The 71191-nt window shown below is 48.5% G+C and overlaps 1 protein-coding gene across 2 annotated transcripts; it reads right to left on the bottom strand.

Moving 5' to 3' along the window:
• Positions 1–22337: 22337 nt before the first annotated feature.
• Positions 22338–58902, bottom strand: CDH5 (cadherin 5). 2 transcript variants are annotated; one of them, XM_007198053.2, is made up of 12 exons: positions 58806–58902; positions 47178–47397; positions 39621–39909; positions 38514–38630; positions 37457–37621; positions 36398–36585; positions 34423–34673; positions 31020–31162; positions 29344–29468; positions 28878–28986; positions 26564–26809; positions 22338–24463 (listed from the first exon to the last, which is right to left on the bottom strand). In XM_007198053.2, the coding sequence occupies exons 2-12, from the start codon at positions 47376–47378 to the stop codon at positions 23949–23951; spliced, it is 2349 nt and encodes a 782-aa protein (XP_007198115.2). In that variant the 5' UTR covers positions 47379–47397; positions 58806–58902; the 3' UTR covers positions 22338–23948. The 2 variants fall into 2 exon arrangements, with proteins under 2 accessions (XP_007198115.2, XP_007198116.2); XM_007198054.3 differs by lacking the exon at positions 58806–58902 and adding an exon at positions 48718–48828.
• Between the last annotated feature and the right edge of the window lie 12289 nt (positions 58903–71191).

Genomic DNA, 71191 nt, shown 5'->3' on the forward strand with positions numbered 1-71191 from the left:
TCATCCCACTTTGCAGATGAGGAGATGGAGGCCTTCTGAATTTAAGTGGCCTTTCAGAGATGCACACCTGGTTAAGCCATGCCAGGGAAGATGATGAGACGCTTTAAAACAGGCAGAAAAGATTATCAGGTGTCCTTCTACTTATCTATTAGGTGTTACTTGGCACATGGATGTCTGTTTCTATAGGAGTTTGTAGCTTACATAGTCTCTAAGCTGTTTTATTATTTTGGAAGTTGTGGAAAACTGATTGTGATGGAAACTGTTCCTGTCCATTGAGATGCAAATACATTTTATCAGATGAGGTCGATTGATATCTTGTTGGGGGTGAGTGGGCTAAAAGCTGTACTTGTGGCTGCACTTTGGCTTCTACTTTGAATTGTGTATACCATTCTATTGGCTCCCTCATTAGTTAATGAGTTAAATAAAATCGTTGACATCCATCCATCCAGCCGTCTAACCTTCCTTTCATCTATCTACCTCCATATCCTCCCACACATCCACTTATTCTTCCTCCTATCCATTTACCCATCCATTTATCCATACAAACTCCCATTTATTCACCCATCTACTTATCTATTTACCCCATTTGCATGCATCCATTCACACATCCCAAACATACTTACTGATACCTACTACAGGCCCAGCACTCTGCTGTGTACTGGTGAAAAAAATGATGTAGAAAACCAGGTCCCTGCTCTTAAGGAGCCCACAGTCTGTCAGGAAAGGCAGATGTAAAAACCAATGGTCACAGAACAATTTATTTTCTTTGCCAAACGTGCACAGAGAAAGGACACTTAACCCAATCTGAGGAGGTTAGAAAAACCTGCTTTGAGGTTGTGCTCCTTGAACTGAGCTTAAAGTTTAATTAAAATTTCGCCAGATGGACAGGACTGGGTGATGTTGCAGGAGAGAAAATAGCTTGTGTGTACAATGGCGGTGTAGCCGTCGAGAGACCAAGGTGATTCCAAGGACACAGGTAATTTGGAATATTGGGAGTTGAGTGTGAATGAGTGGTGTGTTATGAGAGAAGATTGGAATGCAGGTCTGGAGTGTTTTCCATAGCAACAATTGATTCTCCAACTCTCCAGACATCAAGTGGGTGTCCAACAACTCGATTCAATTCTGCAACTCCCCAGAGTTAGCACAGATGCCACAGCTTAAGGGCGCGGCACCACAAGACTGCCCCCCACTTTAGGCATCAGTTGCAAAACTACCCTTTGATTATAAATAGAAAGTTCCCATGATCCCCTCCTTGGGTTCAACAGTGTGCTAGAATGGCTTGCAGAACTCAGGGAAACACTTTACTTATGTTTACCAGTTTCTTACAAAAAATACAACCCAGGAACAGCCAGAGGGGAGAGATGTACAGGGCAAAGTGTGAGGGTGTGGAGTGGTGTGTGAAGCCTCTGTGACCTCTCTGGGGGCACCACCCTCCCTGCACCTCGATGTGTTTGCGCACCAGGAAGCTCATCAAGTCTCATTGTTCAAGAGTTTTTATACAGCTTAATCTCCAGCCCCATCGGCTCCATCCACTTTCTGTAGGTCAGTGGGTAGGGCTGAAAGTTCCAACCCTGTAATCACTTGGTGTTTCTGGTGACCCTTGCCATCCTGAGGCTGTGTGTGGGCCCCACCCTAAGCTACCCCATTAGCATAAACTCAGTGTGATCAAAGGGCTTGGTATGATTAACAAAAGACACTCCTATCACTTAGGAAATTTCAAGGGTCTTAGAAGCTCTATACAAAAACCAAATATTATAACAAAAGATGCTCCTATCACTCTTCACACTTAGGAAATTATGTGGGTTTTAGTTGCTCTGTGTGAGGAACCTAGGACAAAGACAAAATATATTTCTCATTATATTGCAGCAGGTCATAAAGGCCTTGAATGACAGACTAATGCCTTGAATAACAGGCTGAGGGCCTTGGGGGGCCACGTAAGAGCTTTAAGTAGGGAGTGACATGGTCAGGTATGTGTTTTAAAAAGATCTCTCTGGCTATCTTGTGGAAGATGGGGTTGGCTGTGTGTGTGCAGAGGGGATCAAGTGGTCCAGTCTCTGTAGAATGAGGACTTTGCCAATGATGTGCTCTTGATCCAGGCCCTGGGGTTGGCCTAGCCCCCAGGTTTAGCCTGGGCCCACACCCAGTTCTCATTCCACTTACCCTGCCAAGGCTGAAGTCAAGGCATCCCGGCTGAGGGTTGTGGTACGAGGAAGATTTAGGGGTTCTCCATTTTCCAGGGTGGCATGCAGTACCCCTCACCAAGGTCTTCAGTCTTGCTGTGGTCCATCTCCAGCTTTAGGACTGCTGTGGACTTTTGTGAACTGCTCACTGGTTTGTCTGTCAAACTGGGAATGATCTCAGTTCCATGCCCCACTTTTCTGCGTCTACAGTTTGCATCCACAAAACCCATTAACTTCCCATCAGTCACCCCTTGATGTTTCCCCTGGCCCCATGAAATCTCCATCCCACCAGGCTTGCTAGTGACATCTGACAGTGTTTATCTCAGGTGGAGCTGCTACAGGGAGTTAGACATGGCTCCAGCCCTCAAAAAGCTTGCAAAAGGGGTGAAAGATTGATCTGGGGCCCCATTGATCTGGACTGAGAAACACCAGCATGTGGAATAGGAAACACCTCAGGCTGCAGAGTTAGGTGGACTTGGGTTCATGTGTTTGCTCTACCACTCACTGAATTGTGCCCTTAGGGAAGTCACTTCACTTCCTCTGAGCTTCAATTCCTTCATATGTAGAAGGGGAAAAATAATATTTACCTACCTTAGTTTAGATTTTTTTGGGTAGCAACTAATGCAACTAATGGGCGCCAACTTGAACCATTTTAAGCAAAAAGGAAAATTTACTAGAACCTAAGTCTGGGCTTTCTGAGGTCCTGGAGTGGGGAACAGAGAAGTAGATGGGAACCCAGGCAGGACTTTGCCTCTTGTCTCTGCATCTCTCTGTTCAGTCTCCTAATTTTCTCACCCTGCAGACCCTCTTTCTCCATTACTCCAAAAAAGTCCACCCTGCAGCTTAGGAGTGAGTTCACAGTAGCTCATTTTAACCAAAAGCAGACCTGACTGACTGTCTTTCAGACGTAAGTCCAGATTCCCAAGAGAAAATCGGCTGAGTTGCATTCGGTGTTCACGTTTGATCCAATCACCTGTGACGAGGTTGGGGCTGGAGGGCATATAGCACAAATGTGGCATCTATTGGACGTATGCATAAGCAGGGGGTAGTTTTTTTTTTTAATTGAGGTATAGTTGATTTACAGGTGTACAACATAGTGATTCAAATTTTTCATAGGTTATACTCCATTTAAAGTTATAAAAATTGGCTGTATTACCTGTGCTGTACAATATATCCTCGTATCTTATTTATTTTATACATAGTAGTTTGTACCTATTAATCCCCTACCCCTGTCTTGCCCCTCCCCCCTTCCCTCTCCCCACTAGTAACCACTAGTTTGTTCTCAATTATCTGTGAGTCTATGTTTTGTTATATTCTTTCATTTTTTTTTTTTAAGATTCCACAAATAAATGATAACATATACAGTATTTTTCTTTCTCTGTCTGACTTATTTTACTAAACACAATATCCTCCAGGTCCATCCAAGCTGTTGCAAATGGCAGAATTTCATTTCTTTTCCCCATTGTATACTTTTGCCTCCTTTGTCATAGATTAATTGACCATAAGTGCGTGGGTTTATTTCTGGACTCTCTATTCTGCTCCATTAATCTGTGTTTGTTTCTTGTGTCATACCATACTGTTTTGATTACTGTAGCTTTGTAGTATAGTCTGAAGCCAGGGAGTGTGATACTTCCAGCTCTCTTCTTCTTTCTCAGGATTGTTTTGGCTATTTGGGGTCTTTTGTGGTTCTACATATAAAATTTATTTATATATAAATTTTAGGATTATTTGTTCTAGTTCTGTGAAAAAGGCCATTGGTATTTTGATAGAGATTGCATTGAATCTGTAAATTGCCTTGGGTAATATGGTCGTTTTGCCAATATTAATTCTTCCAATCCATGAATATGGTATATCTTTCCATCTGTTTGTGTAGTTTTCAATTTCTTTCCTCAGTGTCTTATAGTTTGAGTACATGTCTTTTACCTTTTTAGTTATATCTATTCCTAGGTATTTTATTCTTTTTTATGTGCTCCTATGTTAGATGCATATATATTTACAATTGTTGTATCTTCTTCTTGGAGTGATCCCTGGATCATTATGTAATGTCCTTCTTTGTCTCTTGTTAACAGTCTTTGTTTTAAAGTATATTTTGTCTGATATAAATATTGCTACCCTGGCTTTCTTTTGATTTACATTTGCATGGAATACCTTTTTTCATTCTCTCACTTTGTCTGTGTGTATCTTTAGATCTGAAGTGAGTCTCTTATAAGCAGCATATATATGGGTCTTGTTTTTGTATCCATTCACCCAATCTATGTCTTTTGATTAGAGCATTTAGCCCATTTACATTTAAAGTAATTATTGATGAGTATGTTCTTATTGGCATTTTGTTCACTGTTTTGGGCTTGTTTTTATAGTTCTTTTTTGTTCCTTTTTTCTTCTTTTGTTCTCTTTCCTTGTGATTTGATGCCTACCTTTAGTGTTATGTTTGGATTCCTTTCTCTTTTTTGTGTATGTATCTATTATAGATTTTTGGTTTGTGGTTACCGTGAGGTCAGGCTGTCTATCTATCTGTCTATCTATCTATGATTATTTTAAGTTGCTGATCTCTTAATTTCAAACACATTTTAACAACCCTGAAGTTTTACTCCCCTCCCCTCATGATTACTGTTTTTGACATGATATTTTACATCTTTTTGTTTTGTGTATCCTTTAACTGATTATTGTGGATATAGGTGATTTTACTACTTTTGTCTTTTAACCTTCCTACTAGCTTTGTACATGGTTGATTTACTACCTTTACTGTATATTTGCCTTTACCACTGAGCTTTTTCCTTTTATAATTTTCATGTTTCTGGCTGTGGCCTTTTCTTTTTTGCTTAGAGAAGTCCCTTTAACATTTCTTGTAAAGCTGGTTTGGTGGTGCTGAACTCTTAGCTTTTGCTTGTATGTAAAACTTTTGATCTCTCCATCATATCTGAATGAAAGCTGTGCTGGGTAGAGTATTCTTGGTTGTAGGTTTTTCCCTTTCATCACTTTAAATATATCATGCCACTCCCTTCTGGCCTTCAAAGTTTCTGCTGAAAAGTCAGCTGATAGCCTCATGGGAGGTCCCTTGTATGTAACTTGTTGCTTTTCCCTTGCTGCTTTTAATATTCTCTCTTTTTAAAAATTTTTTGCCATTTTAATTACAATGTGTCTTGTTGTGGTCTTCTTTGGGTTGGCCCTGTTTGGGATGCTGTGCTTCCTGGACTTGGACGTCTGTTTCCTTTCCTACATTAGGGAAGTTTCCAGCTATTATGTCTTCAAATATGTTCCCTGCACCTTTCTCTCTCTCTTCTCCTTCGGGACCCTGTAATGCGAGTGTTAGCATGCTTGATGTTGTCCCAGAGGTCTCTTAAACTGTCCTCATTTATTTTTATTCTTTTTTCTGTTCAGCGTCAGTGATTTCCACTATTCTGTCTTCCAGCTAACTGATCTACTCTTCTGTATCATTTAATCTACTGTTGATTCCTACTAGTGTATTTTTCATTTTAGCTATTATATTCTTCATTTCTATTTGGTTCTTCTTTATATTTTCTAATTTTTGTTAAAAACTTCTAGCTTCTCACTCTGTTTATCCATTCTTCTCCTGAGTTCTTTGATCATCTTTATGATCATTACTTTGAACTCTTTATTGGGTAGGTTGCCTATTTCCGCTCCACTTGGTTCTTCTTCTGGGGTTTTATTTTGTTCCTTCATTTGGAACATGTTCCTCTGTCACCTCATGTTGCCTAATTTGCTGTTTTTATTTCTGTGTATCTCGTAGTTGATTACATTTCCCAACCTTGGAGAAGTGGCCTTTTGTACCAGACATCCTATGCGTCCCAGCAGCACACTCCCCTCTGGTCACCAGAGCTCTATGCTCTAGGTGTGCCCCTATTTGGATAGTGTGGGTCCTTCTATTGTGGCAGGCTGACAACTGTGGGTGGTCTGGTAGGCATGGTTGGTCCCCAGTCTGGTTGGTTGCCAGGCCCTGTCTTAAGCAGGGGGTAATTTTCAGAGAAAGTGGAGACCTGTGAGGTGGGCAACACCCCCAAAGTGGTCTCCTGTGTTATCTCAGGTTTGTTGAGAAGACTGAATAGGATAATGAATATAAACATTTGGTACTGTTTCTGGGATATACTTTGGGCTCTATAAATGGTATCTGCTATTATTCATTCATTGACTTATTTAATAAGCACTTTTTTTTTAATTTCAAGCATGGACATGTGTTACTTTTTAAAACAAAATTAATTAATTAATTTATTTTTGGCTGCCTTGTGTCTTCATTGCTGCACACGGGCTTTCTCTAGTTGCAGTGGGTGGGGGCCACTCTTCGTCACTGTGTGTGGGCTTCTCATTGCAGTGGCTTCTCTTATTGCAGAGCACGGGCTCTAGGCGCGTGGGCTTCAGTAGTTGTGGCTCACGTGCTCTAGAGCGCAGGCTCAGCAGTTGTGGCGCACGGACTTAGTCGCTCGGAGGCATGTGGGATCCTCCCAGACCAGGGCTCACACCCATGTCCCCTGCATTGACAGGTGGATTCCTAACCACTGCGCCACCAGGGAAGCCCCTAATAAGCACTTTTTAGTGTATGGTTTGTATTAGATCCTACACTAGGTGTGAGGACAAAGCTGTAAGTTGTTGCTGGGGTTTTTGTCAGGATTGAAAGAAATAGTACATACAAAGTGTTTAGTACAGTTCCTGACACACAGTAAAGTTTCAGTAAATGTTGTCTATAAATGTTGAATGTCTAATTGCAAAAGAGTGAAAATAATTCTTCTTTTTTTCTATATGTTTTTTGGTGCCTTGGCCATAGGACTAAGACATGTTTCATTACAAAAATGGATTTTAGTGATCAAAATAATGTCAGCTGCCAGAGTGACAGTTTTCAGATACTGTGTTTAAGTCAAATTTAGGAAAAGTTTAGGAAAATAATATTGGCATCTTCCGAACTCAAGCACTTAAACAAATCATTAAGAGTTAACTCAGTTAAAAATACACATGTGCAACCTGTGATTGTCTTTATTTTCCTGACCAAGAATGGATGGACATGCCCATCCATCTGCAGGAGACTAAATTGTGGTATAGCCACACGACAGAATTCAGCAATGAAGATGAACATACTACAGCCACAAGCAATGTATGGGCAAGTCACAAACACAGGGTTGAGCAAAGGAAGCCAGACACTGAATGATTCTATTTATGTGAATTTCCAAAACAGGAAAAGCACATGTATGGTATTAGAAGTCTGGGCAGTGTTTGCCCTTGGCAAGGTGTTGGCTGGGAGGGGGCTTTAGGTATGTTGGTAATGTTGTTTCTTGATCTGAGTGCTGGGTACACAGGTGTATTTTGTAAAATTTTACTGAACAGCACACTTACCTGCATTTTAATGTATATATGATCTAGTTTGATGAAAAAGTTTTAAAAACAGAAGAGAGTGCCTCATTTTTATGCAGCTGCCCAGCCGAGGCAGGTGAGGCAGGCTCCCCCACTTGGTGACTGAGAAGGAATTAGATTTCTAGGCAGAGGGGGCAAAGGGAAAGGAACTCATATTTATTCAGTCCATGGGAGAACTTGGTTTCGAGGCTCAGTAACAAACATAGTTTCACTTCTTCTGAACAATAATTTTTTTCTTTTTACTTATTTAAAAATATCTCTTGAATATTCTGTAGAGGGTGCTTCCCTCTACAGTGGCTGCTACTGAAAGTCAGTTTTGGAGTCCACCTCTTACAAGTGCAGGAATTGTATCTTTCATTGTCATCCTGAGTTTTTTCTTTTATTTCCTATCTTTATTTTTCCTTTGTCCCAATTCACTCACTTATTTATTTATTTATTTATTTAAAACAGACCCATCCTTTTTTTTTTTTAAATTTATTTATTTATTTATGGCTGTGTTGGGTCTTCGTTTCTGTGCGAGGGCTTTCTCCATTTTGCGGCAAGCGGGGGCCACTCTTCATTGCAGTGCGCGGGCCTCTTACTATCGCGGCCTCTCTTGTTGCGGAGCACAGGCTCCAGACGCGCAGGCTCAGCAATTGTGGCTCACGGGCCCAGTTGCTCCGCGGCATGTGGGATCTTCCCGGACCGGGGCACGAACCCGTGTGCCCTGCATTGGCAGGCAGATTCTCAACCACTGCGCCACGAGGGAAGCCCCCACTCACTTATTTTTAAAAAGTTGAGATGTGTGTATGTTTCCTTTGCCCCTAGTTACTCACTTGTTAGAGAAAACATGATAGTATGTGTGTGTCTTTAAGTGGCTTTGATTCTTTTTGGAGAAACATGGTGTACAAATAAACAAAACAGTGCAGAAAACATTTATAGCAACCTTACGTGTGTTGGGTATTTCCACCACTTATTTCAGAGAATGTTACAGGGGAAGGGTGTGGTTTGGAGGGGCTGGCCTGGTACACAGTAGGTGCCCAATGCACTTGTGGGGCATTGGTCAGTGAGGGATGGGGATGGAACACAGAGGACCGCATGAGGGCTCTGCTTTCTCCAAGTACCAGAAAGCAGAGAGAAATTCACTCCACTCTGGGTCAGGAGCTTTGGGCTTGGAGCCAGAAAATCTGGGTTCAGTTCTCCTCTTTTTCACCTGCTGTGAGTCCTGGGGCAAATCCCTTGTCCTTTAAGAACCTTGGTCCAGCAGAAGGGTCTCCATCAGGCACCACCTGGGGCCTGGGTCTTCTGTCCAGCATCTTCAGACTGTGGCCCCCTCCCCTGGAGCAGCTGCTGAGTATGAAGGGGACTCTTTTTTTTAATTGAAGTATAGTTGATTTACAAAGTTGTGTTAATTACTGATATATATATATATATATGTTATACATATATATGATTCAGTTATACATATATATGTGATTCAGTTATACACATATATATAGTGACTCAGTTATATATATATATATGTAAAGTGGCTCAGTTATACATATATATCTTCTTTTTTTAATATTCTTTTCCTTTATGGTTTATCATAAGATATTGAATATAGTTCTCTGTGCTGTACAGCAGGACCTTGTCGTTTATCCATTCTATATATAAAAGCTTACATCTGCTCACCCCAACCCTCCCCCAACTTCACTCCCCCTTGGCAACCACCAGTCTCTTCTCTGTGTCTGTGATTCTGTTTCTGTTTCATAGATAGGTTAATTTGTGTCATAGTTTAGATTCCACATATAAGTGATATCATATGGTACTTGTCTTTCTCTTACTTCACTTAGTATGATAATCTCCACTTGCATCCATATTGCTGAAAATGGCATTATTTCGTTCTTTTTTATGGCTGAGTAGTATTCCGTTGTATATATGTACCACATCTTCTTTATCCATTCATCTGTCGATGAACTTTTAGGTTGTTTCCATGTCTTTAATTTTTTTTTTTTTTGACTGTGTTGGGTCTTGGTTGCTGCGTGCGGGCTTTCTCTAGTTGCACTGAGCGGGGGCTACTCTTCATTGTGGTGCGTGGGCTTCTCATTGTGGTGGCTTCTCTTGTTTCAGAGCATGGGCTCTAGGCGCACGGGCTTCAGTAGTTGTGGCACACGGGCTTAGTTGCTCCACGGCATGTGGGATCTTCCTGGACCAGGGATCGAAGCTGTGTCCCCTGCATTGGCAGGCGTTCTTAACCACTGCACCAACAGGGAAGTCCCTCCATGTCTTGATTATTGATTATTGTGAATAGTGCTGCTGTGAACACAGGGGTGCATGTATCTTTTTGAATTAGAGTTTTGTCCAGGTATATTGCCCAGGAGTGGGATTGCTGGATCATATGGTAATTCTTTTTTTTTTCAAGATTTATTTATTATTTACTTATTTATTTAATTTATTTTTGGCCGCGTCAGGTCTTAGTTGCAGCACGTGGGATCTTTGTTGAGGCATGCGAGATCTTTTGTTGTGGCGTGCGGGCTCTTCATTGTGACTCGTGGGCTTCTCTCTAGTTGTGGCACGTGGGCTCCAGGGCGTGTGGGCTCTGTAGTTTGCAGCACGTGGGCTCTCTTGTTGAGGCGCACGAGCTCAGTAGTTGTGGCGTGTGGGCTTAGTTGCCCGGCGGCATGTGGGATCTCAGTTCCCTGACCAGGGATCGAATCCGTGTCCCCTGCATTGTAAGGCAGATTCTTTACCACTGGACCACCAGGGAAGTCCCTGGTAATTCTTAATTTTAGTTTTTTAAGGAACCTCTATACTGTTTTCCACAGTGGCTGCACCAACGTACATTCCCATCAACAGTGTAGGAGGGTTCTGAAGGGGACTCTTAACCCTGCCTCTCCTTTCTGTCCTGGTCCTCTCCACCAGAGTTCCTGGGGACTCTTGGTAACTCAGGAACGTCCCCATGCCACCTGCTCACATCCACAAATTTCAAAAGAACAGGAAATCCCAGAACCCAGCAAGATGGCTGTGGGGAGTTTCACTGCCCCCTGCATCTGCTTCTCTTAAAGCAGGCTCAGCAGCTCAGGAACTGAGGAGAGCTGGAAACAGGACTGGCAGAGACAGATGGGCCCCTTTTTTGCCATCCCTTAGGAGGCAGTCTGTCTGCTATTTGTTTTGAGCTGACCAGGGTGGACTTGAAATGCTGCTGGGAGAACTTGTCCCTGAGAAGTATGTTAATCATGTCACCCGAATGCAGTACAGAGCAGTTTACACCCCCAGCCTGGAGTAGCTGAGCCTTTGCACTTGGGAAGAGGCAGGGCAGCGGTCCTGCAGAGTCTTGTGAATTTGACCCTGTGGGGAATAAGCTGTTTCTTAGCATCTCTGTTTGGTCTGTCACCTTGTTCATTTTCACTGGCATACAACGTGCTACAAGCATCCCGCTCCCCCTAAAGCATGGCACAGGCTGCCCTCAATGTAACCTTTTCTCAGCTCAGTCTGGAAGAAAGGACACCCTTCCACTGCAGCCTTGGCACTGCCTTAAATCAAGCCACACCCTTGCTTAAGCCCTTTAATAGTTACCCGTTGCTACACGGTCAGGTCCACACTGGAAAGGACAGTCAGGGTCCTTTCTGATCTGGTCCCTGCCCACCTCTCTAGGTTCTATTCCAATCACTCTCCCCCTCACCCCTTGGGCTCCAGCCATCTCTAACATCCAAATGCCCCCTTCTTCAGCGGCTTCTCTGACCTTGTTTTCCCTTAGGTTGAATTAATATCTCCTTCATGTGGGGCCCCATGATACACTTCACATTTCAAAATGATAGAAATTGCATAAGATTTTTTTGTTTGTTTGTGCATACATGCCTCCCTATTTGTGAGCCTTTGGAGGGGAAGAACAGAATCTTATTCATCACTGTGGCCCCAGATCAGGGTCTGGCACAGGGCTTCATAAACATTTGTTCCACCAGTGGAGTTAGATCATAAAGACACCAGCGACTGTGTCTGGAACAGGGGGCTGCCTCTGGAGGGCCCCATCTGCCCTTGTGGTGTTCTAGTTCTTTCTCCCTCCCTGCCCCTTCTCAGTGTGTTACTTCTAGCTGTCCTCCTCCTTCCATTTGATACTTATAAGCTTCACAGAAGAACTGTAGGTTTCTTGAGAGAACAGTATCCATGGTTGCTAAATAAATAAGCTACATTCACCGACAATTCAGCAGAACCACGTTTGGTGAGAATGACTGCATTCTTACCAGGACTCTGATGGCTGCATAGCAGTCCTTTAGAAGACAAAACACTCTTTTTATTTTAAAAGAATTTTAGAAGAATTGCAAAAATGGAACTCACGTATATCCTTCACCCAGCTTCCCCTAATGATAACGAATTATATAACCATAGTACAGTGATCAAAACCAGGAAATTAACAATTGGTACAATATTGTTATTGTTTCCTATGTGAAGTTCACTAGTTTTTACCTCATGTTCCTTTTCTGTTTCAAGATCCGCTTTAGGATCCCACCTTGCTTATAGTTGTGTCTCCTCAGATTCTTCCAGTCTGTAACAGTTCCTGATTCTTTCCTTGCTTTCATGAACTTGACATCTTTGATGAGTATTGATCAGTTACATAGAAGTTTTTTATTGCTTCTGGTTCCTGGTTGGTTTCCAGGTGATTGAAGTTCCTGGAGGTGTGTCTTTAGGATTAGTTTTGAATAAGTGCTTCTTTTTCCTTTCCCTTCTCATTCTGCTTGATTCCCTTGGGATTCCCTGGAGCAGGAGTCAGAGGAGCGAGGCATTCTGTGGAGGTGATTAGTGTTTTTCGACCTTGGGTGTTCACTGTCCTAGCATTCCCGATCACATCTGCAGTCAATTATACAATTAGCCGTGCACAATGACCTTGGGATGGTCCAGATTCCTTCTTGCTTCTCCTCCTTTTCTGCATATCTTAGTTTGCTCCTCCCCTCTCCCAGTTGTCCCTTGTTGGTAATCGATTAGAGGATGCTTCAGGACTGGCACCCCTGTGCACACACTTTCCTGGAGTTACACTCTCTGGGACATCTCTGCCAGGTCTGCTGGGGGAACTGGGTGGTGTGTTTGGGAAGTGGGACCATGTGCTGAGCCTTACAGCCCCCCTGCACTCACCAGTGATGGGGTCATGTGGCCCTTGAGGTTAGGGACAGGAGCAGAGGCCTGGGAGAGGAGTCAGCTGTGGTAACAAAGTGTCAATCAGCTCAGCCCCGTCACATTCAGTCACTCATCCTCTCATGGGAAGCCTGGGCTTTCTGAGGGATGACGTAAGAACATGCTAGAACCCAGTCACTTAATTCATTCACTCAGCTATTCATTCACCCATTTATTTGACCAGAGTAAGGCCTGGTTTGTTATTATTTTTGTTGTTGCTGTCATTATTATTAAGTCCTAGGAATGAGACTTCCCTGGCGGTCCAGTGCTTAAGACTCTGCACTTCCACTACAGGGGGCGCGGGCTTGGTCCCTGGTCGGGGAACTAAGATCCTGTATGCTGCATGGCGCGGCCAAAAAGAAAAAGTCTTAGGTATGAGGACATAAGGATGAATGCAACTGAAGCCCAGCCCTCAGAGTGCTCAGAGAGAGAGAGAGAGAGAGAGAGAGAGAGACCATGGAAGACCTCAGCACCATGTGACAAGGGCTCTGTTGAAGGGATGTGTTAAGTTTGTGGGAGCAAGGGAGAGGGAGTGACTTAATTGTGACAGGGATGTGCAGTGGATGGGGCAGCTGATGCTGAAGGATTTGGAACAGTTAGGCTGGCAAATTGGGAAGGGACTGATGTTCCAGGTAGGGGAACAGCCTGTGCAAAGGCCTGGAGTGCGGAAAGTCTGTGGCTAGCTGAAAGAATAGAAAACTCTCCACACCTTTACTCCTTCATTTATTCGTCCACTGATTTGTTCTGGGCCAGGCTCTGCTGGGAACAGGGCCACCAAGGTGAGGCAGACCTGGCCCTGCCTAAGGGTCTCATCGGGGTGGGGGGGAGTCATACAATTATTATGAGAGCAGAAATATACATAGATGCTGATGCCTTAGGGAGGATAGAGAGATGGGCAGGCAAGCTTTCTTTGAGGAGGATATCTCTGAGGTTTGATTTGAGGAGTAGCTGGGCAAGTGAAGAAGCAGAGATGATCATTTTTTACAGAGAGAGAGTAGCATGTGCAAAGGCCCAGGGGTCATCTGTTTATTCATTCACTTATTATATTTATTCATTCTACAGATATGTATTGAGTGCCAGCCCTGTGTCTCTACTATGCATAGAGGTTACAAAGTGAACAATTATGAAGCTTACATGGAGAGTTTTAGTCACCTTAGGCTAAATTATGCTTTGGTGACAACCTGCAAATCTCAGTGGCTTACAACAATGAAGGTTTATTTTTCACTCAAGTTATGTGTTCATCGCTGGTGGCAGAGAGAAGAGAGATGGTGGAACCATGAGCTGGCTCTTTAAGTTTCTGCTCCAAAGTGGCAAGTGTCTCTTGCATTCGTATTTTATTTGAGAAAGTGCATCACCTGGCCAAGTTTGACATCAGTGGGTTAGGCCATGTGTAATCCTCCCACAGAGAAGGGCAGTGCATATTTTGACCAGTAAGACAACCTACCAAATGTCTGAGGAAAGGTAGCTTAATATGACTGGAGGCTGGAGACAGGAAGAGCAATTGGGAAATTTTGGAAATACCATAGTAGAGAGCACGAAGAGGGCCCCAACTAAGGTTGGAACAGTAGAGGAGAGGAGGAGAGGGCTTCAAGAGATGTCAGGAATAGAATGAAGGGAATTTGGCACATTGTTCAACAGATAATTTAGAGAGAAAGAAGGAACGAGTAAGTGTGTGTACCTGGACCTTGCACACCAGTGAAGTAACCAATAAATCGATCACTTATAAAGTGAGACAGCCTTGATCAAATATCTCTCCATTAAAAAAATTGTTGATAATTTAAAATTTTTTTTAAAATTTATGTACAGTAACATTCACTTTTTTGGAGTATAGTTCTATGATTTTGACAAATGCACATTTTGTAGCCCCTACTACAATTAAGATACTGAAAAGTCTCTCTCATGCAGCTTCTCTTTGTTAATCAAACCATCCCTCCTCCCCAACTCCTGGAAACCCTGATCTGTTTTCTGCTGCTGTAGTTTTGCCTTTTTCAGAATATTGTATGAATGGAATCGTACAGTATGTAGTCTTTTAAATCTATTCTCTTCCACTTAGTGTAATGCAGTTGAGATTCACTCAAGTTGTTGCATTTATCAGTGTTTCTGTTACTCAGTAGTATTTAATTGTATGGCTGTACCATGTGCGTGGTTTAAAAAAAAAGCCCCTGGTCACTTTTTGTTATTCTCTACACTCTGCAAAATGTTGGCTGCTTTATGTGATGCCCCAGGCAGGGTTTTTTCTGTTTCTTGCCGAGCACCCTATGCCTGTAGGTCTCCCTCTGCTCAGTCAGGAAAAGCCTTCTCTGGTTCCCTGGGCTCAAAGGTAGAGTTTCGTTTTCTTCCTTTGATGTAAAGACTCACTTCCTGCTCAGAGTCCCATATGCAAACAAAACCCCTTTGCGCAGCTTCCTGTGTAACATCATCAAACATCCCACCAGCAACCGTTACTCAGGAGCGTCAGAGGTTAACGGCACTTCCTACACCTTGTGCTACAAAAGCACATTGCAAAGTTCTGTGAAGTCCCTGAGAGTTGGTGGACACTCAGCTTTCCGAGACATCCCCAGATGGCCTCTGGATGGACTGTGGGAAATTGGTCTCAGCTTTTTCTCGTATATCTTTGAGTAATGTAGTATAAGAGTAATGTAGAATATTTCTTTTTAAAATTAATTAATTAATTAATTAATTTTGGCTGCATTGGGTCTTTGTTGCTGCACACGGGCTTTTCTTCTCTAGTCGTGGTGAACAGGGGCTACTGTTCGTTGCGGTGCGTGGGCTTCTCATTGCAGTGGCTTCTCTTGTTGCAGAGCATAGGCTCTAGGCGCGTGGGCTTCAGTAGTTGTGGCACGTGGGCTCTAGAATGCAGGTTCAGTAGTTGTGGTGTACGGCAGGCTTAGTTGTTCCATGGCATGTGGAATCTTCCCGGACCAGGGCTCGAACCCGTGTCCACTGCATTGGCAGGTGGATTCTTAACTACTGCGCCACCAGGGAAGTCCCTAGGATATTTCTATGCATTGCAGAATCCTATGGGGTCACTTGGCTGGAAAACCAGGTTTTCCTCATCCCATGGACTATAATAGTTCTGATCCAGAAAGTTGCTGGAAATCTGGGGTTAAAAAACTCCAAAGGCTAAGAGATGAAGATCCCACAGGACTAAGTTCAAAGGAATGATTTTTTAAAAAAATCAACAACGTGTTTTGCTGGGTTCAAAAGCAATTAGTTAATTTAAAAAAAGTATCTGTTGCATTAATAGATAGTGAACCAAAACCCTTTTTTTTTTAAAAAAAACAAAAACTTTAAATGATATGTGGGGAAACTTTGCTTATCAAATTTACTGTTTTTCAGTGAGAAGGAAGTGTTTACAAGTTAACATTAAACTAACATTCTTTTCTGATTATAAACATAATGCATGCTGATTATAGAAAATTTGGAAAACACAGAATTAAAAAGAAAGAAAAATTATTCATAATCCCCAAGCCTGGAGATGGTTATCTGCTAGAAAAAGTTGAGATATGACTGTAAATAATGCATTGAGTTCAGCTTTTTTGTTTGACCTTGAGTTCAACTCAAGATCACCATGTCATATGACTTAATGGCTGCCAGTATTGTTTTATGGATCTGCCATATTTTACCTTACGAGTCTTTTATTATTGGGCATTTCTGTTGTTTCCTATTTTTTGATTTGTATATACCTGAAGTTAACACTGTGGCAGATACATGCTGTACTTGTCTCTTAGGCTATGTCCTTAGAAGGGGGATTGCTGGGTGGTCTAGAGTTTTAGTTGTGAAGAGCAGAGATTCAACCTGTCATTTCGAGGACAGTAGAATTTATGGTAAGGATTCTTGACCTGGGCGATGCCTGGAACCAGGGTGCTCAAGGATGGCTGCTCTTTCTGGCCCAGAGTCAATGCTCCAGGATTGGCTTGGCGAAAGCAGGGTGTAGCAGAGCAGGAGGGCTGAGTGTGGACACTGAGGCAGGGGCCCCTGGTGCAGGAAAGGATAATGGGGTGCACATGCCCACGGATCCCACAGCCAGGGCCAGCTGCTCCCTCTAGTTGAGATTCTGTTTGTCATCAGTGCTGCTGGAGGCCACAGGTACCTATGGGGAACTAGGTACCTGCCTTTCTTTTCCCCATCAGAGACTGGCAGGAGGGGAGGTGCAGAGTGAGTTCTGGGGCCAGACCCCATGGTTGCCTCTCTGATCTGGGTTCTGCCAAGGTCCAGGCCCCTTGGAACCGGAGGTCTATGTCAGGATACCGTGGTGTTCCATCCCCGGGATGCTATCGAGTCCTGAGCGTGTGTTGAGGCCGCGCGCCCCCTAGTGGTCATTTTCTCCATGACTAGCACAGTGGGCGTGGATGATGTTTCCTGGTCCAGCCTCCAAGCCCCCAGGTCCAAGGAAGTCTCCCGCAGATCCACGTTTTCCTGGGAGCCAGGAGGCGGGTGCTACTCCCAACTCTCTCTTTAACTTGCTGTGTGACTCTGGCCACTTTTTATTGCACAGAGCCTCAAGGTCAGCCAGAGAAGAGAGCTTAGGGCCTTCCCAGAAAGGCAGAGTTCCAGAAAGATCCCTTTCTCGGTCTCACTTTAGTCATCTGTGAAATGAGGAAGGTCATGCTGGCTTCATAGGTTTGAACTGGGGAAGGGCGCAGAGCCTTTGCAGCTCCTGCCCACTTTGGCCAGGTTGGGGGGCCCATAGTTGGCTGGAGCAGGTATGTGCAGTGTGGTAAGCAGATTCCAGGGAACACTGGGTTTGTGCCCTTTCTTGGTGTCCACTAAAGGTTCCAAACTGAGAGGTGAGCCCTTAGCTTTCATGAGGATCACTCTTCCCGCCTCAGGGTAAATAGGAGTCAGAGAAGTTGTGGCCAGGGTGGCAAAGTGCTCAGAGCTGGGCCCCTCTGGGAGGTTTGGAGGGATAGGGACTGCCTGATTTGGAACTGCCTGGGAGGCTTCTTGGAGGAGGAAGTAGTGAAGAGATCCCATGGGCTCCAGGGATTGGAAAACTGTGAGTTCAGAGGGCAGGCACTTCAGACAAGTAGGAAAAGAGAACACAAAAACCAGCCTGAGGGGGTGACATCAGCAGAAATGGCAGAATAAGGAAATCCTCTCTTCCATAAAAGCAATGAGAACACTGGAAAAAGTTATCAAAATCAACTTTTTCAGAACTTCGGAAATTAACCAAAGGCTTGAAACAATCCAAGGAGTGTTCATTAAAAACAATCAGATAATCTTGGTAAGAATAGTGAACTTTGTAGTGTTTTAACTTTCCATAGTCCCATTCCCCTCTCTCCAGTCCTGTAGTAGCCTTGAAACCCAGTAGCTCCACAATTAACAGTGAAAATCAGCAGCCTGGAACCCACTGGAAGGGGCAGAACAGAATTGGAACTCCTCTAAAGCTCAATTCCCAGATAACTGTCATCATTTGACCCATCTGGTGGTTCCCTAGATGACCTCCCTTGAAAGTTTGTGTTTATTTGACCTGGCTTGAAGCTTGCTTAATGCAAGCAAGCCTTTCTTCCTGGGGGCATTTGTTGAAAATAATCAGTGGCAATCATTTAACATCACAGTTGCCTGAGGCAATGATAACAACTAGGGCAAACAAGAAGCTAACCAAAAGTCTTAAAGGAAAAGTTAGGGAATGAGCTGTCCACAGAGGGCTTTGAAAAACTTTGGCATATTCCTGGGAATCTAAAAGGCCACTCACATGTGCAGGGATGTGCACATTCTCAGAGAAGACCTGGGAAGGCCCTAACCTCTCACCTCTGACTGACCTGGAGGCTCTGTGCAACAAAAAGTTAAGGCTAAGGCAGATCTGTAGACTGCCTGCCTGAGTATCAAAGGAGTTCTCCAACATACACACAGAACTCCTTGGCAAATGCTGAGAGACTTATTCATTCCAGGCATTAAGGGACTTTGTCCAATTGCTAACTGACCGCTACCAAACAGAGACTTCAGTGACTGCACACAACAAAGAGTACAAACTTTACAGCATTAGTTTAGGAAAGTCACTAAACAAACTGCAGCAGCAACAAAACCCAGCAACAGCAAACTCGGGGGGTTAGGAATCTGGTTTCCACAGTTGCCATATTGTATTATTTAAATATCCAATTTTCTATAGAAATTATGAGACATGCCAACAAATAAGAAAGAATGGCCCATTCACAAGAAAACAAGCAATCAATAGAAATTATCCCTAAAGAAACCCTAAGGTTGGACTTACTAGACAAATACTTTAAGCCAGTTATTAAAATCTTTTCAAAGAACTAAAGGAAACCATATCTAAAGAATGAAAGAGAAGTATGAGAGTGGTGTGTCAACAAGTAGAGAATATCAATAAAGAGGTATAAAAAAGAACCAAATAGAAATTCTGGAGTTGAAAGTACAATAAGTGAAAGGAAAATACACTAGAAGACCTCAAGAGCAAATGTGAGTTAGCTGAAGAAAGGGTCAGCAAACTTGAGGATAGGTTAATTGAGATAATCTAGTCTGAGGAGCAGAAAAAAGAAAATTAATAGAGCCTTAGATACCCATTGGACATTAGCAAGCATCCTAATATATGCATAATGAGAGTCCCAGAGGAAAGAAGGGAGAGAAAGAGACAGAATATTTGAAGAAATAATGGTCCCAAACTTCCCCAATTTGATAAAAATATTAATCTACACATCTAAAAAGTTCAATGAACTCCTAAGATCAACTCTAGACACATCATAATGAGACTGTTGAAAATCACAGACAGAGGGAATATTGATAGCAGCAAGAGAGAAACAGCTTATCACATAAAATGTTTCCTCAATAAGATTAACACTCAATTTCTCATCAGAAGCCAGGGAGGCCAGAAGGCAGTGGGATGACATTCAAAGGGCTGAAAGAAAAAGCCTATCAACCAGTAATTCCATATCTAGCAAAACTATCCTGCAGAAAATAAAGGTGAAATCAAGACTTCCCAGATAAAATAGATTCCTCACTAGCAGACCTTCCCTACAAAATATACTAAAGGGATCATTCAGGCTGAAATGAAAGAAAATAGACAGTAACTTGAATCCACATGAAGAAATAAAGATCAGCGATAAAGGTAACTGTATAGGTAAATATAAAAGACAGTATAGGGCTTCCCTGGTGGTGCAGTGGTTAAGAATCTGCCTGCCAATGCAGGGGACACGGGTTTGAGCCCTGGTCCGAGAAGATCCCACATGCCGTGGAGCAACTAAGCCCATGTACCACAACTACTGAGCCCGTGCTCTAGAGCCCGCGAGCCACAACTACTGAAGCCTGCGCGCCTAGAGCCCATGCTCCGCAACAAGAGAAGCCACCGCAATAAGAAGCCCGCACACCGCAATGAAGAAGAGCCCCAAGTCACCGCAACTAGAGAAAGCACACACGCAGCAACGAAGACCCAATGCAGCCAAAAATAAATAAATAAAATAAATACATTTATAAAAAAAAAGCAGTATATATGTAGTTTGTAACTCTTTTTTCCCTCGTATATGATTTAAAAGACAACTGTATAAAGCAATAATTATAAATCTATGTTGATGGGCATACGATGTATAAAAATGTAATATGTACAACAGTGATAGCACAAAGGAGAGGGGAGGGAGTGGATCTATTAGGGGCAAAGTTTTGTACACTACTTAAGTTGGTACAAATTCTAACTGGATTGTTATAAGTTAAGATTTTAAGTATAATCCTTAGGAGAACCATTAAGAAAAAAACAAAATATAGTAAAAGAAACGTCAAGAGAATTAAAATGGTACACTATAAAATATCTATTTAACATAAAAACGGCAATAATGGGGTAATAGAGGAACAAAAAAGACATAAGACAAAGAATACAAATAGGAAAATGACAGACATAAACCCTACCTTGTTGGTAATTAAATGTAAAAGGATTAAACATTTCAATCAAATAGAGATTGGTAGAATGGATAAACTGCCCTGATCCAACTATATTTTGTTCACAGAAGACACGCTTTATATTAAAAGACACAAATAGGTTGAAAAGAGAAGGATAGAAAAAGATATACCATGTAAACAGTAACCAAAAGAGAGCTGGAGTGACTATACTAATATCAAACAAAATAGACTTTAAGATAAAAATTGTGACTAGATGTAAAGAGGTACATTTTATAATGCTAAAAGGGTCAATCCATCAAGAAGGTATAACAATTATAAGATTATATGCCCGTAACAACAGAGACTCAAAATATATGAAGCAAAATCTGACAAAGAGTTGAAGGGAGAAATATACAATTCAACAGTAATAGCTGGAGATTTTAGCATTAGACTTTCAATAATTGATAGACTAACTAGACAGAAGATCAGTGTGGAAATAAAAGTCTTGAACAACACTAACATACCACTATAGAACACTCCATCACAGCAGTAGAATACATATTCCTCTCTAGTGCACATGGAACATTCTTCAGGATAAAACATATGTTAGGGTATAAAACTAGTATCAGTAAATTTACAAGGATTTAAATCATAAAATTTATGCTCTCTGACCACAATAGAATGAAATTAGAAATCAATAATGGAGGGCTTCCCTGCTGGCACAGTGGTTAAGAATCCGCCTGCCAATGCAGGGGACACGGGTTCGAGCCCTGGTCCGGGAAGATCCCACATGCCGCGGAGCAACTAAGCCCGTGAGCCACAACTACTGAGCCTGTGCTGTAGAGCCCGCAAGCCACAACTACTGAACCCGCAAGCCACAACTACTGAGCCCACGTGCCACAACTACTGAAGCCCGCATGCCTAGAGCCTGTGCTTGGCAACAAGAGAAACCCACGCCCTGCAACGAAGAGTAGCCCCCGCTCGCCGCAACTAGAGAAAAGCCCGCGTGCAGCAACGAAGACCCAACGCAGCCAAAAATAAATAAATAAAAAAAAAACAAATTTAAAAAAAAAAAAAAAAAAAAAAAAAAAAGAAATCAATAATGGAAGGAAATTTGGAAAATTCACAAATGTTTGGAAATTAAACAATACATTTCAAATAACCAGTGGATCAAAAAAGAAATGCCAGTGAAATTAGAGCAAAATTGGAATTAAGACAAATTGCCCCCTGAGAGCTCCAGGAAGTAGTGTTTATCCAGAGCACAGTTTGCAAAATATCATCCCTGGGAGACACACTGCCCAGGAAATCCTGCAGGAAATCAAGGAGCAGGGGCCTTGCTGAAGTGAGCTTCATCTCCCACCTACCCAATTCAAGTCCTAAGTCTGGCAAAGAGGCTTCCTGTTCTCATTTTTGATTGTGAGGTTTTCCAGGCAGACCCCAATGTTGGGGTCCACACACCCCACTAAAGTGCCAGCTACTCAATCACTGTTGTCAACCAGCTAATTAGATTGATTTCCTCCCTCACTGCTGATGTATATCACTCGTCTGGTTCATTTGTCAGTTGGAAAAGGTGTGGCAGCTCCAGCTTCCAGAGGCCCTGCCTGCTGTGTAGAGTTGGGGTGGGATTGGGGGCCATGTACAGAGGCTGAGGGAAGGCATGGGGCTCTGAGAGGAGACCGGGATGGACTAGGTGTCCCTTGTTATTCTCTGCTGCAATCACTTTCCTGCAGTGTGTTTCTGAAATCCTGACTGCACATGTCACCTTGCACCCTGGGTTCCTCTGATGATGGTGGTGGTGTATGTGCTTGTGTTTCACATGAGCTCGCTCAGCTCTAGAAAGAGAAGTATTTCAAGATTTTTCTTTATTTAGTTATAAAAAAATACAGTATGTCCCATGCACCAGTGTAGCCAATATATATATAGTCATTATCACTAGAGCACTTACTACAATGATAGGAAATAGAAGGTTACAGGAATTTGTTTATCCAACTAAAAACCCTGAATTAAAATTGTTAACCTAAATAGCAACCTGCTTATTATGCAAAAACCCTTATTCTATATGTTTGTGAGAGCTAGAAATGTATAAGTATTATTAGTAAAAAAAAAAAAAAAAGAAAGAAAAACTCGTTATTGGTTAAAAATAAAAAGTCAGTGTTATCTACAATCCCCTGAATTGAGGGGCCTTGCCCAGAGCAGGAACCTTGGTCCATGACACATGGTGAGTCAGAGAGTTTGCCTTCTTCCCCGCACCCCCATCGAGTGATGCCACTTCCCCAAGGTGTGTTTGCAGTGGAAAGTTCCATACGTGGCTGAAAGGGGAAGAGGAACAGGTGACCACTGGGCCTGAGCAGGGGCCTTGCCTTCTGTAGGGATGGGGCCCTGCTGGCGTTCCCTGAGATGTGGCAACAACGAGGTGTGAAGGCAAGTGGCACAGCTGTGTTGCGCAGTCATGTTTGGGTTTGGACTTTGGCCAGAGTTGATGTGGGTCACACCTTAAGTGCCTCTAAGTCAAGAGATCAAGAGTAGATGGAGAGAAAGAAAAAAGAAAGAGACAGCATGAATGAGTGACCGGGCGAGGCGGGGAGAGGTCTGCTCCGGGAACATCTGCCCTGCTTCCCAGGCAAAACTGGAGGGGTGTCATGAGTCTCAAATTGGGGTCACAGCGACTCCTGGCCCTCTCTGGAGGGAGTGGGTGCGGAGGTGGCCCTCACCCTATGATCTGTGGTCTCGTTTGGTCTCCACTGTCCCTCCAGGATGAATTCACAGTTGCTTTAAAGTTCAACGAGCCATTTCCCTGACCTTGGATGAATTTTCAGTACACAGTACAGCATAGTTACAGGCATGGCAGGCCAGAGAGGTCACCTCAAGACCCAGGGTCGGGGGATGTCAAGAGGCCCTTCCTCCCTTTTGACAGGCCTGGGGAGAGGCTGCGGAATGCTGGGGTTCTTGGGAGGGTGTGAGGAAGCTAAAGCAGGGCAGGCCTGGTGGGCGGTCCCAGTCTCCTGTGGGACTGGGCTACAGAGAGTCTGGCCCCACAGTCATGCCATCCAGCCCCTTGCCTCCAGGTGGCAGGCACCAGGACCCCCCCCCCAGGGGTTCAGGGACCTCAGGGGAAGACCTCCCCCTGGCAGTTGAGCATAATCTGCTTTGAGAAGCCAGAGAAAGTCTTTGAGTTGGACCCGTAGTCGCAGGTGACAGGGTTATGTGGATGTCTCAGCCCAGACAGAACACCAGCCTGGTGTTTTCCAGTGTTTTGGGAGTAACCATCACTGAAATATGTTCCTGGATGTTTCAGGGACTTGGATTTTGCCATCCAAGGTGGTGAGGTCTCTGGGACCCATGAGGAAGGGCTGTTAGGCTGGGACATGAGTGCTACGATTGGAGGGCTCAGTGCTCGTGTCCGACTAGCCTGAGCTGCAGTGGTTTGGGTCCCCAGGCCCAGAGGCCCGCGGTCCCCTAATACACCAGCTCCTCCCGGGGGTCCGAGCCATACAGCTCGGCCAGCATCTTGAACCTGGGCCCCCAGTCATTGAGAAAGTCATAATCGATGTCCGAGTCAGATGAATCGGTGCCCAGGGAGCTGAGGGACTCGGCGATGGACTCAGCGCCCTCGTAGCCGTAGATGTGCAGCGTGTCGTAGGGTGGGCCGCCGCCGTCGTGGTCCGCCTCGTCCTTCTTCACCTCGATCATCGCGGCCATCTCCCCGGGCCCGTGCGCCCCGGGCGCGTGCCGCGGCGGCTTCTGCACCTGTGCGTAGAGGGACGGCCGCGTGTCCAGCGCCGGCCGCGGGGGCTTGGTCCCACTGTGGCGCACCGAGTTGAGCACCGACACGTCGTAGCTGGTGGTGTCCATCTCGCCGCCGCCCTCCTCGTCGTAGGTGACCAGCTGCTCGTGGATCTCCGGCACGCTCTTGCCGTGGGCGCGGGCCTGCTTCCGGAGCCGCCGCCGCAGGATGATGAGGAGGGTGATCACTGCGAACGAGCGAGCCAGAGCTGCTCAGCCGTGGCCCAGCAGAGCGGGGGACACGCCCCTCCCCGAGGTTCACCTGCACCTTCCCCTCCTCCCTGGGAATCCCTGGGCCAGCCCAGCTCCCAGTGGCAGCTGGGCCAACACAGAAGTTTTGGTTTGGTCTAGACACCTGGTGTGTCCACCCTCGCTACCACTCCAGAGTCATTTCCACCCACCCCCCCCACCCCCGCCCAGGATCCATCCTTGTTGGTGTCCTGGCCACAGTAGGGGTGGGGGGAGAGCAACAGAGTGGGCCTCCCTCAAGTTCATTCTCTCCTGCCACTCTCCTGCCCATCTACCCGCATCCTCAGTTCCTCCCTCCTCTTAACCACTGTGGCAAATCCTTCTGTGCCTTGTCCAAAGGCCAGGAGGCCAGAGGTTGGGGCAGAAATGGGGAAAGGGATGGAGTTGGAACTTGGAGTGCAAAGATTCTGAGCCATGATGATGATGATGATGGGTCATGGTGGTGCTGGTAGACATGGCACCCATTGCAGTAGCAGCAGCTACTCTTGAGCACCTACTGTATACATGCTGGCATGGTATTGGCACATTTTCATGTTCTTTTACTCAAAGTAGGCATTAATATCCCATTTTACATGAGCAAACCGAGCTCAGAGAAGCTGAGTGACGTGCCCAGAGTCCCATGATCAGGCAGCGGTGTGATGTTGGCCCTGCTCGAAGCTCTGAGGTGTGTGACTGCATGACGGTTGCCAGCCCCCAGGAGGGGTGGACCATGTGGGGCAGAGAGCCCCTAGAAGTAGGCTCGGAGCATCCCTAGACGCTGTCCTTCTAGCCTCGAGTTACCTAACAAACTGTTCCATACATAAGAAAAGCCAGGATGCCCTCTCTGAGCCTCTGTTTCCTTGCCTGTAAAATGGAAGTGATGACTCCTCTGCTCTGTTTCTGTTTGATAAGGTGGCTGTGAGGTTAAGTGCAGTTCTGTGTGTGGTGGTGATGCCAGTATATCATTACTATTAATTTTTATTGAGAGGAAAATCTGGGTCTGGACTCTTTGCCACAGAAGCCCCAGAAGCGGAGGCACTGCCAGGGGGCCTCTCAGGGAAGCCACTGGGAGGAAAGGCCTGGAGCAGATAATGTGGGTCCCTCACTGTGTCCCCCGGTCCTGTCATTGTAGTGCACAGGGTGACCTCTAAGCACCCAAGGGCTTCCTCTGGAGGGCCAGCCCCTGCCCCAGGTGAAACGCAGGAGAACTTACACCCCTGGGAGGAGCCCCACCATCAGCTGGTGGGCATCGTTGGAAAAACATGGGCTGTGAGTGCCGCCACCCAGTCTCCAGTGAGAAGAAGCGCCAGTGTCCCGAGGTGGCAACTTGTGTGACAACTTGCCCTTGATGGGCTGCCTGCCTTTCCAGTCTCACTCCCCCTCTTCCTTCTGGGGCTTCCTGGGAGTGCCTCTCAAATAAATCATGTGCACCCCAATCCTGATCCCAGGGTCTGCTTCCTGGGGAACCCAAACTAAGGCAAGGCCTAAAATGCTCCTAAAGTTTCTGAGGCCCAAACAAGAAGAAAAGAGATATCAAGGCTGGAGAAATCCTAAAAATAGAAAGGAAACCACTGGCAATAATCTAAACTAGAAATTTTAAACTTTCCATTTCTCTCCAAAAGAAGAACTTGATCCTCTTTTTTCAAAACAGGTGTGACTTGTGGGATCTTAGTTCCCTGACCAGGGATTGAACCCGGCCCCTTTGCAGTGAGAGCGAAGAGTCCTAACCATTGGACCGCCAGGGAATTCCCTCAAAAGAGGTTTTATATAAATAAATGCCTAGAACAGTGTCTGGCACACAATAAGTGCTCAAAATATGTCAGTTGAATGAGTGAATGTTATATATAAAGTATTTTAAACTGGGGAAGAAGCCTTGAGTCCCCCCTTCTTCACACCCCCCCCCCCCACCATCCCCACAGTTAGGCACCCAAGGAGGTGGAGCTTACACCTAGCACAGGGCTGCACTAGGGCCTGGAGGCAGGGTTGGGTCTGGACCCCTGGCCTCTTCCTTCTCCTGTGCAGCCCCCTCAATGTCCCCTCCCATCTTCCTGGGCACTGACCTGTGATGGTGAGGATGCAGAGGAAGATAGCTACCAGCGCCTGGATGCTGACGCCCACCTGGGCGGCCACCTCCTCACACAAGGTGAACTCGCCGCGTTCGTTGCACTTGCACACGGTCACATCCAGCATGCTGGTGCCTGTGAGGCTTGGCCTCCCGTTGTCCGAGATGAGCACGGGCAGGTGGTGGACCTTGGCGCGCTCTCGGTCAAAATACCCATACTTGACTGTGATGTTGGCCGTGTTATCTGGAAACACCAAGGCCTCGGAGTCAGGCTCTGCTGCCTGGAGTGCCCATCCTCTCATCCACACTGACGGTGTGGCCTGCCACCTCCAGGAAGCCCTTGGTACCTGCACCAGCCCACGTGCTGCCTGGGCTGTGCCTCTGCCCTTTGCACCCCCTGCCTCAGGTTTTAGCCATTTGAACGCAGGTCTGTTCCTCCAGAGAGGGGATGTTTTGGGCAGCTGCTTCGACCTAGCCTCTAAGAAGGACTTGGCCAGAATGTAAAACCCTTGCTTTCTGTTTCTGTGGGCAAATGATATGCCTGACCCCTAACCCTACTTCAATAAAAGGTGACTCTCAGCTAATTAACGCATTGTTTCAAGCTTTGATGAGCAATCGGGGAAATAAAGTCTTAAAAAGTCTTTTAGCATCGGGCTAACTTCTAAGGCTGTTTTTGCTATCCCTGAAAATCCATTAGAAAGTAAAAACAATGCACAGTTCCCTGGGGCACTGAGGGAATGATTGCATATGTAATTGAGGATTCCCTGGTCAGGCTGGAATTGAGAATGCGCTTTGGTCCAAATATTGGCTCTCCCTCTCAGCTCCAATCAATCCATGTACAGAATTCCCCAGGGAGATTTTTAAATATGCTGGTTTTTCAGAACCACCCCCCTCCACTCCTCCTTCCTTTTCCCCCTCCCCTCTCCCGCATTTCTGATTCAGTGGCTGGATAATCTGCCCTTTGTTGGCTCCTAGGAGATTATGATGGTCAGAGGGTCCAGGGACTCCCCGTTCCAGGGTTTACCTAGCCGTGCGGGGTTGGCACACTCAGGAAGCCAAAAGCAAAGGAGGCCATCTTTTAGATTTCAAATGGACGCCAATTACATTTCATTAGTAAGTAGCCATGTCTATTATAATTGAAAATAATAACAATATGGCCACTGACACTGTATGAGGGAAATTAGAGATTTCTCACTATACTCATTTAATATTGTAGCAGGACATTCATGTTCTAAATTAATCTGAGATCAACAAGCTAGTCTCCTGGTCACATATGGGGTGTCGTTGGGGTGGTGCTTAAGCTTTCTTCTCCATTACAGACCTCCTCTGAGGCAGGATTGAGGTGGGCACTGGGGATGGGGTGACAGGTATTTTTTCCATATTATTTACTAGTAAAGACAGCGGAATGTTGAATGGTCTGTCCTTGACTGTCCGCGCATCATAGCCACCATCCCCATCCCATAGGAGGCTCCTTAAGGACGAGTCTGTGGCTCATCCCCTGGGTCTGCCCCTCACTCTCAGGGACCCCACTCCCTCACCTTCCTCAAAGGTGGCAATGGCTGTTTCTATACAGGGATCCTCACCAACCACAGTGTTGCCAGTTAGGGACGGGCAGGGATTCCACCCCATTCTGGGTGAAGGATTGTTCTATTTATACCCAACGGGGATTTTCTGTGTTTTTTCTGAGGAAGGTGCAGAAGCCATGGAAGCCTGTCTGCTTTTGGCTGGAATTCAGTCAACTCAGCATTGTCACTCTCGGAAGCACATACTCATGAGAAACTCTGATTGGCCGCTACTGACATCACAGGACTCTCTAGGCTGTGATTGGTGGACCACATCCTGTCCCGAGGACACCTGGTGGTAAGTAGTCATTGTAGCCAAATTAAAACACTGTGTCCTTGGCATTTCGGGTTTCAAATGTCCAGTTTTGCCTCTTTGGAAGCAACCTCAAAGTTCCATGTCATAGAGCAATTTGCAGTTGTGCTGAGCACAGGGGTCTCATGGGAAGGAGTCTTTGGCTAGTTTGTGAACCAAGCTGTCTACACCGCATATCTATTCTGTGCTCCTCAGTAACCTGAGCATCTTATGGGGAAGGGCAGGCCATGTGGACTTAGCAGTGTGGCCAGGGTGGCTCTGACCATTGCACAGACCAGTTAGGTATGTGGTGGGAATTGTACAAAACATCCTGTTACTTGAAAGCCCCAGTGAGGACCTGCCCCCAGTTCACTGGCTTGGTCCTTGACCCTGGCACTTTAAGACTCAACCCCGTCCCCGAGCCCCCCAAGAGCCAGGCTGACTGCCTTGAGGCTCACCGTGATTATCCGTGAGGGTGAAGTTGCTGTCCTCAGTGCTCAGGGAAAACTTGAACTTCACATCTCGTGGCGTTATATCCTTGTCTATTGCCGAGATTTGCACGACCAGCTAGAGGGTGGAAGATGCGGGACGGTCATTAGCGGTGTTGGGTTGGCCGGGGTTTCAGTGATGGGGAGGGACTTTGGGTTTAGACCTGACCGTGGCTTTCTCTCACCTGTAACACTAACCTAAATGGTCTCCACAGAGCCACTCTTTCTACCACCACCTCCCCGCCAATCTACTCACTACACATTCTCTCTGAGCCTCAGTTTCACCCTCTGTAGGGATAATGTCACCTTTCCTGAAGGCTGTTGTACAAGTTACATTAAACTCAGTGAAATGCTAGCTGACCGTGGCTGGGAGGTGCTGCCCCTCGGCCTGCCCCAGGCGGGCGCTGCCTTGCCCTCCCACCTGAGCTAGACTCACCTTGCCCTGGGCAGCGTTCTCACACACTTTGGGCTCGTAGGGCTTGGCAAACTCTGGGGCATTGTCGTTCTCATCCATAACTTCGATGTGGACCTGCACAATGGATTCTTTGCCCGTGGGGGTCCCTGCAGGGGAAAGGACTCATCACTACAGTGGGCTCAGCAGGTGCCCGCCCTGCGATTAGAATGTATATGGATGGGAGTCCGAGAGGGGTGCTCTTTTTGCAGGAAGAGGGGGTTATGGACATCTGGAAGGGAGGCCAGGGATGGCGTTCTGGTTGAAGGGAGCGGAAGAGGAAGGGGGTAAAGCTTCAAGCACAAGGATATTTGCTAAAGAATTATTTGTAAGAATCGAAAAGGTAAACAACAGAAGTGTATTTTTAAAGGTTTTAATTAAATCAATTAAGTAATTATTAAATCAATTCAGCAATTTAATTAAGTAATCAAACTAATTTAAATAAATTATGAAATAATTGAAAAGGTAAACGATCTAAGTGAGATTGCATTAATAAATTACATCAGTTTAAAAGAATGGACTATGTGGCTGTTTGCAATGCCCACGTAAATTACATTTAAAAAATTACAGTCTTTTTAAAAAAGACATCTTAGTACCATGAGAAAATGATTCTGGAATAAGGTTAAGTAAAAATGCAGGATATGATGTTTATACAAATATTATGATCTCACTTGTATAAAAATACATATAGTAAAAAAGACCAGAGGAAATACACTACAGTGCTAACAGTAATTATCTGTGTACGGTGGGAATATGAGGGTATAATTTTCTTCTCCTTTTTTGTATTTTCCATATTTTAAAATGGACAGCAAACTATTACTAATAAGATTTAAAAATTGTATGAGTGAGATTAGATGGGGAAGAAAGGGGCAAAGACTGATCTGGACAGTACGCAGGAGTCCATTGAAGCTGGCCTGGCTGCCATGTAGGGGACGTGCTGCCAGCAGGAAGCAGGGGCCCTTCAGGGTAGCACCGGTGGGGCCCTGGCCAAGTCACCCCCTTTCTGGGCCCTGGTGGTCTCTGTGTAAGGTGGGAATATTGATCCTTCTCCCAGAGGGCAGTTGTGATTTTCTCATAGAGGCTAAGAGTGCAAAACTCCGATACTTGCCTTTCCCTTTGGCAGCAGTTACCCTAATTTCTGGAGAATCTAACAATCTTGGAGTTGGAAACTGCTTCAGATTTTGAATTCAGCCCACTAACTGGCACTTAAACACCCTCCAAAGCAGCCTTTTCCAAACGTCCACTATAATAAGAATCACACGGCACTCGTTCAATGCACATTCCTTGGCCCCATTTCTGACTCACTGGACCAACACCTCCAGGGAGGCATCTGAGAAGCTCTGTGGTTAAGAGGTGCCTCAGGTGATTCTCATCACAGGGACATCTGGCAGCCTGTTTTGGAACAGTGCTTCTTAAACTGTAGCGTGCATGAGATACTGATGCAGTCTGGGGTTGGGGCCTGATGTTTTGCTCGTCTAACAAAGTCTCAGATGACGTGGATGCAGGTGGTGGGGGATGGAGGCACTATAACATCCCAACCAAGTGGTGCATCAGCAGGTGCTTATAGTACCTCTGGAGACCCAAAATGATAGATTTTGCCAATTTTAAAAGGATGACAAAAGGAGAGGAGCCCAGGTCCTCCGGCAAATGGGGCCACTCACCACCAGAATCCAGCTCTTTGGCCTCCACTGTCAGGTTACACCAGGGGTAGACTTCTCTGTCCAGCTCCTTCTCATTGTAAATATTCCCCTGCTTGGTTATTCCGAAGAACTGGCCCTTGTCACTTGTCCTGCGGATGGAGTATCTGCCCACGGGAGAGAGTTTCAAGGTTTTCCGTTGTTCTTTGCTGAGTCCAAACTCCCCAGCAGGACAGATGAGACCCTTCAGGATCTGTCCCTTGCATCCATCCCCCATCCTCCTCTCACTGCTCATTGCACTTGACCACCCAGAGGGAGTCAGAGTAGTGAGATAATCCCTTTGATGTTGTCAGTGTTGCCATCACTGGGCTGAGGGTGGTACTTGAGACTCCATCAACAGCACTTTCAGAGTTGAGGCAGGTGGCACTATAATCAACTATACAACAGCTTGGATCAGATTTTGTGATTAATGAAAAGATAGTTGGGCAAGAGCCAGGAAGAAATAAAAAAAGGGGCTGGAAGAGGTAAGAAGTGACTGAAAGAAAATTAAATTTGTGAAGTAAAAACTGGAAAAGTTCTTAAGGAAAAAGGCATGAAGAGAAGAAAAGAGAGATGAAAAAATATATAACACTCCAAATATATATTTTTCTAATACTGAGGAAAATTCCAGAACAAAGAGAACAGAAGAAATAACCAAAGATATAATAAAAGAAAACTTCCTGATCTGAAGAAAGGCCCAAGTTTATAGAAGAGGTCATTGATATCAGGCATAATTTTAAAAAGAGATCAATATTTAGCTATATCCTGATGACACTTTTGAATTTCAGAGCTATATAAAGAAACCAAAAAGAGTCCAGACAGAAAAGATACATCCTTATAAAGAAAGATAAATCAGACTCACCCCAGACATTCTCACAAAGTTAAATGCTAGAACACATTGATAATATTTTTGATTTGTAAATATGCAAGGATTCAGGAACTATATCATCCACAAGATGGGTCCTGAAAAAATTTTTTTGGAAAACTCACTTCATCTAAGAAGTGTCTCAAAATAAAGTAAAAAAAAAATCTGGTTTGGGAGGAATTAAAATTAAACTATTGATAATATTTATCATATATAGGAAGGCAATGGTGTGTGTGTGTGTGTGTGAGAGAGAGACAGAGACAGAGACAGAGACAGAGACAGAGAGAGAGGCAGAGATTTTTAACTAGAAAATATTGGTCCAGGAAAACATTTAAAATTTTACAGATAGAAGTAAATCTCACTGGTAGAAGTAAAAATGCATGTACTCCATCCAAATATCTACGAGAAAATAACGTGAAAAAATAGACTCTACAGCAAAGATGGGGGAAGAGAAAAAAGTAATTAAGTTTGAGAAATAGCAAATGTAAAACAAGATAAAAGAAGTAAGATCAAACATATCATTTACAATGAAAAATGTAAATAGGTTAAACACATAGCATCTCAGTTTAGATTAAAAAGCAAAGCCATGAGGACACGGGGGGGAAGGGGAAGCTGGGATGAAGAGAGAGTAGCAATGACATATATACACTACCAAATGTAAAATGGATGGCTAGTGGGAAGCTGCTGCATAGCACAGGGAGATCAGCTTGGTGCTTTGTGACCACCTAGAGGGGTGGGATAGGTGGGGTGGGAGGGCGACTCAAGAGGGAGGGGATATAAGGATATATGTATATGTATAGCTGATTCACTTTGTTGTACAGCAGAAACTAACACAACGTTGTAAAGCAATTATACTCCAGTTAAGACGAAAAAAAAAAAAAAAAAGCAAAGCCAATTGCATTCCACTTTCAAGAGACAACTTACTGCCAATGACCTAGAAAAAATTAAAAGTAAAGGTCGGAAAATTTATTTCAGGCAAACATGAGTAACATGAAAACAAGACTGACAAACTTTACATCAGGCAACATGGAATTGAGGACAAAATGTTTAAGCCGAACAAACTGGGTGATGTCATAAGGATGAAAGTGACAAGTCATAATGAAGGTAAAATAGTTATAAACCTTTGTTAACTGAATAGAAAAATTAAAATACATAAAGCAAAAGCTTAGATATTCCAGAAAAAAATGGACAAAAAGACACATAAAGACAATTGCATTACATCACAGAACAAGTTAAAGCAAAGCCAAAAAATGCCCTACCATTGTAAATGAAAAAAAAAGTCTCTTAAATAAACTATTGGATCAATGAAGAAATAAAAATTATCATTACAGACCATTTAGAATAGAATGGCCATGAAAACAGTCATCCTAAAACTTATATGAGATGTGATCAAAATGGAGGTACACATTTGTCTTTAACAGGAAGACCTGATAACAGAGAAACATTAACTCTCCCCAAATTGATATGTAAACACAATTCTCATTAGAATTCTGATGCTTTTTTAAAAACTGAAGAATTTTATGGTTCACATGAAAGAATGAATGTTTGAGAATGCATTAAAGATATATAAAGTGAAAAAACACTTGAGGGAGGGACTTGCCTTATACATACCAAGTTTTAGTATCAAGCTGCTACAATAAAACAGAACGGCTTTGCCACAGAACAAAGGATTCAGAAATAGATTCAGGGATATACAGGAACTTAGTGTGTAACAAAGGTAGAAAACGATGACTTATTTGATTAATGGTGCTGGCACAGTTGGCTACCGCTCCAGAAAAAAATGAGATTGATGGAACTTCACACTCTCATATGTTGTGTGGCTCTAGAAAGTATGAGTTGGAACTACATCTTTTGTCACAGAGGGTAGAGGAGAGGAGTCTAGTTCAGGTAGAAGAACAAGTAGTGATGAAATGGGTATAGTATGATCCAAAAAAATTTTAAAACAATCAAATCCCCCACACAAACAAAGGACAAATCCACCATAAATGTATGTAGATGTTTGTGTGGTCACGAAGAAAGGCATGATAGGACCACAGCACACCATGAACATGAGTTGTCTGGAAATCAGGGTTACTGATGTTTTCTTTATAGATCCTTGTGTTGTCTCATTGTGTGAAATAAACACTTTTTCCTTTTGTGGTTTTGGGAAGGCAAATGTAATAAATCATGTTTAGTGAAGGGGTTTCATGGATGTCAAGCTGGTTGCTCTCTTGACTGTCAGATCTCCCCAGATGGGACCTGTGGGAGCCCGTACCTCCCCTTCAAGGTAGAGCAGACAACGGGAAGCTCTGATGGCCAGGACCATGCTAGGTGTGTGCCTGGGCAGAACAAGATTCCACCTGGCCACGTGGGTTAGTGGAAGAGCTTGGGCTTCTTGTCCGGCCTCTGTGCATGTCCCATGTACCTGCTGGGAGAAGCCAGTTTCCCCCTCTGAGTCCTGGGCTCAGTCCAGCAGGCCTAAGAACCTCAATGCCTGGGTGGTGTCGTGATCATCACCATCCTCACGCCTTCCACCCCCCTTACCTGATGCTCCGCTTAGCGGCATCGGGGTCCACGGCCAGCACTGAGCCGATCAGAGGTTTCTTCTGGTTCTCCCACAGCTGGAAGTGGTAAAAGGGCTGCTGGAAGCTGGGGGGCTCGTCCACATCTGTGACGTTGATGATGACACGGGCGATGTTCTTGGTGGAGGTGCTGCTCAGGTAGCGGAGGTCGATGGTGGGGTCCGTGGCCTCGATGGTGAAGCTGTATTGCCGGATGTGTTCATAGTCCAGGGGCTGTGGAAGGAGAAACTACGGTGATCACTTGCTCTGAGACAAGCATATGGTTGTGATCTTCACAGCAGCCCTGCCAGGTCATACTGGGGTGACCCCCTTTTTACAGATGAGGGGCCTGTGGCCTGGCTGTCTTCAGCTGTCTCCCGTGTATCCTGACCGTGGCTCAATTCCAAGTACTGAGGACAACCAGTGGATCAGCCACAGTCTTGCTATCAAGGGGATCACAGACTAGTGGTTCTATCCACAGCTCCTTAAAGGCATTCCTTTTCTTTGTGCCTTTGCTCAAGTCTCTTCTCCTGCCCTTGCCCGCTTGGCATACTCCTATTCACTCCTCAGGAAGCCAATCTGAAGGTAATCAGATGTCCTCTCAGAACCCATTCCTGCCCCTCCCAACACAGGTAATTGCTCCCTGCCTGGGTACCATTTTTGTCTGTGTGTCTGTCCTCCCTACTGGCTGAGAGCTTTGGTACCGTGGAGGCCGTCTGACTCCCCCGGGTATATCTAGTCCCCAGCACAGGGCTGGACCAGAGAAGGACTCGGGAGAGGTCTGCTGGAGGAATGGCCTGGCTCAGGCAGAGGGGTTCTGGAGTGTCCCCTTTGAGGCAGGTCATCACTGGCCTTGGCCTCCCAGTCCTCTGCATGGCCATTCTGAAGCAGTTTGTGCCCCTGGCAGACCTTCCCTCCTCTTCTAGATTCAGCCAGTCCAACTGCTTTCTCAGCAGCAGCCACTGCCAATGGCCACCCCCTCCCCACGGCGTTCACTATTTCCTTACATGCTGATGGCTTTCAGATGCAAGCACTTGTAATCTTCCAGGGCTTTCCTGGCCTGTGCCCAGGGCAGATCAGAAAGTGCCAGGGAGGGGACTTCCCTGGTGGTCCAGTGGTTAAGAATCCGCCTTCCAATGCAGGGGACTCAGGTTCGATCCCTGGTCAGGGAACTAAGATCCCACATGCCACGGGGCAACTAAGCCCACGTGCCACAACTAATCTCGCGCGCTTCAACTAGAGAGCCTGTGTGCCGCAAACTACAGAGCCCACGCGCTCAGGAACCCTCGTGCCACAACTACAGAGCCCACACGCCCTGGAGCCTGCACACCACAGCTAGAGAAGAGAAAACCCACATGCCACAACTAGAGAGAAGCCCGCGTGCCACAATGAAGAGTCTGCATGCCGCAACAAAAGATCCTGCATGCTGCAACTAAGACCTGATGTGGCCAAAAATAAATAAAGTAAATAAATAAATCTTTAAAAAAAAAAAAAGTGCCAGGGAGTGAGCCCCCAGGAACCCTCAATCAGCCCACAGCTGCTGCGACTCTGAGGCATATTCCATCCACACTGTCCCCCAGGTGTCCCCAGTGGGACTGCACCCCACTCGCCCAAGGTGATCACCTGCTCATTGAGGAGCCTGTATGAGCTTTCCTTCTTTTCACATCTCATTGCTCCTGGGGCTTCCTGAGGTCACTCCTCAAGTAAACTGTTTACACCCAAGTCCTTGCCTCAAGGTCTGCTTCCGGGGTAGCCCAGCCTAAGTCACTGACCCTTCTGTCCTGGCTCCCCTTCCCAGCGCCAGGGTCACAGTGTCCACGAGCACACGGCCAGCTCCAAACTGACCCAGAACGTGCACCTTTGGTGGCCTCTGATCCAGGAGCAGCCCCTGGCTGAGTCCTGAGGAAGCCGGGAGCCCCCAACCCCACATCTGACGTCACTGCCACAGGTCTGCGAACCTTCATGGGCTTGATGATGCCCTCGTTGCGGGTGGGGTCAGGCTCGATGGTGAAGGTGTCCCTGTACTCGCCCTGCACGATGCTGTACTTTGTCTTCCGGTTCTGGGGCTCGTCTGGGTCCTCCACAAACAGAGAGCCCAGGGGGCTGCCCACACGGATGTCTTCGGGCACAGAAAATATGTACCTGGCTGATGCAAAGGGGTGCCCCAAAGGGCACTGGGTTAATGAGATAGATGAGGCGATTGTCCCCCATACTATCCCAATACATTTTGTTACAGGAAACGGGCACAATAAAATAGTAGTAGTAGTAGTAGTAGTAATTCCTCTGGAATTTTGGGTCCCAAGGCAAAGAGGTTCTGCTCTATCTGTCCTTCCATCCACCTGACAAGTAGTTATTAAGCACCTACTGTATGTCAGGCACCTTGCTAGGGGACCTATTAATTGACAATGGAGAGAATCTCTGCCTTCAGGGAGCTTGTGCCGTACACAACGAGGCCATTTCAGGAAAACCCGCCTGTCCTTGGGGTGGCTGAGCCTCTGAATGGCGCCCACAGCGTTGGAGTTGCAAGTGATGAATCATCTGACTTTCCTCCCCAGCCCACCCAGGGTGTGTCACAAGCTCTTGTCAGGCATTTTTCTCGGGGGAGAATCAGTCTGTGGGGGGGTCAGAGCCCAGCCCTGGCCTTGGCTATGGAACTTTGCTGAACCCCTGTTCCCCAGCTCATGGGGATTTTCTATCTGGGGTCTGGGTTTTCCTGAGCTCATGGGATCTGGGTGAAAGTGGTCCTATCTGGTAGTGGGACTCTGGGCACACGGTGGCACACAGCAGGGAGCGTGACTTCCTGCTGGCCTGTGAGGGCTCCATGGCGGGGGCAGTTGGACAGCCTTGGGAACGTGTTCAGAGATGGGGAGCACCGGAAAGACATCCCTGACATAGGCCCGCCCTGGGTTGGAGAGAGAGGTAGACGGATGCCAGGCTCCTCTCTCAGAGCTCCCAGGTCACCGAGTCTGGAGTATCCCAACCCTTGCCCTGCCCAGGGCCCTAGGGGAGGGGCTCACACTGTGTGAAGATGGGGAAGTTGTCGTTGACGTCCTGCAGAGAGATCAGCACAGTGGCCGTGCCCGATTCCCCCCGGAGGCCCTGGGCATCTCGTGCTTCCACCACGATCTCGTACTTGGCCTGCTTCTCTCGGTCCAGGTTTTTGTTCGCTGTGACAATTAGTCCTGCAAAAAGTGTCACATCAGGAGCCGTGTTACTTGGGGGAGATTTAAAAAAATAGTGATGCCCGGCCGCTACCCAGAGGGCACCTGGCTTCAGAGCTCCCCAGGTGATTTCACTGTGCAGCCAGGACTGAGAGCCAGGGGTGAACCACCTCCCACCTCCATGCCCTGCACTGCTAGGCCAAACGCTTTGGTCCAGTATTGGTCCCAGCCACCTGGAGCACTGGGTTGAGCAAGAACCTGAGGCCACATCTAGGCTCAGAGTGGGAAGAGTGCTGTGATGGGTTAGTGATGGCTGTCTTGGTGCAGCATAGGTTGTGCTGTGTATTTGCCATCACTCTGAAAGATGGCTTGCCTCAGGCCTGACCACCTGGACTTCTGTCTTGCTCCCAAGACTCAATCCTTACAGTTTTTTGGGTCACGTGGAGTGGATAATGACAATGGGCCACGTGCTCATCATATGTTACCTAATTCAGACTTCACAGCTACCATACAAGGTGAACATAAGCTTCCCCATTTTTGAGATTAGGGCCCTAGTGCTCACAGAGATCAGTTGACTTGCCCAAGGTCTTTAGAAGCAGTGAGGAGCAGAAATGGGTTCGGAAACCAGATCCGTTTGATTCCATAGCTAGAGCTGCTAACCAGCATTCTCTTCCACCTCTCGTGTCAATGCTTGCGTCCTGACTTTGTGCCCTGGACTTGAGTTCACGTCTTGGGCACCTGTCTGCCTCCTTCTGCCCTCACCAGCCACTTTGTCTTGACGTAGGGTACCGACTGCCTCCAAAGGGTGGTGTAGGTCAGTGGTCAGTGACACCTGGCAGACTGGGCTTCCCTCGGTGCCTGCACCTCCACCCCCTCCAAGCCAGTGCCGCCCAGGGGGGTTAGTCACACAGACCAGAACCACGGATGCTGAAATGTTCTTCTCCCTTCAGGAGTTGGTACATGACAGAGGCGTGGTCTGCCACAGTGGGGTCATCTGCATCCACTGCTGTCACCTGGATGACCGAGGTCCCTGTGGGGAGAGAATCCAGGGTTGCTGCTTTGTGATGGCCAGCCCCTCACCCCATTCCCAGATGAGGGCAGATGGGGCTCAGGCTGTTCCCTGAACCCCCCTCCCCCAGGTCCTGAGGGAGAAAAGGCTGCTTTGTTTTCTGAGGAGCCTGCCTGGGGGCAAAGTGCTGGCAGTGGTGGAGGCCCAGCTCCATCAAACATGAAGGGTAAAGAGAACAGGTGGTTTTCATTTATGGCGGAAATGAGGGAAGAGGTGAGTGGCTGAGGTCATGGGGAGAAACAGTAAGGGCTGCTGCTTCCTTCTGGAAGCATGAGAACAAGAGAATAGGAAGGGCCCCCAAAGGGCTGGGTTCACATCTCTTTCCCCTTGAACTCCAGGCTCCCCATACTTAACAGGAAGGTCTGGTCCTGAGTCCTGGTGAGAGAGCCTGGACTAAGGGGTGGGGAAGGGAGCCCTTTTCTGGCACCCCCTGGAGGCTGGGGGTAGAATTGAGGAAGGAATAGTCTCCTCTGGAGGCTTGGGGTCCAGGCTGCTGACACACCTTGGGACGAGGTGTGTCCCTGTCCCGCCCCCTTCCCACTCCTGCATGGACCCTAAAGGTGACTGCTTGTCTTGGTGGCAGAGTTGGCCTCCTTCATGTGCAAAGGCTATGCTCTTGGCATGCCAGCCCTAAGAGTCAGAGCAGTGGGTGGTGTGTTGGCTCCAAAGAGTAACAAGACGTGTGTGTGTGTGTGTGTGTGTGTGTGTGTGTGTGTGTGTGTGTGTGTGTGTGTGTGAGAGACGGTCAGGGCTCCGTCTGGGGCCAGGTCAGAGCTTAGTCTTTAGGGACCAGAGTTCGTTTCGAGTCATATAAAGTGGCAATGTGGGCATCCCCGTAGCTGCCCGGAACTCACTGAATCCTGCCCCAGGCAGTGAAGCTGCCGATGGGAGAGGTGCCTCCATGCCAGGGATGAGTGAGGGGGGAGGGAGACGGACAGACCGGGTACGTACCTATCCCTGACATCTCGGGCACGGAGGCATTGAACACCCGGTGCGTGAACACAGGCCAGTTGTCGTTGATATCGTGAACTTTGATGGTGAAGCTGGAAGGAGACTCCAGGTTCTTCTCAGTGTCCTTGTCTACCACGAGGGCGACGAGGTGGTACTCAGAGAGCTTCTCCCTGTCCAGCCTCTCAAAGGCGTACACGTCCCCTGTGCTCTCATCAACCTGGAAGACCTTGCCGGCAGACTCTCCTTTGAGCTGGTACTTGGTGTTCTTGCGGTTCACGCTTGATTTAATCTAAGAAAGGAGAGGCGCCGTGAACTGGAAATAGCAGTGGTGTCTGTGTGCGTGTGAGTGTGTGCCCATGTGAGTGTGCCAGGGCATGGCGTTATTAAAAAAATCAATTATATAAACTTACAATTAAATGAATCATATTAAAAACAAAGGTAACGTACTATAAATCTATTGCTTCCTAATACTGTAATTTTACTACATTTTACTATGTTCTCTTGAGTTTTTAAAAAATTTTTTTAATTTTTTACATCTTTATTGGAGTACAATTGCTTCACAGTGGTGTGTTACTTTCTGCTTTATAACAAAGTGAATCAGCTATACATATACATATATCCCCGTATCTCCTCCCTCTTGTGTCTCCCTCCCACCCTTCCTATCCCACCCCTGTTCTTGAGTTTTTATGTTGATCGTATTGAATGCTGGAAATATTGGATAATGCTGTGTTAATGCACATCTGTTCCCAACTCTGCCTTTGGTGGCATCAAGTTAGTAGCTTGCAACAGACATGGTGAAAGTATTTACACCAAGGAAATTGGCAAATGCTACAAACAGGATCTTTTCCCCTCAAAAGCCAGTTGTCAACTATTTATCAGCACATCACTGGTCTCAGTCATTTAGTTTTGGAATGGTACGTAAAATGTTCTCTTTTTGGAGATTTACAACATATAGTCCTGCAGAAAAGAACTCCACTGAGCTTTGTTTAACTCAGGATTTCCTATACTTGTTAGACCACTGAATCCTTTTTCTTTGTTACACATACTATTAGTGTCCTTAGGAATAAGACTTGGAAAATAATGTGTGTAAAGCAATTTGCACAGGCTCTCAATAAATGCTAGTTGTTATTCACACTAGATGCCTACATTAAAGGATATTAGAAGTTTAGAATTGCTGAACATTTCATTTATAGAATCTTAGGAACAGAGACTATTAGGAACATAAGCTAATCATATTTCGTACATGTCAAATGGTCCTCCCATAGGTGGTTAGGATGTTCAAAAAATAGAATTCAATTCAGTAAAAGTAAAAAATCAGATGCCTACAAGGTGCCAGCCTGGGAGCATAAAGATAGTCCAGACCCCATTCTTTCTCTCAGGGCCTGGTTCGAAGCAGCAGAGGCTGAGATTTTGAGGAAGGGCAGCATTTAAGGGTCAGTTGGAACAAGAGCCTTGAGTGAAGGTGTTGCATCAGAAAGGCTGGAGGAGAACCCGAGAGAGAGTGGGGTCTCAAGACAGAAGAGGGAGCATCAAGATGGGTGTGGTCAAATCCCACGAGGTCTGAAAAGCACCCCTAGGCTTAGCAGCGATGCAGTCATCGGAGCCCTTGGTGAGAGCAGCGTTAGGGGGTGGTGGATTGAGAAGTCGGATGACAGAGCTTTAGAGAGGAGTCTGGGAGGTGAAGAAGTGGGGACAGGGAGTGAGGCTCCTCCCCCTTGGTGGGCGGGGAGGGAGAGAGGCGGGGCTGTAGCTGGAGGCAGTGAAGAAGCATCCTGGAGCAGGGCTGCGGGTGTGCAGGGGCAGATGGTTCGTGGGGAGGTCCCGAAGCCCAGTGGCCGGGACGTACGATGGACAGATGGGCCAGACAGATGCTCCAGCTCTGGAACCTGTGACTTGGGCGGGAGGACAGTGGGGGTCAAGAAGGAGGGACAGTCTGGGGCCCTGTATGAGTTACTCAGGGTTAGGATAGGATGGTCATTCCAAACCTGGTTCTGGTGGGTGCATTAGGATCCATGTGGGCAGGGGTAGCAAGGGGGCGTGACTCAGCTTTGATCTGTTACTGGAATTCTGCCTGAGATTGCATTTGACTCACACCTAAACAGCTTTGATAAAAATTTCTCAGTATCATCAAATAAATAGTGTTAAAAAGACTTCATTTGGATATGAGTTTCTGTTTTCCTTCCCTCCAGCTTTTCTTTTTTTTTTTTTTTTTTTAAGGATTTTCTTATTTATTTATTTATTTATTTATTTATTTTTTTTGGCTGTGTTGGGTCTTCGGTTCGTGCGAGGGCTTTCTCCAGTTGCGGCAAGCGGGGGCCACTCTTCATCGCGGTGCGGGGACCGCTCCTCATCGCGGTGCGCGGGCCTTTCTCTATCGCGGCCCCTCCCGTCGCGGGGCACAGGCTCCAGACGCGCAGGCTCAGCAATTGTGGCTCACGGGCCCAGCTGCTCCGTGGCATGTGGGATCTTCCCAGACCAGGGCTCGAACCCGTGTCCCCTGCATTAGCAGGCAGATTCTCAACCACTGCGCCACCAGGGAAGCCCCAGCTTTTCTTAAATAGACTTTATATTTTAGAACAGTTCTAGATTTATAGAAAAATTGAGGTGATAGTACAGAGAGTTCCCGTATATCCTGTGCCCAATTTCCCTGTTATTAACATCTTACATTAGTATGGTACATTTGTTGTAATTAATGCACCAAAATTGATATATTATTATTAACTAAAGTTCATATTTTGTGCAGATTTCCTTAGTTTTTACCTAATGTCCTTTTTCTGTTTGAGGATCCCACCCAGGATACCACATTACATCTAGTTGTCATGTTTCTTTAAGTTCCTCTTGGCTGGGACAGTTTCTCAGACTCTCCATGGTTTGTTTTTTTTTTTAATTGAAATACAGTTTGTTTACAATGTTGTGTTAGTTTCAAGTATATAGCAAAGTGATTCAGTTATATATATATGTATATATATACAAATATACATATATATGTTCTTTTTCAGATTCTTTTCCATTGTAAATTATTACAAGATACTGAGTGTAGTTCTCTGTGATGTATGGTAGGTCCTTGTTGTTTACCTAGTTTATATATAGTAGTGTGTAGATGTTAATCCCGAACACCTAATTAATCCCACTCCCCTAATTAATCCCACTCCCCCCCAGTATCCTCTTCGGTAACCATAAGTTTGTTTTCTTTGTGAGACTCTGCTTGTTTTTGATGACCGTGAGAGTTTTGAGGAGTGCTGGTTGGGTGTTTTGTACGATGCCCCCTATTGGAATTTGTCTGATGTTTTCCTTACGATTAGACAGACTGAGGTTATAGGTTTGGGGGGGCCTCCCCTTTTTAAAATTATCCCTATATTTGGATATAATATCTTAATGCCAAAAGCTATGCTGACCCATGTTTGTGGATTCAGAAGGCCACTCAGCTCCCATTGTCCAGCAAACAGCTCTGTAAACAAAGGCTCCTGGCTCTGATCTTGGTAAACAGGGACTTCCTTCCCTCCGATGATGTCTTTGGAACCAGGAGGTGATCCTTGGAGCCCTGTCCTTGCCTCTCCCAGACATCGTTGCTTCTTCCCAGGGTGGGGATTGCACGGGACCCTCTGTCCCCACGCCAGGTGCCAAGTGCACACTGTTGGCAGGTGACAGCAGGCCTGACGCTGTTCCTGCTGCGCAGAGGACTTTCGGCGAGCCGTCCAAAGTCTGCCGTGTCCGGGCTGGGTGGCATGCCGGTGGCCCTGCTTGCTGCTGACTGTCCCTGACTCAGCCTGTGGATATTCCTGGGGGCAGCCATTCTCTTTGGAGGTTGATTCACGGCACACTCATCCCCTTGGGAAGGAGTAGATGGGCTGATGGCATTTTCCTCTAGGGCACAGTTCACATCGGTGTTGGGAGTCGGGAACCCTGCGCTTTCCTAGGGCTCTATCCTGGTTTCACTGTGTGACCCTGGGCAAGCGCCTTCCCCTCTGAGTGGCCAGACTGAAGGATCTGAATTTCCCAGCCATTCTTGGTGGCCAGAGGAAGCCTGGGTGCACTGAGCAGTGGAGAGGGCCGTGGGCAGGGCTGTGAGTGGAGATTCCCCAGCTGGCTCCACCGCCAGCTGCCATGGCATTTCTGGTGCTGAGGCCAGACTTGACCCTTCCCCGTCTAGGGGTCCTTTCTGGCCTGTTTCTTTATAACCATAGGGCTCCCCCATCTTCAGCATGTGTGGGGTTCTTTGTCTGATACATGCTGCCCTGCTAGACCAGGGTGGGCAAACTGTTTCTGTAAAGGGCCAGATAGTAAAAATTTTCGACTTTGTGGGTCATATGGTCTTTGGGACAATTACTCAAATCTGCCATTGTAGCATGAAAGCAACCACAACCATTTGTTAAGTGCACGGCGTGGCTCTGTTCCAATAAAATTTTATTTACAAAACCACATGGCGGGGCAGTTCTACCAGCCCCTATCTATGTATTTATTTATTTAATTGAAGTATAGTTGATTTACAGTATTGTGTTAGTTTCTTGTGTACAGCAAAGTGATATATGTGTGTGTGTGTGTGTATGTATGTATATATCTTTTCCATTATAGGTTATTACAACCTACGGAATATAGATCCCTGTGCTATGCAGTAGGTCCTTGTTGATTATCTGTTTTATATATAGTAGTATGTATATGTTAATCCCAAACTCCTAATTTATCCCTCCCCCGCTTTCCCCTTTGATAATCATAAGTTTTTTTCTATGTCTGTGAGTCTGTTTCTGTTTTGTAAATAAGTTCATTTGTATGTTTTTAGATTTGACATATAAGAGATATCATATGATATTTGTCTTTCTCTGTCTGACTTACTTCACTTAGTATGATAACCTCTGGGTCCATCCATGTTGCTCTAAATGGCAAGATTTCATTCTTTTTTATGGCTGAGTAATATTCCATTATTTATAGGTACCACACCTTCTTTATCCATTCATCTGTTGATGGACACTTAGGTTGCTTCCACGTCTTGGCTATTGTAAATAGTGCTGCTATGAACATTGGGGTGCATGTATCTTTTTTTTTTTTTTTTGCATGTATCTTTTTGAATTAGAATTTTCATATTTTCTGGATATATGCCCAGGAGTGGGATTGCTGGCTCATATTGTAACTCTATTTTTAGTTTTTTAAGGAACCTCCATACTGTTTTCCATAGTGGCTGCACAAATTTACATTCCCAGCAACAGTGTAGGAGGGTTCCCTTTTTTCCACTTCCTCTCCAGCATTTATTATTTGTAGACTTTTTGATGACAGCCATTCTGACTGCTGTGAGGTGACACCTCACTGTGGTTTTGGTTTGCATTTCTCTAATAATTAGCGATGTGGAACATCTTTTCATGTGCTTGTTGGCCATCTGTATGGCTTCTTTGGAGAAATGTCTATTTAGGTCTTCTGCCCATTTTTGATTGGGTTGTTTGTTTTTTTGATACTGAGCTGTATGAGCTGTTTATATATTTTGGAAATTAAGCCCTTGTCAGTCGCATCATTTGCAGATATTTTCTCCCAGTCTATAGGTTGTCTTTTTGTTTGGTTTATGGTTTCCTTTGCTGTGCAAAAGCTTATAAGTTTGATTAGGTCCCATTTGTTTAGTTTTGCTTTTATTTCTTTTGCCTTGGGAGACTGACCTAAGAAAACATTGCTGTGATTAATGTCAGAGAATGTTTTGCCTATGTTCCCTTCTAGGAGTTTTATGGTATCATGTCTTATATTTAAGTCTTTAAACCATTTTGAGTTTGTTTTTGTGTATGGTGTGAGGGAGTGTTCTAACTTCACTGATTTACATGTGGCCAGCCCCTGTTTTAGACCACAAGCTCCATGAGGGTGTGGACCATGTCTGTCTTTGCCCCCTGACCATGTCCCAGAGCCCAGCCTTGTGCTTGGGACCATTAATTCCTCTCACCGGTACCCTGATCTTTCTTTAGCTGACCCTGCTTAGCTTCCAAGAAACTGATGTGGTGAGATTTTAAAGCACTGGAAAGAAATTTTTCTCCCCACTGAAAACTCTTGAAATACCTAATCCATCTCCCTGTCGTTGCGTGTGAAATTCCACCACTAGAGCCATTCCTTTCAATTAGAGTGGATGGTTTTGACCTCAGCAACCTTTTGACACAGGAAGATAGTTCATTATTCACTCAGATTAGCTCCAAGCTCTAGGAAGGTGACTGAGGATGGACACATTTTTAATGGGATGAAATGAGGGTTTAGAGTCGTAGGCACCGCCCTGGAGGGCAGGCTTGGGTCAAGTGCCTTGTTATGGGTGTCCTAGAATCTGGAGCTCATAACTCCCTAGATGCTAGGACAAAACACCCTGAGAGACAGGGCTTTCTGAGGAGGTTCAAAGGCCTCGACTAGAGATGGCAAACTGTGGCCTGGATGATGAGCTTTGTCACCAGCACAATTTTGTAGAAGTCTGCTCAGGTCTTCCAGACCTCTCAGATGGGCAAAGTTAATGGCAGTCTTGGCTGGTCCTGCCCTGAGCCCCGAGCCCCCACACTAGACTGCCCTCCTTAGCTTGTGCACGGGGTGGCCCTTCTGCCAGTGATACTCACTCCATAGACCAAAGTCTGGGAGAAAGATGAACCATTGTGCTCACCATTACTTTCACCACCACCACCATCACCACCACCACCACCACCACCACCACCTCCACAATGATCATCATCATCACCCCACCACCACCACCACCACCTCCACGACCATCATCATCATCACCCCACCACCGCCTGCCCCTTCCCCACCACCACCACCACCTCCACAATCATCATCGTCACCCCACCACCGCCTACCCCTTCCCCATCACCACCACCACCTCCACAATCATCATCATCATCATCACCCCACCACCACCTGCCCCTTCCCCACCACCACCACCACCTCCACGACCATCATCATCGTCACCCCACCACCGCCTGCCCCTTCCCCACCACCACCTCCACAATCATCATCATCACCCCACCACCGCCTGCCCCTTCCCCATCACCACCACCACCTCCACAATCATCATCGTCACCCCACCACCGCCTGCCCCTTCCCCATCACCACCACCAACTCCACAATCATCATCGTCACCCCACCACCGCCTGCCCCTTCCCCATCACCACCACCACCTCCACAATCATCATCATCATCACCCCACCACCGCCTGCCCCTTCCCCACCACCACCTCCACAATCATCATCGTCACCCCACCACCACCTGCCCCTTCCCCACCACCACCATCTCCTCCACAATCATCATCGTCACCCCACCATCGCCTGCCCCTTCCCCATCACCACCACCACCTCCACAATCATCATCGTCACCCCACCACCACCTGCCCCTTCCCCATCACCACCACCACCGCTGTTACCACCACCACTTTCTCCTTGGTTATCACCATTGTCACCATCACCATCACATCTGCCACCTCCACCATCTCTCCCACTGTTACCATCGCCCTTGCAACGATCATCCCCATCCCTGCAACCACCACAGCACCTATCACTGTCCTTATCATCACCACCACCACGGCGCGCCTCTCCTGCTCTGGGGCCTGAGCCTTACCTTGCCCACATAGTGGGGCAGTGAGCCGTTTTTCTCTTCATCGATGTGCATCTGGTTCCAGATCCAGTCTCTCTTCTGGCGCCGGTGAATGGGCAGCGAGCTGGGGGTGTTGGGTCGGCCAGGGTTGATGGCTGCTGCAGCTGCTGCCAGCAGGCCCAGGCAGGTGCCCCCTGCAGCCAGCAGCACCACGAGCACCTGCATCTTCCTGGGAGGGACGGCTCTGAGGGACGAGGAGAGAGACCATCAGGGCATGTGGGGTGCGAGCATCTCCCAGGGAGCACTGAACTGTTTAACCCTTCATCCTCCACTCTCTGCTCAGACTAGCAGAACCACACCCTCTTCTGCCCCCATGGAGCTCCCAGTCTGGGAGGGGAAGCCAGACACAGAAACAGTTCCTACTTAAGGGTCACATGTACTAGTGGGCAAGCAAGCATGGGCGACAGGGGAGGCTAGAGGAGAGCTGTAGGGAAGGTTTCCTGGAGGAGAGGGCGATGCTGATGTGGATGGTAGCTCCCAAAGCCTTGTGCGGTGGACACCCAGCTTGGATTTTACAAACGGGGAAACTGAGGCACACAGAAGTTAAGTTCACGGTGGAGTGAATGGTGGGGCTGAGAATAAAGCCCAGGTGTCTGACCTCACCAGCTGACATTTATCAATAAGTGTCATCAATAAGTATAATAAGTACCAAAAAATAAATATCAATAACTATTGAATGCCTGACGCTCTTCCAAGCACTTTATATGTGTCATCGCACTTAATCCTCCCAGTAAGCCTCAAGGTGGGTATAATTGTAGCCCTCACTTTATAGATGAGCGGAGGAAGAGAGAGGGTTAGTAACGTTTCTGAGATCACCCAGACGGGAAGCCTCAGAGTCAAACTCAAACTAAGTCGGCCTGGCCCCATAGTTCATGCTTCTTCCTGCTGCCCTCTCTTGACCTAGCAGCTGCTGTGAGGTGGGATTTAAAGACTCCTCTGAACAAACATGCCCCCCGGCCAGTCCGAGAGCCCCTGTGGCAGTGTTGCTTTGATGTTGTCTTTAGAAGGCTCTTAAGAAACCCAAATGTCGTGACCTAGAGGGCCAGGCCCTCACCAGACGCAGAGCTCACAATTGGTGATTAGCTTAGGAGCTGTCACGAGAACAGGGGTGGGATGGGGTGATGGGTAGAGAGGCTGGGCTCGCAGGACCAGCTTCATAGTTTGTGGGGCCTAGTATAGAATGGACACATGGGGTCCTTTTCTCAAAAGTTACTAAGAATTTCAGGACAGAGACAGAAGAACATGAAACCCAGCATGGGGTCCTTTTAAGCACAAGACCCCGTGTGATTGTCCCCCATGAAGGCAGCCCTTGGGACATGGGATCAACCTGGATGGGGATCTGGGGTCACCCAGAGATCAGGGACCGGCTTCATCCTGAATTCCAGAAGGAAGAGGGTTTGTCTCACTGCCCCAGGGTGGGTAGAGGCTGTGACCTCGGCTGTCACTATGCCCTCTCAGCCCTTGACCCCATCAGTCTACCCTTGCTGGTCCCTGTGTCACTGACCTGTGGCTCCTGGGATGGTTCAGAGGAAGAAGGCTGGTGGGTGGGAGTGGGAATCAGAATCAGAGCTCCTGCCTGGAGAGAGACAAGGACCCACTGGGCGCTGGATGGGAGGCCACCTCTCTGGCTGTCCCCCACCCTGGCCGCAGGGAGAGGCTGGATTCTGCACAGCACAGGAGGTTTCTAAACTCTAGTAACATTTCCTCTGAGACACTGGCGCCAGGGTGTCCTCAATGAGGGCCGAGGGTGTGTGTGCAGACTGGCCTCTGGGTCTGCTGAGCTTAGCATCCAGCATCCCTGTGGACCCCTGCTGCTGGCCAGGCGGAAGTGGGCTCGCAGGGTTTGGGTGGGACAGAGCGTTCCAGCAGGGCCCGGAACGCAGGTGCCATGTGCCTGGGAAGGCTTCCGGTCCCAGTTCCCTCGGTCCTCAGTGAGGTGGTCAAACTGGAGGAGACCTGGTGCCCTTTGAGGTGGGCTGTGAAAAGGGCAGCTGCTCTGGGCAGGAGGAGGGCAGTGAACAAAGGCTCAGGGAGCTGAGAGTTCTGCCAGGAAGCTGGTCCTGACTCAGGGGAGGCGGCAGCTGTGACCCCTGGCCAGCCTCGCTGGGCTCAGGCCTGGTGGGTCATTTCCTTCTTTGCCTCAAAAGGAACTGCATGTCTTGTTCCCTTCTTCCTCCCTCAAGTGAGAAGTGACTCAAAAAATGAAAAAGTAAAACAAATAGAAGTGAAACTGAGAAATGGGGAGAGAGAAGTTCTCAGGGCTCTGGGCAGGACAAGATATGAGGCCGTGCCCTGAGCGGATGTGTATTGAGCATCTACTGTGTGCTAGGCTTTGGGATGCAGCAGTGAGCGGGACAGACAGGACCTGTCCTCGGGGAGTGCACGCTGTCGTGGGAACTCCAGGAAAATAAGTACATGAGGAAAAACATCAGCTGCTGAGCAGAGGCTCTCAGGGAATTACACTGGGGGACACAGCAGAGGGCGAGGGGGCAGCTGGCTGAGACTTCAAGGCAAGGGGAGGCCTTTCAGAGAGATGATACTCATGCCATCATCGGAGTGTCAGCCCTAGGAATGCCAGGGGAAGGGAGGGAATTCCAGGCAGAAGGATCAGCAAGTGCAAAGTCCCTGAGGTAGAAAAATGGTTCGTTTGTTTGAAGAACCAAAAGAAGGCCCTTGGGTCAGATGAACAATAGGGGCTCCAGAAGAGGTGACCAGGTCGGGGTGGTAGGCTGAATGATGGCCCCCCAAAGATGTCCACGTCTTCATCCCTGGAACCTGTGAATATTACCTTCCATGGCAAAGGACTTTTAGCAGATAGGATCAAGTTAAGGATCTTGAAATAGGGAGATTATCCTGGACTATGTGGATAGACCCAATACAATCACAGCGTCCTTAAAAGATGAAGGCAGGAGGGTCAGAATCAGGAAAAAAGGAGATGTGATGATGGAAACAGAGGTTGGAGTGCTGCGGGGCCCCAGGCCAAGGAATGGGGGCGGCCTCTGGAAGTCAAAAAAGGCAAGGAAATAGATTCTCCCCTAGAGGCTCCAGAAGGAAACAGTCCTGATTCTCGCTCACCGAAACCCATTTCGGACTTCAGACCTCCAGAACTATAATAAATACATAAATTTGTGTTGTTTCAAGTCAGCCACGTTTGGGGTGGTTTGTTACAGCAGTTGGAGGAAACTAATGCAGTTAGGTTGTACAGGGCAGCCTAGAGAGAGCTTTTTCCTAAGCACGAGGGAAAGTGATGTGATCTGATTTGAAGAGATCCCTGGCTGAGGTGAGGAGACGGGCTGGGAGAGGGGAGACCAGCAAGGGAGGTCACTGTCGTCCAGGCGAGAGTTGATGGTGGCCCAGACCAGGTGTAGAGGTGCGTGGCCATGGGATGTGTTTTGGAGGTGGAGTTAACAGGAGTTGCTGTGAATGGAATGTAGGGGGTGAGGGGTGGAGAGGAATCTAGGATGGCTCTCGAGTCTTTGGCCTGAGCAGTTGGCGGGGGCAGGGCTTTGCTGAGATTTGGAAGATGGGTAGTGGTACCAAAAGGTCTGTGTGGGCTGTGTCAGGTTGGAGTTGCTATGAAACATCTCTGTGGCCATGGCCAGCAGCTGCTGGAGACCTGGCCTGGAGTGCGGGAGAAGGTGGGGCTGGAGCAGCTTACAGACGGTCCCTTCACGTGGCTGGTGCTCAAACTGTGAGGCTGGAACATGAAGGAGGGCAGGTAGCGAGGGAAGAGAAGTGGCCCAGGACAGCCCCATAGGTCTTTCCTCTTTCTCTGTCTCATGAACTTGTCATCCAGGCTTGAGCCCAAACGTCCCCCTCTGGGGAGCCATCCCTGGTCCTCACCTTGCATCTCATGCATCCCTGGGCATCTTCCACTGCAGCACTGCCTGGGGCTGGTCCCAGGGTTGACACCCAGGTCCCATTGCTGGGCTCAAATCACAGCTTCCTTCCCTTCCCAGAGAACGGCTTTCTACCTGCCCTGTCTACATCTTCCCTTCTCCCCAAGGCCCAGCCACACGTGACACATGGCTCTCTCCTCTTTGGGTTCACACAGAGCAGGGTGACGGTTGTGATCGCAGGCTCTGTGGTTTAGAGAATGTCAGTTGTGCTGCTTTGCTGCTCTGTGACTGTGCACGAGACTCTTTACCTCTCTGAGCCTCAGTCTCATCATCTGTACAATGGGAACACTAGTGTCTACCTCTCAGGGTTGTTTTCAGGCCTGAATTAAAAAAAACATTTGTAACATGGCCAAAAAAGTAGCTAAGAATAAAACCAAGCGTGTATGAATCCTCGCCAACACTCTGTTTTGCTCTACTGAGTAGTTAGCTTACCATTCTTGTTCCTGAACGCCCAACCATTTGGTTGGGGGATTTGCAGGTCCCCACCCTGCTGAATCCACTCCCCCACCCCTCCCCTGACCTCTACTCTGTGTCAAGGGGACTGACCCTTGGCCTACAGACGCGAGGTTCTGGTGTTTGGCCAGTGGGGGCTCCAGCAGGCATCTGAGGATGGGAGGAGAAAAGTTGGGGTACTTCTTCCCTGCTGCTCTCTGCTCTGGTTCATTTTTCCTGCTGTGACTGTACCTCTCCATCCCGGTAGCTTCTACGGGTCCCATCCGTCCCTCACTGGGTTTGGGAAACACCCTTCCCTCCTCTTTGTCCCTTTGGTCCTGTGGTGGTCTTCTGCTGGTCTCTGCAGGACTCAACATCCCGTTTGTTCCCTTGACTGAGCTCACAGCTCTGTGAGTGTTTCCTTCATAAAGTCTCTTCTTTGGAACACCTCCTCAGTGGCACACTGAAACCTTATCTCACTTAAACCTTGCAAACTGCTAGGTAGTTGTCAGTAATCCCATTTTGCAGGTGAGGCTCAGAGAGGTGGAGTGAGCCCTCCTGGGTCACACAGCGGCGAGTGGTTGAGACAGGATTTGAACTTAGGCTGCCTTTCACCCTGAATAGTGCCTTTCCATCATGCCACTCTCTCTCTATTTCTGTGGTGACATTAACATGTAATAATAATAATAATGGTAGTAATAATAGTAATAATAAGCAGCTGTTCTCCATGTTTGGCTTTCATAGATGAAATCTCATTTAGTTTTCACAGTATCCTCAGGATGTAGGAATTATCATCCCCATTTCACAGAAGAAGAAACTGAGGCTCAGACACAAACACCTCGTAAGTGGTAGATCTGGAACACTCACCCAGATCTATCTTTCTCTAAATCCTGGGCTCCTTCTACACCCGATCTCAGAGGGTCCTGAGGGACTTTTCCATCTGAAAAGCCATGTTTATTTGTGTCTTTTGCCTTTTGTGTTAGAAATTTGTCCATGTAAATGGGGGCCGAGAGGAAGGGTTTTGTCGAAAAATCGTTCCTCCTCCTCCTGCTGTTGGAGAGGAAGTCAGCCGGTAGGATTTGCTGGACCCACAGCTGGAAACAGAATTTCCTTTGGCCACACCTCTGGAGGTGTGGTCAGAGCACAGCTGGGGTCAGGTTTATTTTAGCCCTTTACTTTCCTATAAGTAGGAGTCACTTCTCTTGGTTGCTCTCACCAAGTTTTTGGAGAGATCAGGTTGCTGCTGGGTGGGTTTGCGGTACCACAGATGTGTAGTGGGCCTGAGGATCTTGGAACTGATTTCTGTGCTCAGAAATGCCCAGCTGAGTAGCCCCGGGGCCTTGCCTGACAACAGATGTGGGGGAGAGGGGATTCGCTCGGCAGCTCAGATGTGCCTGCTGGGCACCCAGAGGCCAGGTGCTGGCCCGTGTCCCTGTTACCCAGGATCCGTGGCGATGCTCGGTCCCTGGAGCTGTGTTAGCGGCTTTTGGGGGCAGCTCCAAATGGACTGATGGACGAGGGTGGGCCCTCTGCGCCCTCGGTCAGTCTGGGAAGGTCCAAGGGGCCCAAAATGAGAGGACAGAGTGTGTGGCCCAGGCCCCTGGTAATGGGCATGGAGCCCAGGAGAAGGGGCAGAGGAACCTCGGAGCATCTGGGGAATGGCTGGGCTCAGTCATGCCCGGATCAGAGGGCAAGGCCTTGGAGAACTCCTGGGTTTGGGTCTGTGTCCACAGGGGGTGGGACCACTGAGCTCAGAACCTAGATGCCTGGGTTGGGCCTGAGGACTGAGGGGTGGCTCTGAAGGCTGAGCCAAGTTGGCGGGGGCTGGAGAGGTTATGTGCCTCTGCTCCTCTCCAGTTCCCTGTCTGGGTCTCAAGGGTGCAGTCCAGTGGTTGGGACTCCGCGCTTCCACTGCAGGAGGCGCCGGTTCAATCCCTGGTTAGGGGAACTAGGATCCCGCATGCTGCGCAGTGCAGCCAAAATAAACAAATAAATTTAAAAATTAGAGAAAAAAGGGGGGGGGTGTTGCTTGGTGAGCCTCGAAGAGGAGCCCCAGCCTGTGGAATGGTAACACCCACCAGGCCTGGTCACAGCTTCTGGCCTTTGCACTTTCCGTTCTCTCACCTCTGCCTGGACTTAGGTCACATGTCACCACTTCTCTGAAGCCCTCTCTAGAGCCTGGAGGTTATACAGTCATTCAACAAACATTTATCGAGCACCTACTATGTGCCAGGTACTGAACTACAAGTGGGGAGCCTACACAGGCTGCACCCTTGTGTAGAGACATTAACCACTTGATAAAAGCAGTTTCAAATTGTGGTGTTTTGATGGAGGCGTAGAGGAAGATGTGAGAGGGCAGAGAGGGGAGGGCCCTGATTCCTTGGAGGGTCTCAGCCCAGCAGTGAATCCTGCCTCTCTCTGATCTGCTGTGAGACAATCTGTTTCTCTTTGTGGCCCCCCTCTGTCACTGGCGTTTGGCCTCAAAGGGGATGTGAGGTCCGCTCAGCTCTGTGCTCTTTAAAAGAAGGAGCCAGGGGGACCCAGAGGGAGATGGAAGGGGGGCAGGTTGGGGCTTCTCCTTTTGTAGTTAAATGAACCCTGGGAAGCCTGGACCAGCTGGGAACTGCTCAGCGGGCAGCCTGGCAAACGCCCCTGGCCGGGATGGTTCTGCCCCGACCCTGTTCAAGCCTTAGGTTTCAGGGACTAAGTCTGGGCTTTGGGCGTTTATTGAGCAGACTGGAGGGCCCTTGGGGGTGGGGTAGAGGAAGACTCCAGGTCAGGGATACACACATGACATCCTCAGGCCACACGGACACACAAAACTGCTGCCTACACGAGCACACACCCCTGTCCCCCGAAGAGTCTCCTCTCTGCGGGGCTGGCCCCTCTCCCGCCCAGCACGCCCGCCAGCAGCTAGGACAAGACCTGGCAGCAGAGCCCAGCCCCAGGCAAAGCCGCGGAGGGTGGACTGCATGCTCAGTCCCAGCCCAGCCTCCTGCAGGCTCTGGGCTCCAGCCCAGAGGCCCTGGGTCAGGGATGAGGGGCCAGGAGGTGGGAGGAGAGGCCCAGAACCTGCAGGGGTAGGGGTGAGGGCGCTAGAGCCCCTGCCCCCTGTGTGGCCCTGGGCGGCTCTCCCACTGCCCTCCCACTCCACACCTCGAGCCTCAGTCTAGGGTAGAGGTTGGAGCCGGTGACCCCCAGCCTCGTTCAGGGATCGCCAGCCCTGGGAGGATGAAGGGTGAGTCCCCGGGAGCCTTGGGGCCGGGCAGCTATGAGCTGGCCCCTTGGGGCTTTATCCTGGTTTGGGCCTCAGTTCAGCCCCGTGACCTGCTCTTGCGGGTCCCAGACCCGATCCCCTCCCCTCGGGTTCTGCCAACAGCCTCCCTCCCTCGGCTCCCCTTAGAGCTGCCCACGCTGCTCCCCTGCTGACTGCTCCTCCCTGGCTCCCACGCCCTGCAGGATGAAGCCTAGCTCCTGAGCCAGCGTTCAAGGCCCAGCACGGAGTGTCCCTGCCCACCCCGCCGGCTCTCCTCTCCCTCACCTCCCTGCCCCACCCAGCCTCGAGGAGAACTGGACGTTTCTGGAATACACAGGCTGTTCCCTCTGCCCGAATGCCCTTCCTTGCTGTGGCCCCTGGGTGAATGCTCTGCTTCTCTTCAAGCCCCAGTCCGTACCCCCCACAAGGTCTTCTGATTGGCTCCTGCTCCAGCACAGCCTCTGCCTGCTGGCGCAGGTGTCTCTGACCAGGAATCCACTTCATCCCGGCATCCAGCGGCGTGAACTCAAGGCCCAGAGGACCTTGAGGTGTCAGTGTCCCTACTGCTGTCTGTCAGCCTGCCTCGGTCTCCAGCTCTAATCTTGCACTCCTTCCCTCCTTCCCTCCTTCCTCACAGGATTTAAAACAAATCTGCACAAATCTGCTGACAACATCTTGGGTGGTCAGAGCACATACAGTGGTTGATATAACTCAGAGAAGCTCCTCCTGTCACCAAATAGCATCTCTAATGGCCCACCACTTTGTCAGACACACCACCATTAGGATTTTGATCCTTTGAGGACGGTCAGATTATCCTTCTTATGGGTCCCTGATGAACATACACCCGTGTGCAGGGGGCTTCCGAAGGTCGGGCTGGCAAAACAGAGATCATGGGTTGCCATTCACATACTCATGGCAGACATCCCTAATCAATTACAGTGTTCATTCCCACTGAACTTGAACTCAGCCCCTGAATCCTCAATACAGTCTTTGAGCTAGATACAACCAATTCACCAGACCTAGTGTGCGATTCGAAACAAATTTGTCCTGGGGTCTCTGGGTCATTCCCTTATCTCCTAATGGGGCAGCTCAAAGCTTGAAGGAGAGAAAAACCACCCTTGGGAGAGCCTTTTCCAACCTCCTCTGGGCTTTCTGACTTTGCCTGGGGCTCTGAGGCAGTCATTGGCAGCAACAAGTCTCACACACTTGCCTGTTTGCTCATGAGCTGTGTGGCCTTAGACCCATTCCTTGCCCTCTCTGAGCTCTAGCTTCCTCCTCTCTAATGGAGGATTGAATGAGATCATGGGTACAAAGCCCAGCACGCAGTAGGTGCTTAGTAAATGTGTGGGTGTCTCAACCCTCACCTACCCACTCAGCCTGGCCTGGCAGCTGTGGGCTTGACTGGCCGACTCACACCTGACCTCATTTCCTGGTTCTGCCCTGGGCCCACCTCCTGCTCCTGTCTGTTCTTCTCTAGAAGGAAATCTCATTCACTGCCTTCCTGGCCCAGCCCCATGGGCCCTACTTCCCCCTCCTCCCAGTGTCTGCACCTGCCAGAATCTGATCATTAATGCTGTGGCAGACAATCTGGAGGTCCCTGAATGAGTTTAGAGACCATGTGGTCCATCCCTTGCCCTAGAGAAATTAGAAGACTGAAGCTCAGAGAGCAGACCCAAGACCTCCCAGCATCCTCTGGGGCTCCTGCTCCTCCAGGGAGTCTTCCGTGATTTCTCCACCCAACATCAGCTTGGATCTGGGTTGCGATGGGCTTGTCAGTATCTCTCCAGCCAGAAGCCAAGCTGCTGAGGGCAGCAGTTGTCTCCTAGAACATTCCTCCCCCAGGATCACTGGGCTCCTGGCTCATCCAGGTGCCTGCTTCTATGGCTTGAACTGTCAGGTTCAATCCTCCCCGGCTTCTCCCCTCTCCAGGCTTCCCTATGGAGTGTGACAGGGCAGTGGGGTCAGAAGGGGCTGGCCTCATTCATATCCTGCTTTCACCTCATAGTAACTGTGTGACCTTGGACTGGCTGCTCAGCTTCCCTCAGACTCTGTGGTCCTGTCTGTCAAATGGGAATTCTTTTAGTAGCTTCAAGGATGCCGAGGGGGGTGCAGAGAGGTGATGGAAGTAGTAAGGGATGGATCCCATGGGCAAGGGGCTCAAGATTTTTTCCCCTGAGCTAGTGGCCAGTGTGTCCACTGTGTATCCCCGAGGCAGCAGCAGAGCTGTGAGTCATCCAGCTATGGGAGAAAATAAGCATGGCCCCTCCAGCTTCCTGCCCCCATGTCCGGCCCTTGTTCAGCAGCACAATCGCTGCTCAGGTCTAGACTGCAGGGTGGGCAGCTTAACCCCTGCAAGGCCAGTGGGCCCCTCGCCTACCCCCTCACCACGGGAAGCCAGAATTAGCAGGGCTGCCTGGGGGCGCAGAAGCTCCTGGGCCCCTTGATCACCTGCTGCCCTCCAGGCTGGCGCCCACACATGGCTGGACTCAGGCCAGATGGGAGGGTCCCGCTGTTCCCCATCACCTGAAGATGAACCAAAATTCTCGGTCCTGGTACTTACTCATGGCCTTCAGCATCAGTGGCCCTCCTGCCTCTCCCTGCTCTGAAAACCTTCTGGCTGCACTGGCCTCTCCAGGTCCAACGAACTGCCCAGGCTCCCTGCCTCCCCTGGAATGCTCTTCGTCTCCTGTCAGGATCCTGTCTGCCCGCCACCCATGGCAGAAATGTCCATGGGGTGGGGGTGAGGAACGAGCATAGTGCTTGGCGCAGAGTAGCTGCCCAGAGTGCTCGCTGGAGGGTGAGCTGACGCATCTCTCACCCGCTGGGGACTGACCGACCTCAGGGGTCAAAACCTTTGTGACACTCAAGCCACGGTCAGCTCTGGGTGGCAGGTAAATTCAGCTGTGATTTCTTAAAGCTCCCCTCCTACGATCCGTTCCCGGTACCAAGTGTGTATATCGCTTCCTTTAATTGACTCATGAAAAGACCCTTTCTTCCAGTTTACAGATGAGGAGGCTGGCACATGAGAAGCTGCGTGGTTCTGGAAAGAGCCTGGGCTTTGGGGTACGAGTTCTTGCTCCAGATCTCAGTTGCCTCAACTGAGAAATGGAGAAAGGCTGTATCTAATTCATCGGCTTGCTGGTAACATAAAATAATGAGCTCCAGTGCTTCGGAGGCTTCTGTAGGCATTTTCTCCAGCTCTCATGATGAACTGCAAAAAGAATCGCCATCTCCATTGTTCAGACAAGCAAACTGAGTTTTGGAGACGCTGAGTAATTTTCCCAAAGTCATACGGGAAGCAAGTGGTAGAGCTGGGATTTGTATCCAGGACGGCTCTCACCCTAGACCGCCTGCTTCAAGTCTTTGGGGGGAACTTCTCTAAAATATGAGGGCTGCTGGGTCCCTTGGGCCCCAATCTACGGGTACCTCGGTTTTGGGGGAGAAAAACTACAGCTTCCGCAGCTCGTAACCGGCCCCTATGGTGTCTGGGGAAGGAGGGGAGGGGATTCCACAGGTAGGGCCTCAGGTGCCCAGAGTCAAGCCTCAGCTTGCCTGTACTGAAAATGGGGGCAGTGGCTGACAGGGAGGGGCGAGGCTCCAAGCTCCCCTTCCAGGGCTCCTCTCTCAATCCCAGCACAGAGCTTTCGAGGGGAGGGGATGATGTCATCCGTGGTAAATCGTCTCTGGTGGGGGAAGGGGCACCACTTGGGTGCCAGTCCTCTGCCCCTGGCATGCTGGGCGACTCAGGCGGAGTCCTACCCTCTGAGCATCTGAGCCCAGCACCCACGGAAGCCAGTGGGCCCTTGAGTCTGGGAGTCCACCTGTGGGAGAGCCGAGCTTACCCCTTCCCCGAGAACATCCCTCCGTGTCCACGACACCACCCCTGGGCACACCTTCCCAGCCCTGTTGTGAGCCAGGAGACCCAGTCTACCCCAAGGAGTGGTGCTTCCCTGGGAGCCAATGATGACCATTCTACATATGGGGAAGTCAAGGACCCTCACTCACCTTGCCTGTGGGCTGAGAGGTGTGTCCGTTCCGTCTGGCTGTCCGGCCGGGGCTGAGCGAGCCGTGGAACTGCAGAGCTCGGCCAACAGCCTCTGGAGGGGAGCCCCACCCGGCGGTGAGGGAGGCCTGGCCGCCGCCCCTTCAGGTTTTCCAGCTGGCCCTGGCCCATGTGCCCCCCCCCCCCCAAGGATGGTTTCCTGTTATTGTTCATTTGTGACGGCCGGGCTGGCTGCAGAGAGGCAGGCCCCGTGGTGGGCGGCCTCCTCGGCCCAGCTGGGCTGTCCCCATGGAGGCCTAGCCCTGGACTTGGCCGGGATGCTTAACTCGGGCCCCAACCCCAGGCCTCAGCTCTGGGTCTTTGAGCCCAACACCTGCCAAGGGGCTTCGTTCACCTTCCTCGTAACCCCGAGGGCAGGTGCCGTCACCCCCACTTTATAGCTCAGGACACTGAAACTCAGCAAGTTTAAGGTGCTTGTCTACTCAGCTGGGGCGTAGCACAGCCAGAAATCCAGCCTGGGTCACCACGCTGGGGGAAGGGCAGACTTTGCAGTGGCTGGGGAGGCCTCAGGGGCCTCTGCGGTGGGGTGGGTAGGAGATGGGAACAGGCCGCAGCTCCTGGGTCTGTGAACTGGATTGACTTCCGGTGGGCGTGGGCCTGGGTTCCAGCGGTAAGGTGCCAGCCTGGGTGTTGGGGGTTAGGGGGAGCGCCGTCTGGGTTTAGGAATATCAGGCGGAGTCAGGTGCCTGATGGGCCAGTCATGCACCTCCACCCCAGCCTCAGTTTCCTCTTCTGTAAAATGGGGATAATATAACCTCAGCCTCACATGGCTGTTGAGATAAACAGGAGTCCAAGAGGGGCGTGGAAGATGGGGAAGCTGAAGGCAGGACCAGGGACCGACCATAAGAACCAAGAAGCTGCGGGCAGAAGGCGCTCAGATTCTGTTCATCATGAGAGTTACAAGAGGAGGTTTTACAAACCGCAGATACCAGGGCCCCACCCCAGTCCAACTGATTTGGAATCTCCCAGGGCAGGTAGTGGGAATCTTTGACTAGTTGCCCCTGTTTTTCCATGGATGGATGAATGGCTGGGAAGTCCCGAACTGGTTCTCTTATACAGCTGGGCAAACAGAGACCTGAGAGGGAGAGAGCCTTGCCCAGGGGCACTAAGTCAGTGGACACTGGTGTGGAGATGGGGAATGGAGCGGGAGGGTATTTTTGGGGAGGGGAAGATAAAAGATTTCCCTGTTCCAGGCATGTTGAGTTTGAGGTGGCTTTTAGACACCCAAGTGGCCGTGTCAGATTGGCAGTTGGAGATAGAGGTAGATAGTTGGATATAGGTGGATACAGTTGGGGACGGGGGTGGATTTAGTGGATACAGTTGGAGACAGTGAGAGACAAGGGTGGATACAGTTGGAGACACTCAGCCTGGAGGTGAGTTTTGGAAGCCCTGAGCTTATGGCTGGCACCTGAGGCCATGGCAGTGGACGAGCTTACAGGGAGGGAGGCCCCGGGCCTCTGAGATTTGTAGATTCCTTAAGAGAGAGCCCGGGGGGAAGGAGGGAAGGGGTGTTGGCTGGGTCAGCCTGGGAAAGGTGAGCACTGAGACCTGACCACTGGATTTGGAAGTCGGAGGTCATTGATGGCTGTGACCAGAGCAGGTTAAAGGGGAAGGAGTAGCCATGAGGGACTGAGTGGGGCGGCGGCTGGTGCAGGGGGATCAGGAAGTGGAGGCGTGTGATCCCGGCTCCTTCCCCCAGACTTGCAGTGAATGGAACAGAGAGATGGGAGGCTTTTAGGTTTTGTTTTAAAGCAGTGCTGGCATGTTCGTGTGCTGAGGGGACTCTAGCAGCAGGGAAGGCAGATGATGCTGGAGAGAGGATGGTCCTGAGGCGGACCTCTGCGCGGGAAGCCGCACATCACTGGCTGTTTGTGGAATGAACAAACAAAGGCTCAGCACTTTTTTCTCCAACAGGATTAACTCTGCCTTCTCCTGCCAGTGGGGTGGGGTGGCCACAGAGAAGCCAGGACCGGCCAGGGCTCCGTCCCTCGTGCCTCAGCCTGACTTCTCCTCACACCCGCCTGTGCTGACTGCCTGCCCTTGTGGTCGGTGTGCCCATGAGGTTGGGCCAGGCCCGGGCATCACTTCCTGCTGGGTCTCAGACTCAGCCCTGGTGGCAGACAGGGATGGGGTTTGTCCTGGCACCATCTGCCAATTCCCTTTGTGATCTCAGTCTGGGAGGAAGTTGACTCTGTCCTGAAACCCGCTGTTCCTGTCATTTGTAAACAAGGGGCTGGCCATCCAGGCATGTGCCCCGGGGGTGGGGATGGGGCCCCCACAGAGAGGTAGTCCAGGCCACGGAGGGAAGCTCGTGCCCTGAGGGTCCCCTCAGGGTCTCCTGCCTGATTTCTGCCACTGCCCAGCCCCGATTCCAACTCCTCTGGAGGCAAAGGAGGTGACGGGAGGACACAAGGCCAGGAAGGTACCATCAGGAGCAAAGGAGGCAGCCAGAGGGCCGGCAGGAAACGGGATGGTCTGCGAGACCTGATTAGTAGCTGGAGGGGGAAGTGACAATGGAGTTGGTGTGGGTGGGCTGGGGAGTGTGATAACAAGGTCTGGGGACATCCACCCGGCCTCTGCCAGGACATAAGTTGACCAGGGAGGGGGCCCTATGACATCTTGCTTGGAGAGGTTCAGGCTTGGGGGTTGACAGACCCGGTGCAGATTCTATGCCAGCTTATCACTGGCTGTGTGACCTGGAGCAACTGGCTTGCCTCTCTGAGTCTCTTTCCTCACCTGTGAAATGAGTTACCAGTTCAGACTTTGCAGGGCTGTCGGAGCAGCACATGAGACAATGAAAATAAGTGATTGTAACAGCACACAGGCGTTGAACAGGTATTTCTCAAAGTGTGGTCCTCTGGCCGCCTGTCTCCGAATCACCTGGGGAGCGTGTGTTGAAAATGCAGATTCCTAGGCCCCAACAGGGTGGCAGAGGCAGAATGTCTGGCAGTGGAACCCTGAGACATACACATATGTAGCTGCTAGGCCACATGTTTGCACACTCACATTGGAGGACCCTGGCCTGGGAGCTCTCCCTCCATGGGACACCCCTTTCAATCCTCAGGACAACCCTGGGGGAGGGTTCTATTGTTATTTCCATTATACAGATGGGGAAACATAGCCTGGGAACTAAGTGCTCCCAAGATCACAGAGCTTGTCAGTGGTGGACTGGAAATTCCCAGCCAGGCCTCTGTGTCCAGAGGCCATCTCCTCACCCACCAAGCTTTCCTCCCTGGCTGAGTCTGGCGCACAGAAGGGGCTTATCAACAAGCGATCCCGTTCCTTCTTCCCCACAGTGTGGGAGGCCCAAGGATGGCACAGGGAAGCCGGGCCACAGGGTCTTTGCCCACACTCTTCCGCTCACTGGGCTGCTTCCTCTGCCCCCCTCACCTGCTTGCAGAGCCCCCATCCCCTGCTCCCCCCCGGAGCTTGTCTCCTCTGCCCTCTCCTCTGCCACTCCGTTCCCTCCTCTGGGCCCCTGAAGCCTTTTACACAGACCCCCTTCACGGCCCACCACCTCGCTCATCTGCTTCTCTCTCTTCCCTGCCCCTGGATTGTGTCTCCTTTGCGTGTCTGTTCCTGGTGGGCGCACAGGACGGGGTGAGCGCTCCGTAAACGTGGACTTGAAACCGTGGGCTCGTAGAAGGGCAGCCAGCCCACCGTGGATCGGATCTGCAACTTCTGCAGGGAGTGTGTGGGTGTGCAGGGCTCTCCACCCCTGCACGGAGTGGGCCCGCACCTGCAGGCAAAGCCCTGGCAGAGAGCGTGAGCACAGCTCACAGTGTCACAGAACACGTAGGGAGGGATAAAGTTAGGACGCTCCTGTGAAAGCGCCTGGGATATACTCCGTGGTTCTGTCCATAGCTTGATTTGGTGGCTGAAATATTTTTCATTTCCTTCCTCTTTTCTCCAGATAATTGCTCGAAACCTGCAGCTGATGAGTGTGGGTACCTGAGGCTCAGACTTTGCCTGGGCTGGGGGGACAGAGGGGACAGTTGAGTGCCCTGGGCTCCCAGGCTGCCCACTGGGGGCGGGGGTGGGGTGGGGTGGGCAGGAGAGGGCTGTGTTACCCGCGAGCCTGAGCGCAGGGCGCTGTGTGAGCAGCCTGCTGAGTTTTAGACCAAAGGAAAGCACTTTGGCCTTCGGTGCAGCAGGGATTTGGGGGAGGCCCCCTGGCTGTGGAGAGGGCAGTGAACACAGCCTTCAGAGGAAGCAGAAGGGGGGGTCGGTGTAGGGTAGCCCGCAGGGGCTCAGGAGGGAGGAGGAGCGGGGGAGGAGCCTCACCCTCAGCTGCGGCTCCGCGAGGAACGGGGCGCGCCGCTCCACGCGGGGGCTGGGCTGGGCTCGCCTCTGGCCGCTCAGAGCTGAGCTCAGGGTGGGCCCAGAGCCGGGGTCATTGAACGAATGAATGCGCGAGTGAGAGCATGGATGAGTGGGTGCATGAGTCGCCGGCACATTGAGACAGACCCGGGCGTGGGGCGAGTGTAGCTGTGGTCTGTGGTATATTCCAGCACATAGTGGGTCCTTTTCTCAAAGGCTTCAACGAGGCACTGAATCAGTCAGTCAGCCTCTCAGCCCTGCTGGGGGCCCAGCTCTGTCCCGGCTGGGCGTGGGGACCCAGGGAGGTGAAAGAAACTGTCCCTTGATAAACGCTGAGACTGGGGTGGACAATTACAGTCACCAACCTATTATGTGTCTTTCCTGGCCCAGGCTCTGAGCCTTATTTTTAATACGCAGGGCGACCTTGAGAGGGCATATGGCTCTCCCCCTTTCACAGCACTGAGTAGCTAGCCCAGGGTGGCACTGCCCACCTCAAGCCAGGGCTCCCGCGAACGTGCTGAGCCCTGCTGAACACCCCAGGCCCACCTTAGGCTGAGCTGCTGCGGCCGCCTGCCTCCGGGCCTTTGCCTATGCTGTCCTTGGGAAACAGGAGGGAAGGGGCCAGGGCACAACCTTTGAAAGAATGACATAGCCCAAGGACACGACATAGACTGTTTAGAACCAAACAGGTCCAAGATGGCGGACAAGTTGACTTCCACTGACCTTGAGCCTCAGTATATGCTCATTGTAACACACCCACAGGCGCCATGGCAGTTCCAAGGCTGACCATAAAGGTCAAAAAGTGGGCGGTGACCTAATTCCTGGAAATCCCCAACCCTTCCCCAAAATAGCTGCAATACTCCTCCCACTCATTAACCTATGAAAGTACCCACCCCTATAAAAACTGAGATGGCCCACACTCTGTCTGTGGAGTGTGTTTCTCTCTAAATAAATCCACTTCTTACCTATTACTTTGTCTCTCACTGAGTTCTTTCTGCAATGAGACATCAAGGACCTGAGCTTCATTAAGTCCTGAGACCAGGTGGTGTGTGATCTCAGTTCAAAGAGCATGGGTTCAAGTCCTAGTCTGGGTTTTGGCTGGGTTCGAGTCCCGGCCCTTGGGGTTCAAGTCCCAACCTGAGTTGCACGGTTTCCCTTGCACCCAGGATGCTCTTCCTTCTTACCTCTGTTAGCCCAACCCAGCACCACCCCTCCATCCAGCCCTGCTAAACTCCCGTTCTGGAAAGCGTCTTGCCCCTTGGAAAGATCCCATCTCACCTGTACCCCACTCATTCAGTTCCAAAGCCTACTGGGCTCCTCCCCTCTTATATAACGATTCCTCACTACAGCCCTGAGAAGTGTAGGTACTATTCATATTCCCATTTCCCTGATGAGGGAGCTGAGGCTCAGAGAAGCTGAGTAACTTGCCCAAGGTCACACAGCTCCTGAGTAGCGGAGCCAGGATTCCAACCCTCGTCTTCCAGTTCCCAGTTGAGTGCTCACTCTACATCATCATCCTACTCCAGTCAACATGTCATTGTTTGACAGTGTTTTGTGCTTGTTTATTATTTAAAAAATACATTTCATGATGTGCAGGCTTTGTCTAGCTCTGAGGTGGGCATGGGGGAGGCAGAGGTGACCCAGGCTGGGTCCCCGCTTTCGATGTGTCAGACCAGTGTGAGCGGTGCTGGTGGAGCCAGGTTGGTGACAGAGGTGTGTGCCTCGTGCCGGAGGTGCTTGGAGGAGGTAGCCTGGGGAGCTGCCAGAATGGGCAGGGCAAGAGGAAGGACTGGCCAGGCAGAGAGAACAGCAAGGTCAAAGGCACAGAGGCCTGTTTGGGAAGGAGACGCCATTCCCTGGGTGGAAGCATTGAGCTGCTGGGAGGGGGAAATCAGGGACTGGCTGGGGTGAAGCCAGGCGGCCGGGGCCTTTCAAGCCACGCTGGGGAGCTCAGGCAGGAGGATCCCGGGGGGCCTCTCACCGGGTGGGCCCCGAGGAGCCCTGAATTTTAGGTGATTCGCCCCGTCCAGTCTGGTGGTCTGTGGCCAGGCTGGGGAGCCACAAGCTGTGGCTGTTGAGTGTACAGTTGCTGGAGCTGGACTAAGTGAGGCCTTTCCTTGGCCAGGAAGGGACCGATTGAACAGGGATTGAATTCCCGACAGTGAGAACAATACCTTATCTGCACAGCACTTTCCCAGATGTTTCTCACTTTTCTCCCACCACATCCGGGCAGGCTGTTAGGAAGCGGTGTTTGAGCTCGGGGCTGAGGGGTACCCAGGAGCAGCCTGATGTGAGGGTTGAGGTCCCGGGCATGCCTGCTGCTTACCGTCCCGCTGATCCTGGACACACCTTTGGTGCCTCAGTTTCCCGTTCTGTAAAATGGGAGTGATTGCGTGCCTTCCTCGTGGGGTTTCTGGAAGGAGTCATTGAGAAGGTTCAAGTAAAGTGCACAGAGCTGTCTCTGTCATACAGTAGCCACTCTATAAACGTTAGTCGTGACAGTGACGCCACAGAGAGGTTGATGGTGGGGACGTACGTGTGAGGGTGTGAGCGCGGCCTCTGCATGTGCGCGGTGTTTGTTCGGCAGCCGTGTGGCTACACGTGTACGTGCCAGAGCTTGCGTGGACCATGTAAGACGCCCACGTTGATGTGACCATGTGTGTTTATGGGTGCACAAGTGGGCTGAGGGGTACAGCTGGGCCAGAGGAGGGCCAGGCCTGGGGGCAGCCCCTTCCTCCTCCATGATCTGGAATCATCTGCCTCTGTTACCCTGTTGACCAAGCCTTGTGTACCCTCATCTCCTGCAGAAGCCCAGAGAGGTCAAGGCCTTGCTCCAGGGTGGCCCAGCGAGCCGGGAGTGGCAGGATGGGACCAAGGGCCCTTCCTCCCTGATTGGAGGGCACGCCTGAGTCTGGCAGAGACCTTGCTACACGGAAGCCAGGACTTCCTACCTCTGGGCCCCGCATTGCTTGCGTCCTGCATCAAGTGTCCCAGAGAACAATGGATCGGAGGCTTTGCCATCTGTGGGGCAGGAAGGTGGGTCAGGAGCCGCTTGATCCTGCCTCTTGATGGGGCAAACAGGGCTCTGGCCCTTCTCCAGGCCCCTCAGCTGTCTCCAGACCCTGCGCCCTGTGGCCTGTGAGGCAGAGCTTCTGGGCAGTCCAGCAAGGTGGTGGGAATCTGAGCTGGTCTTGGGGAAGGAAGCTGCCAGGGAGAGCTCAAGGCAGATTGGGGGGAACTGATCACAGCTGGTGGAGGTCTTGGGGGTCCCCCAGCCGCATCCACCTGCCATGCCACTGAGAACCAGGAGGGAAACAAGAGAGACTCTACCCAGCCCAAAGCAACCCTCCCTGGCCCCTGGACTCATGCTCATATGCACAGGGGTGTCTCTGAGCCTGTTAACTCAGTTTACGTACAGTTCTAACAAGCCTGCTGGCAGGGAGGGCAGGGTGGTGCTGTGGCAATCCTGCCAGCGGAGAGGAGGAAACTGGGGGTCTGTTTGTATGGACGACTCTTCAAAGGCTTGGGCTGTTTCTGTACCCTCCTGTGTCTGAGAATCTGGCCATCATCAGGGATTCCCCTGCCTTGGGCTGAAGGACCCCTTCTGAGGGCAGCTCCTCCCACTCTGTACTTCTGGGAAAGTTTCCTTCTGCTTTTGAGTCCTGGCTGTGGTCACTCACAGGAAACACATGGTGGTCGTTGGCTGGAGTGAGGGAAGACTGGGCTTAGGGTGGTGCGGTTTGGAGGGTCCAGACTCCTGGTGACAAGGGAGGCTGGATGGGGATGGTTTGCCACCCTTTCCCACCCTGTAGGCCAGCGCTGCAGGGCCTCAGCTCTGGGACTCTCACTATGGCCCTCCCTCACTCTGGGAGGGTCATGCATAGTCTCACCCCACCCCACCTCTGTTTTCACTAGTCTGCTGTTTGGTGCCAGTTCCTGCCTGATGACCACCATCTTTTGCTCTTTGGGAGAAGGTCCGAGTTCCTCAGCCGGGTATTCAAGGCCCTGCTGCCCGCTGCAGTCCTGCTTCTCACCCTTCAGCTCCAGCTATGCTGGGGGAGTGAGTTCCCTGCAAGCACAGTGCTCTGTCAGGCCACAGGGCCCTTGCATGTGCCATCCTACTGCCTGGAATTCCACCTCCCAGAGAACCTCTTGTCCTTCCAACTTCCTGAAATTCAATCCAAGTATCATCTTCTCCATGACAAACAACAACGATAGAGTTACCACTCTTAAAAAAAAAAAAAAAAAGCTTTATTGAGCTTTATTTATTTTTTAAAAGTTTTATTGAGGAATAATTGGAATACAATAAATTGCATATGTTTAAGGTATACAGTTTGACAGTATTTGACATATGTATACATTTGTGAAAACATCACCACAATCAAAATATTGAACATATTTATCACCCCCCAAACTTGTCTTATGCCCCTCTGTATCCCCTGCCTATCTCCCCTCCCCAGGCAACTGACGATCTGGATTCTGTCAGTGTAGATTTGTTGGGATTTTTCTAGAATTTTATATATGTAAGAAGCTTTATTTAGTGTTTTTTTTTTTTTTAGTATATTCACAAAGTTGTGCGTCATCATCATTATCTAATCCCAGAACATTTGCATCACCCCAAAAGAAACCCAGTACCCCATTAGCAGTCACTCCCGGTTCTCTTCCCCCACCCCCCAGCCCTTGGCAACCACGAATCTACTTTCTGTCTCTATGGATTTGCCTTTTCTGGACATTTTATGTAAATGGAATCATACAGTATTTGGTCTTTTGTGACTGGATTCTTTCACTTAGCATAATGTTTTCAAGGTTCATCCATGCTGTGTATCTATCAGTACTTCATTATTCTTTTATGGCTGAGTAATATTCTAATGTGTAGATATTCCACATTTGTTTATCCATTCATCAGTTGATGGACATTTGGGTTGTTTCTGCTTTTTGGCTATTATGAATAAGACTGCTTGAACACTTGTGTACAAGCTTTTGTGTAAAGATTAAAAAAAATTGAAGTATAGTTGATTTGCGATATTGTGTTAGTTTCAGGTGTACAGCAAAGTGATTTGGAGATATATATATATATAATACACACACACACACACACACACACACACACACACAGAGACACACGTTTTTTTATCTGTTACTCCCATACTCCTAGTTTATCCTCCCCCCTTCCCCTTTGGTAACCATAAATTCGTTTCTTATGTCTGTGAGTCTGTTTCTGTTTTGTAAATAAGTTGATTTGTACCATTTTTTAGATTCCACATATAAGTGATATCATATAATATTTGTCTTTTTCTGTCTGACTTACTTTACTTAGTATGATAATCTCTAGGTCCATCCATGTCGCTGCAAATGGCATTTCATTCTTTTTTATGGCTGAGTAATATTCCATTGTGTTTATGTACCACATCTTCTTTATCCATCTATTGATGGACACTTAGGTTGCTTCCACGTCTTGGCTATTGTAAATAGTGCTGCTATGAACATTGGGGTGCATGTGTCTTTTCAAATTAGAGTTTTCGTCTTTTCTGGATATATGCCCAGGAGTGGGATTGCTGGCTTATGTTGTAACTCTATTTTTAGTTTTTTAAGGAACCTCCATACTGTTTTCCATAGTGGCTGTACCAATTTACATTCCCACCAACAGTGTAGGAGGGTTCCCTTTTCTCCACACCCTCTCCAGCCTTTAGTACATGTAGACTTTTTTTTTTTAATAAATTTTTATTTATTTATTTATTTATTTATGGCTGTGTTGGGTCTTCGTTTCTGTGAGAGGGTTTTCTCTGGTTGTGGCAAGCGGGGGCCACTCTTCATCGCGGTGCGCGGGCCTCTCACTATCGCGGCCTCTCTTGTTGCGGAGCACAGGCTCCAGACGCTCAGGCTCAGTAATTATGGCTCACGGGCGTAGTTGCTCCGCGGCATGTGGGATCTTCCCAGACCAGGGCTCGAACCCGTGTCCCCTGCATTGGCCAGCAGATTCTCAACCACTGCACCACCAGGGAAGCCCCATGTAGACTTTTTGATGACGGCCATTCCGACAGGTGTGAGGTGATACCTCATTGTAGTTTTGATTTGCATTTCTCTAATAATTAGCAATGTTGAGCATCTTTTCATGTGCCTGTTGGCCATCTGTATGGCTTCTTTGGAGAAATGTCTATTTAGGTCTTCTGCTCATTTTTTAATTGGGTTGTTTGTGTTTTTGATATTGAGTTGTATGAGCTGTTTGTATATTTTGGAAATTAAGCCCTTGTCAGTTGCATTTTTTGCAGATATTTTCTCCCAGTCTGTGGGCTGTCTCTTCCTTTTGTTTATAATTTCCTTTGCTGTGCAGAAGCTTATAAGTTTGATTAGGTCCTTGTGTGAAGATGTTTTTAATTCTCTTGGGTATGTATTCGGGAGTAGGATTGTTGGGTCATATGGTAACTCTAGATTTAATCTTTGAGGAATTGTCAAACTGTTTTCCAGAGCCACTCTACCGTTCTACCATTCTACATTTCCACCAGCAATATACAAGGGCTCTAATTTCTCCACATTCTCACCAACACTTGTTAATGTTTGTCCTTTTGATTCTAGCCATTACCGTGAGTGTGAAGTGGTATCTCGTTCTGGTTTTGATTTGCATTTCCCAAATGACTAATATTGTTGAGCATCTTTTCATTGGCTATTTGTGTATCTTCTTTGGACAAGTGTCTATTCAAATCATTTGCCCATTTTTATTTGGGTTATTTGTCCTTTTTTTGCTTGTGTTGCAAGTTTTTTATATGTCTAGATATAAGTCCCTTATCAAATATGTGGTTTACAAATGTTCTATCTCATTCTCTGGGTTGTTTTTTTACTTTCTTAATAGTGTCCTTTGAAATATAAAAGCTTTTGGTTATAATGAAGTCCAATTTATATATATATATATATATTTTTTTTTTTTCCTTTTGTCTGTTGTGCTTTTGGTATCAAACCTCAGAAACCATTGCCTGATTCAAGGTCATGAAGATTAGCTGCCACTTCTTGAGACTTACCCTGTGCCATGTATATATTACCTTCCCTCATCACATCCTGGCAAGGCAGGAATTTTCACTCCTATTTTACAGATGTGAAATTGAGGCTCAATTCATTCCTGGGCATATAGCGAGTAGATGGCAGGGTGTCTAACTTCAAAACTGGGCCCAGATTGGTGCCAGGGTGACCCACAGATACCCTGGAAGCATGGCAGTGGGTTAAGGAAAAGAGTAACCAACATTCATTGAAAGTTTCCTTTGTGCCAGGCACGGTGCTTGGCGCTTTATATGCATTAGCTGACTTTCTCTGTCTCTCCATGGCAGAGGCTCTCAAAACTATGGCTCTGACCTGCAACCTCAGCCGATTCTTGGGCCCCACCCCAAACTTGCTAAATTAGAAACTCTGGGGGTAGGGCCCAGCAATCTGTGTTACTTAAGAGCATCAAGTGATTCTGATATGCAAGCGTGAGAACTGCTGCCCCAGAGCAGTGCTTCTCTCCAGGCTGCACACTGCAATTACCTGGGGAGCTTTTGTTTTGTTTTGCTTCTTTCCTTAAGTGCTAGGTTGAGGAGAGGCACACATGGAGATTCTGATTTAATTGGTCTGGGTGGGGGCTAGACTTCGCTGGGTTTTAAAGCGCCCCAGGAGATCCGAATGTGCACCCGGGACTCTAATGACTGCCTTAGGAGCAGCTCCCACCACTAGCTCCATTTTATAGGTGCAGAAGCTCTGGGAGATTAAGGGCGTGTTCAAGGTTATATAGCCACTTTGCAGGAGGGGGAGCTGGAATTCAAAGTCCCTGCCTTTCCACTTCCTCTCCTTCCTCCCATTCTTTACTTTTTTTTTTTTTTTTTGTAATGTCTGAAACATTTATATTAACATATTTCCATACATATTTCCATACAAATACAAATATAAGATTTTTAGAAATTTCATGTAATGTCTGAAACATTTATATTAACATATTTCCATACATATTTCCATACAAATACAAATATAAGATTTTTAGAAATTT

Source organism: Balaenoptera acutorostrata, chromosome 19 (assembly GCF_949987535.1).
Source record: "Balaenoptera acutorostrata chromosome 19, mBalAcu1.1, whole genome shotgun sequence".
In the NCBI taxonomy this organism is placed as follows: Eukaryota; Metazoa; Chordata; class Mammalia; order Artiodactyla; family Balaenopteridae; genus Balaenoptera; species Balaenoptera acutorostrata.

Bases quoted from the DNA above. Each gene is read 5' to 3' on its own strand.
- CDH5 (XM_007198053.2), bottom strand. From the start codon at position 47,378: ATGCAGGTGCTCGTGGTGCTGCTGGCTGCAGGGGGCACCTGCCTGGGC. The intron at 34,674-36,397 runs GTTCGCAGACCT...CTCCTTCCACAG, and splicing joins GCATCATCAAGCCCATGAAG to CCCCTGGACTATGAACACAT. The intron at 28,987-29,343 runs GTGAGTCTAGCT...TCCACCCTCTAG, and splicing joins AGAACGCTGCCCAGGGCAAG to CTGGTCGTGCAAATCTCGGC.